General features: G+C 40.3%; 2 protein-coding genes across 4 annotated transcripts; one reads left to right on the top strand and one right to left on the bottom strand.

The window, feature by feature from the left end:
* Nucleotides 1–349: 349 nt before the first annotated feature.
* LOC134349216 (cyclin-I-like) lies at nucleotides 350–25,262 on the bottom strand. Of its 3 annotated transcripts, none has more exons than XM_063053207.1 (7): nucleotides 24,915–25,262; nucleotides 16,357–16,509; nucleotides 11,418–11,555; nucleotides 9,391–9,465; nucleotides 7,195–7,335; nucleotides 6,020–6,250; nucleotides 350–4,900 (listed from the first exon to the last, which is right to left on the bottom strand). In XM_063053207.1, the coding sequence occupies exons 2-7, from the start codon at nucleotides 16,468–16,470 to the stop codon at nucleotides 4,475–4,477; spliced, it is 1,125 nt and encodes a 374-aa protein (XP_062909277.1). In that variant the 5' UTR covers nucleotides 16,471–16,509; nucleotides 24,915–25,262; the 3' UTR covers nucleotides 350–4,474. The 3 variants fall into 3 exon arrangements, with proteins under 3 accessions (XP_062909277.1, XP_062909279.1, XP_062909278.1); XM_063053209.1 differs by having other exon boundaries at nucleotides 11,418–11,552; nucleotides 24,915–25,261; XM_063053208.1 differs by lacking the exon at nucleotides 24,915–25,262 and adding an exon at nucleotides 23,903–24,038.
* A 14,806-nt stretch (nucleotides 25,263–40,068) lies between these two features.
* On the top strand, nucleotides 40,069–57,743 carry ccng1 (cyclin G1). The gene is made up of 7 exons (XM_063053210.1): nucleotides 40,069–40,142; nucleotides 43,146–43,418; nucleotides 46,116–46,369; nucleotides 47,565–47,643; nucleotides 47,723–47,821; nucleotides 50,263–50,461; nucleotides 54,413–57,743. Exons 2-6 carry the CDS (start codon nucleotides 43,146–43,148, stop codon nucleotides 50,458–50,460), a joined length of 903 nt encoding a protein of 300 aa, XP_062909280.1. The 5' UTR covers nucleotides 40,069–40,142; the 3' UTR covers nucleotide 50,461; nucleotides 54,413–57,743.
* The last annotated feature ends 213 nt before the right edge of the window (nucleotides 57,744–57,956 follow it).

The raw sequence follows: 57,956 nt of genomic DNA on the forward strand, positions 1-57,956 counted from the left end.
CACCCTGCTTCCTTAACCTGCCCCTTCACCTATCTTGGTGAGTCTTTCATCAATTTTAATTCAGAAATCACCCAGAAGCATTATCTTGGGTATCCATTGTTGAAGCAGGGTTTGGGAGCAAGTTATTGCATTGTTTAGTTTCTAAATAAACTAGAAAGGGTCAAACTCTGAAACTGCCTAGCCCCTTTCAGAATCGGAACACCCTGTGACGGTTAAAGGGAAAGTTGTGTGTTAAACTGTTGGAATTGTGGGCTCAGTATATGAAATGATTTAAAGATGCATATTGCATGCTTCAGAGAAAGCTTGAAATGAACTTTTAAAGCAAAAAGACAAAACAGGACATTCTCAAAATATCACAGTTTTATTTAGTTCAAATAAATCTATAAACATCTTGTTCAAATTGTACAAGAGCTGGATAAGAGCTCCTTAAAGAGCAGCAAAGAGCTTCCAGTATTTTGCTCAGTATCACCTGCTCAGTGTTAACTTAAAATATGAATACAGAATAAAACACATTTACTAAAATGGAGAGTGCCGAGACTTGTACTCTTAACAGTAAAATTAGTGCAGAAACTGTCAGGAATACAAAATACTTGTTATGCTTAAATAGCATCAATATCACAGTATTTAAAAGGATGCTAAAGCTTATTTTGCTTTTATAGGAAGTTTTTGGTCCTACCACAGAAAAGTTGTACATTTTCCAAAATATATAGCATTTATAACCACTGAGGGCACTTCTGGCCGCTATATTTTTCGCACTACTGTGAGGTTTTGTCAGCAGGGTATCCCTTTGAAGGGGAACACACAGCATAAGGCGTATTCTTAGTAGTTTTACACAAACAAATAGCTTGAAACATTTGTCTATAGTAGTAGGACCTTCATTAGCTGCCTTTGAAACATAGAAATGATGAATCTTGCACACATCCTCATTACTGTACAGATTACCTCCTCAAAGTCACTAGAGTGATTAAACAATTGATAAAGTGAGAAAGAAAACAGCTGTTTAATTTGTTTCTGCCCCCTGATGTTAGGTTATATGCTGGCTAAATGAATTTTCTTAACGTGCTTAGAAAATTCTGTAAATAATAATTACATTATGAGAAATTTCCAAATGCTATGTCAGATTAATTCTCTTTTACTAAAGCTTTGCAGAAGCATTTACTTGAGCATTTTCTGTAGGCCTATAATTACAAATGAATAAAATACTAGTTGAATGTGTCATGCATAGCAAATTAAGACCATTTCAATTGTTAATAAAAAAAAATACAAAGAAATTGCAATTATACGCAATTTGGGCAACAGAATCACAAGTTGCCACTGCAATATTGGCTGAGGAGCTCAAAAGTATTGAGAAGTATTTCTCAAGTTCAGTTTACATCAGAAACCCAGGAGCAGGAGCAGCCCATGTTTCTCCTTTGCCACTTGATGAGATCATGGTCAACATGATCTGTGGTATCCATTCTTTGATAATTGTTATAAATGAGAATGTCAGAATATGTAACAGTAAGTTGTGGGAAACGTATATAGATGTAAGATATGATTTTTTAAAATTATAATCTTGTAATCATTATTGGTAATGCCATTCTGTGAAACAACATTTGTCATTAATTGTAATATTAATGGCCAATAGTAATTTATCAGATTCCCCCCCCCCCCCCGACACTTTTACTGTATAGAACTTTAGATATTTCAATGACGGCTGTTGTCGTTTAATCATCTTCTATGAATATTGTGCGAGCTACAGTTCAGAAAATTTCTAAAACCTCTATTGCAAAGATAAGAATTGCACATTTTATTAAAAGATTTCAAAATGTCAACGGCATTAAATAAATCCAATCGGATTTCAGGACATTGACTCATTAAGTGCATGGTTCATAACATTTTTTGATTAAAGTAGTAGGATTTTCTCCTCTACTCATTTGTTCCAGATACATTTGACTATGAACAAATACAATATTCTACTATTTCCTCTTAAAGGATTTAAATTTAGTTTTAATGCTCGTGAATTTTTGAATTTCGCGCAAATAACTTTAAAATCTCTCTTTGGTTTATTTACTATTGTGAAGATTTGAAACTCTCAGCTTCAACTGGCATGAGATTCTGAAACAACTTGAAACACACAGGCAAAATTAATCGGTAATGTTATAATGTGAATTACGGTGTACAAAAGGTGGATGCTTAATTGACCAGTTAAGGCATGTAGAATATTGGAATATTTTCAAACCATTGGGATCAGGTACTTGGGCGGCACAGAAGCATGACACCCATCGCTTTACAGCGCCAGCAATCATCAAAGAAGGTTCAATTCTTGCCGCTGCCTGTAAGGAATTTGTACATTCTCCCTGTGACTAAGTTTCCACCAGGTGCTCCAGTTTCCTCCCACATTCCAAGGAGGTACAGTCAGGATTAGTGAGATCTGGACAATGCTTTGTTGGCTCCGGAACCATGACAACACTTGCCCAACACAATCCTTGCTGATTTGATGCAAACGATGCATTTCACTGTTTGTTTCAACGAACGTGTGCAAAATAAAGCTAATCTTCTAATCTTGGCTCAAGACAGACTGCATCCTGTAAACTGTGCATTTCTAGCCACTGGGAGGAAGCACTGGATGCGTAGAATAGCAATTAACGATGTTAAGAGCTTGTGGTGAAAAAATATGGATTGGACTTGAGCTCTTTAGCCATTGCATGAAGGATTTACATAATTCTTCAGAAGTTAATTGAATGATTCCAACAAAAATACAAGCCTCAAAAATACATTTTGGGCACATCAAGGATTTCTTTAAAAGTATACAAGGGAGATGATAAAAGAAGTGCAACTGAAAATCCTGCTATCATTTAAGAACTGACTGCACCACTTAAATTCAGAATTTCCTGGGTGTGAGAGTCAAGGAGGCCAGAAGATGCCAAAAGACTGTCATTGCAGTCACAATGAGATATTTTCTGCAATGGCCACAAGATGGGGGTAGCACACTGTATCCTTTTAAAACAGGAGGCAGAAATTTTTGCTCATACTAAACTGCTGGAGAAACCTAGTGTGTCGAGCATCATCTTTGATGGAGGTCGTGGTGGGTTGGAGGGGGAGGGAAGGATGAGGAATGGTCGATGATTAAGGTTGAGGCACTGCACCAGGACTGGTGCAAGATCTCAACCCAAAACCAGCTACTCCCTTCCTCCCACAGATGCTGTTTGACCCCACTGAGTTTCTCCAATCATTTTCGTTTTGCTCCAGATTCCAGCATCTGCAGTCCATCTCGAGGAGATTTTATTAGTCTGTGCTGGAGTTTCAACAAATGAAAGTTTCCATTGTTGGCCAAAGCAGTACAAAAGACAGAACACAAAGTAATTACTGCACAAATGCTATCGCTGATGCAATCAAATGCAATTCTGCACCAGCCTAAAGAATATTGCTTTCAAAGTGGGCACTGGCAATAAAACTGCTCTCCAAATTGAGCTAATTATTGCAAGTTTAGATCACCTTGCATCTTCATGGAAGCTCTGAAGTACTTTTGTGCATGCTTGATAAGCATTAAATATTTAAAGTTCACTAAAACTACTGAGTGCATAATGATATTGCTAGCAAGTGGCTGTTTACCGAAGACTCTTAGTCAAAGCTAAATTACTCACAGGTGGAAAAGAGATTTTATCCCATTTCTGGAGCTACCATTGAACTATACACTCTTACATGTTGCGAGTAATAATTTATAATACAATTTTAAAATGTTCTAAATCATTGCTTACTTGTGCTGGTCTGTGAAGAATTTGCATTCAGCATTCAGACATGTATAGAGAAGAGGTGGGTAAAGGAATACTTTGAGACTACACAATTGTGTCATTGTGGTATGTGGGAAATGTATCAGTTGTAATGAGGGGATGAGGAAGAAAATCTTGGTCATTTAAAGTGGCTTTGCCTCCTATGCATGATGTTCCTGAACCATTATACCCAAAGCTGCTCAGTATCAAAGTCCAAATACCACATTCACCTCGGAAACCGATGCAAAACCCTTATGAACCAGTGGAAACTAGGAAATATTCTAAAAATGTACTGTTGGCTCTGGAAGTTGACATCAATGGATATCCTGCAAAACACAAACTTCCCACCTTCCACATTGTAGGCACAGGTCAGTCGTACTAAAGGTTAAGAAAAAAAATGTACTGGTTCTTTGTTGTTAGCTTAACGTTCTGCATTAAATATTTAGCTGATCATTTTCAACACGGGGATAACTATTCTATGGAAGACATACAAATTTGGCCTAGAGAAGATACTAGAACCCTTGGGATAGAGGTGGATCAGGGGCTTTGTTACTACAGACCCGGCAGTAGAGGATTATTTTCCTGATTTCCTAACAGTCCTGAAATGGATTGTACCAGTTTGAGCAGTTATGTCACTGAATGAATTTATTTTACCCTTGTACATATACAACTTGGTAAAATAAAAATGAATCTATGATTTGGTTAACTCCTATTGTGGCCACTTACTCATCATCCACAGGCTGCAGCGGGGGACAAGGTGAAGGGTTTTCCACCAGCTGTGAACTAGCTGTGCTGGAATCAACATCCTTGCTGTCACCAATCCCCTCGGTAGCCACAGTGATAGTATCTCTGGAGAGATTCTGCATTCCGTACATGGGACTTGCCTCTGCCTCATTTGGTTTAACTGGAGTTGTACTGTTGCTGACAGAAGCTTGTTGGCTGGACCACAGCTTTCCACCGGGGAGTGAATCAGACATCAAATCACATCTGCCTGAATGAGTGTAAAGCAATCTTCCCCGCTGTTGCCTTTCAACGACCGAACTTGCAGGATCAAAGACATAGAGCGTGTTGGGATCCCAGACCAATGTGGGTGGCAATAACTGCTGTTCCACCATGTTTCTACAGCAGATAAACTCTGAGCTGTGAATCTGAAAGAGACGGCAAGTGGTTTATATGTCAATATGAACCACCTATCAATTAGAAACATTTTGTTTGAGACCAATAGATTTTCTCTGCCCCAAGTCAGTTTTATAAACGTTTCTGATTGCACCAGCTCACATTATTTGGTAATATGCAGTTCATGTCACTGGGATGCAGAGCAAAGGGCGACAGGAGTCAACGAGCAATTGACATAAAAATTGAACTTGCAGCATTAACAAGGTAGTTACATTTTTAATTAATAGGAGTCATGCATTAATTGATTGAAATCTCAACTTGATTCACCCCCCCCCCAGTGATATTCTTAACTGTACCCTTTATATATGTTAGTTGGAATGCTTAAATGTAAAATGACATTGCAAACATTGATGGCATCGGATCATTAATTCCTTTGCTTCACTGAATTTCAATGCATTGATATTTTGCTGACCACATTGCATCTAAAAGGCGTTTCCTCTTGATTGTGAAAGGGGCTTGAAATTCAATGTCAATGTTAACGGGAAGCAATCAACTGCTACATTACCTTCTGTTTTGGAGGGAGTCACTGGTACTGAAAATTAGCAGTAAGTGGCTTATTTTTAAATCTCATTTTCAATGAGATCTCTGTTTACCTGTACACGTAGTTAGAAATGTACACAGGAAAAAGTGGCATTCATCAACCCTTCTGTTGTGAGCAGGGCTGAGTGAAGGGGATGTTAGCTGTAGGTGAGCAGAAAGGCAGAGTCTGCCCTTATCTTTTGTTTAGCTGTGTATAATCCTGTTGTACAAGCAAAGATAAACAAGCCAAATGCATCTTCTCCTTATGTATGATGTTTAATTACATTGCTATTACATTCCAGTGTACCTGAATGGAAGAGGTCTAGAATGTAGAAGATGAAAGAGAAAAGGCACTTTAAGACTAAAGTTCAGAATTCAAATTGGTCTGAAGGCAGTAAAAGACTTACTTTATACAGCACAATAATTAAAAAGACTAACATTCGTAATTTAATGAGTAACGAAATGATGCATTGGGACTTAACACATGAGTAGAAAGGCATTTCTCCTTTGGACTTCCTGCTAAACAATCTTTATTGTACATGCGTACGTGTAATGTTGAGACTTGCTCCTACCTGTGTTTTCTTTAGCAGATCAGTTGTAACAGTGAACCAGTCAGGAGTCAATCTTTCTGCTTCCAAGCTGATGATCGCCAAGGCAAGCGTGGAGCCTCTGAACTGCAGTAACTGGTGGCAGGCAGTGCAGTGCTGCAGCTGTCTGGTTAAGAGTGCGGCGTGGAGAGAGGGCTTCATCTGAGGCCACTGCTCAAGGAGATGGGGCTGGCTGGACATCACCATGGCGTGGAACTGGACGATGGAAACAAAGGTTTCAGTTAGACCCTGGGCACAAACAAACAATAGCCTGAATCATCTATTCCCTGGCAATCTGCAAGGCAATTCTAACCAGGTCGTACTCAAGTTTCCAATTGTGTAGAGGACTTCAACCAAATTGCTTCTATGGTTATCAAAAAAATATTGAGATGGAAATCTGAGAATTTGAGTCCTCCACTAAAATCACAAAGGAACCTCCAGTATCCAGTGTGTGAAGAGGTTGCAATGAATAGCTGGCAGTAATGGATTCTGACAGTATCTCTGTACCTTTAGTACTTTACGTGACACACTAATAAATCGGGCGAGGGATTGAAGGCAAGTGCATTCAGAGACACAATGTTGCTATTTTATTCATGAAGGCTAGAAAGCCAAATAAGTATTGAAAGAATGACATCCCATACAAGGTTTTGCCTTGCAAAGAGTTGGGAAGGTAAAAGATCTTGGCAAATAATAGGAAAGTGGATAATGGAGGTTCTGACATTCCTGCTTAATCATTGACAATGACCTGATCTGGGTGCCCAAAATGTGTGGTGGGTAAAATTGGCTCAAGGACGCAAAGACACGCTGTTTGATGTTTCCAATGACGATCTATCATCACTGTATTACATTGCCCAGTGCAGAAGAAGTTATGTCCTGCCCCCTTCCTAGTGCCTCTTCAGACTTTGAAAGTGACAGCATGAACTGCAGCTCCAATCACCATCAACAACTCTTTCACAGTGAACTGTAACCATGCCTATTGCTAGATGTTCTTAGAAACCCGTATCCATGTCGGTAACGCTTCTGCTTCACAGGTACTTGTGGCAATAGCATAAAAATACAAAATCTGAGTTTAAAATGCTCATGCTCTTGTACCAGTCTAAATGTCTCTCACTTCAAACATACTAACTAACAATCTGACATCTCGACTGTCGAATGCTTACTATGTTCAAAAAGTCTGCTGGTGTGGCGGTGTAAAGGTCCCACTGCAATTTCTCCAGTATGATCCTTTCCATCCTCACAACCTCATTGGTAGAACAGCCACTGGCACTCTTCGCCGTGAGGTCCTTTACTAGGAGTGTGACCTATGAAATAATTAATAAATAAGTGCCATTTCTGGACCAAATGTCTTTTTTTTTGAAGATTTTCTTAAGTTTAGTGAACTATCTTGAAGACGTGGTGGCTGTAGAAACTTGCCCTTGATTCAATATTTCTGCTTAACATGCTAAAAAATATTAAATTTAAGAGGCAAGCCAGTAAAACATTGTAGCAGCATGTTATGACTATCACATGGTCTATGATTTTCGATTTTTATACTTGTTTTCAAATATTTTCTCACTTATACAGTCCTCCCTGCAAATCATCAAAAAGTTTTAAAGTTAACGCAAACCAACTGATAGCAAGCAATACTTAGCCGTGTGCCCATGCTCACTTGGGACTCTGCTACTCCAATTATTCCTCATTACAACCTTGCAGAGAATTTCTAAAGATAAACTGACAGTGACCACAGCAGGGCATCGAAGCATCAAGGCAGCATTTGACACCGTGTGACTGAGACATATCGGTACTGAAGAGTCAGGAAAATTACTCCAGAGGCTTTTCAGAAAGGAAGATTCTTGTGGCTTTTTAGAGAGAAATCATCTCACTCATAGTTGTTTTAAACTTCCTCTGGGAAGTACCATAGCATCAACTCTCTAACTGGTTTATCCACTGTAGCTCAGTAAATGGAAGTTTAGCTCAGAGTTTAGGTCTGACGTGGTTTGGGTACTAAAACAATACATGCCAATATTTTATTATTAAGTTTTATTTAGAGATACAGCACAGGAACATGCCCTAAAGGCTCAAAGAGCCTCTGGTGCCCAACTACACCCAAATGACCAATTAACCTACAAACTTGTAAACTGGAGCATCTGTGGAAACACATGTGGTCACGGGGAGAACGTACAAACTGCTTGCAGACAGCAGTGGAATTGAACCCTCTATAATAGTATAGCTAATTCTGTGCCACCATGCTGCCCATCCAAATTTGGGCTCATGTGGTACTGATGTGGGCAAACCTATGCCCAATGTCACTATGAAGTGTTTGGGGGTCACTATTGACTAGAAACAGGATCAGCCAACTGTCATGGTTACCACACTATTGTCTCAATGGGTGTAGCTACAACAGGACTCAAAGGACTCCATCCCATCCAAGACAAGTTTAACTTGATTGGCAGTCCTGCTACAGTGGTCATCCGTTTCCTCAGTCATGCTGTACAATGAACTAGTCAGAGGAATCACAGTTACACCTTGTCGTGGTTTCTCATTGGTAGTTCCCATACTAGCAACATTCACCACAAGGAGGACACCAACAGCTTAAAAAAAAACCAGAAGAACACCATCTTCTATATGTATGGCACTCTTCTCAGCTTGTGTTTAAATGTTGGCATACATTAATCCACTCTAAATAATTCCATTATCTTTGTACCTACATTTACAACTAAACCTATTGATCAGCAATAATGTGCCAAAACTAAAGGACTATAAATGAGATTTATATCAAATCTAAATGCAGAGTTAGTCCGAGGAGAAGAGAACTAAATCAAAAACAATAATCAACAATGTTTGTAGCATATCGTATGCACACAGAAAATAAATAACATCAAGAGTAGTGGCGAAGTAATCATCATCCGGTAATTTGCAGCAAATATGTTTTAAGGAGCACTTCGTTCTCAAAAATCAGATGCAGTGGCCAATTTTCATTTTTTTCACCCCAGACATGGGAATGATATCTGAAGAGTTTTAACATGATTTCAGTCCTATAATTTCACAGTTCTATAGAGGTGCCAATCAGATTTGATGTTCTAAAAATATGCAATACAAGAATTTTATATGTCTGTAACTTGACAGTAGAACATCTAGATGAAACAATGCATACATGCCATAACTAATTAATATGTTACACACAGGTATTGTAACAATACCAAAAAAATAGCTTCAAAACATCAAGAGAAATATTGTATTATGTGAATTGAAGTTAGTATTAAATTGCATGATGGAATATTGCACAATTAGGGGATTTTAGAGCACAGAAAGCACCGGTCAGTCCATTACATTTGTGCCAGCTCATTGCTAACTATAAGAATAAAAAGAAAACCAACCTCATCTTCCTCATTGATTTTGGCTGCGATGAACAAGCTGGAAATGGCAATGCAACGAAGATACTTTGGTTGTGCCTGGACAAATTACATATTGAAAGTATGATGTGATTTAACAACAGTGCCAAATTCTTCATTTATTAAAGAATATGATTTAAGGAAACTTAATTAATAGAAATAACTTGCAGAAAAAAAATTAAATACACCACCATAGGAAAGCTCACCACTTTGAGCCTGCCGTCCTCTGGTCTGCAAAATAGAAATATCTACTAGAGTTTTCAGTCTTTAAACCAATTTTTTTTAATCTAGGCTTTCACTATGCTGAACAAGGGTGTCACATTGGATGGTGGAGGAACTCAAGAGGGTTGGGCAGCCTCTTTGGAAGGGAATAAACAGTCAACATTTTGGATCGTGACTTTTCAGACCTGATAAAATCGGCAGTCTATTTTCCATCATGGATGCTGCCTGTTCTGTTGAGTTCTTGCAGCATCTTGTTTTGCTCCAGATTCCAACATCTGCAGTCTTTGTATGCCTATGTCGCATTGGCTACTTTGCAATCTCCTGGCACCTAATCACACCCAAAGAAAACTTGAATCTTAGAACAATCCCTTCTGCTCCCACCACTTCCAATCCCCTTAGCAAACTGGAATGCAAGCTCCCTAACCTAGCAACCTATCCATTAAGGATAACCAGACTTCTATACCCTCCTGCTAAAATTTCATCCCAAACAATACCTCAATATCTCAATTTCTACCAATTATTATCACCAACATTATCATCTTAACAAACATTAAGTATTCTTATTTACTCTCCATCTCCAAGCATATGCAAACTTCCTTGGCCTTAACAGGTCCTACCTGTTTACTAATTATGCACCAGAAATCATTATTTACTTTTAGAAGGTTCCCATTTACTTTTAGCACCATTCAACTATAATATGCTCTTTGCCAGACCTAACTGTGCTTCATGTCAATTTTCTTGTGATAGCCTGGGTCTCAATTGAAATTGACTTTAGGAGTAAGGACATTAGTTGCCTTCATAGAAGTCGTTGGTGAGGCTGCTTTTGTGGTATTGTGTACAGCTTTGATCACCACAATGAAGCTAAAGAGGATGCAAAAGAGATTTATGAGAATACTGCCTGGACTAGCCGGACAAAGTTATAGGGAGAGGTTGGCCACACTATAGCTTTATTGCCTGGAGTGCAGGAAAATGAGGGACAGCCTCACTGAAGTTTGTAAAATCATGAACAGTACGGATAAGGTGGACACCCATTGTCCCTTTCCCCCCAAGGTTGAGGATTTCAAAACTCAAGGGCACATTATAAGAAGCCAAAGGTTTAAAAGTGGTAACTTCTCAACAGAAATCAGTGAGTACCCGGAACGAGCTGCCAGAGGAAGTGGTAAAGGCAGGCCTGAATGGAGCAGAATTTGTGTGGTGCATCCAAGACAGTTTCTTCACAAAATATTCAGAGAAACCTACTCAGGAAGGAGTAATTCTGGCCCTTCTCTTGGGGAACAAAGTGGGCCAAGTAACTGAAGTGATAGTTGGGGAGAACCATTCTCATAAAGTGGCCACTGAGCGTATCTCAAAAATGAATCACTAAGAATTTCAAGGTTACATGAATGTTATTCTAAATCAGATAGCAAGAAGCTGTACAAAAAAAAACATTCCCAATTTTAATTCAATATAACACCTCTCAAGTATCCTTCCAATTTGTTAAGAGATAACTACTATGCCAAAGTACAAATGAATTATCCACAAATACTGTATCATGGTTACTATCCCACCCCCATCAAAACAATTGACTTTAGGAGTGATTGAATTGCCAAGTCACTCGGCAATCTAGTTGGAAATTCATTGGGATGCTTTACCCTCCAGCAAGTGTAAAATCTAAAGATACCTGTTAACTTGAAGGTGTTAATAGAGGTTAATATAGATGTGCACATTTTACTTCAAGTAAAAAGCCACAAAGGAAATCATAAAAAAGGCAATTTGTCTAAATTAAGTACAACTGGATAAATAACTCTTACCTTTACGGATGCTAAGAGGCGATCAAGAATACTAACAGCAAAAAAGAAGGTCTCAGGGTAATACCCAAACTTGGAGCACAGGTCCCTGAGCCACAGAACGACATTCTCCCGCTGCAGTGGATTTATAGTTGGATCCTGCTTTACAATAAAAGGATAATCATCAAAATAAAAACCCAGAAGACAACAGCATACAATGAAAAATTGCTAAAAAGTATCTTTCAAGAAAGCAATAACTTACTTATATTTTGTAATACAGCGTGATGAATGGCACTGAACATCTCATCTATCAGAGTTACTGATTTCGATTGATGCTGGATTACTGTTTGCTACCAGCCATTGCCAAAAACAGTTTTTTTTATTTAAATATAAAGTTGAGAAAGAACAAGAACCAGCAACATCAAGAGTACCTGGCTGAATATTTATCTGACTGGAGCCAAGACTGCAATCAGGGAGAAGCCTGCACAGGACCAGTGGTATAGCTAGCAGGCTTGCTGCCTCATAACCCTAATGGCCCAGGTTCAATCCTAACTACTGGTGCTCTGGAGTCGAGATCATCTATCTCCCTGTCACCATGTTTCCTCTCAGTGCTCCAGTTTCTTCCAAAGGCGTGTAGTTTAGTGGGGCAACTGGCCTCTCAGTCACCCCTGGTATGCAGGTAAGTGGTAAAGTCAGGAGGGGAAAGGGGGGCTGTTGAGAATTTAGGGAGAATAGGTCAGTGCCAAATTGGTTGCAGAAACAGGAAGGTTTTGCAAGGAAGTGTTAGAATATAACCACAGCCAACTTCCCTTGAGACTGGTGCTGGGAACAAAGCTCACCATCCAGTGAAGGAGGTCATTCATTCCATGCCTGATCTCAGGAAAATTATTTATAAATTATCCTTTAGAAATGTAAAATATAAACTATCAATCAAAAGGCACCTTACAGGGAAAACTGTTCTTTATGACAATTACGTTAAAATATTTTAATTTTCTGCCATAAATAAAAAAGGAAAAGGAATTTAGGTGCCTTAGTTTATCAACAGTGGAAACAAGTAATTGGCATTTTATTCAAGGTACAATAGTGACAAAATTAGTTTATACCTCAATGACCTGATATATAAAATATTTAACAAACTCTTATTCAGGAAACAGGATGTCCCAGATGCTTTCATGGTCACTTCTCTGGTTTTGCTAAAACATTCAACAAAAATAACTCGTGCAGTTCCCCATGAGCTGTCAACGAAAAGTTAACTCTTGGTTTCATTTATGGAATTAACTTTTGAAACTATTGCAATCATTGTTCTCCTTTCACTCATGTACTGAAGAATGACAATAAACAATCTTGAATCTATTTAGGAATAATTACTGCAATGGTGTTGTCTTATCTGGGATTTTCAATTTTTCTAGCCACTGTATTTGTTGTAAAAATATTTTGAGTTATGTACTACTGTTCTTCCATTAAAACATACTACAAAAAAACTACAATTTGTTGCTTGAATTTTTTTCCCCCAACAGAATGAACACACTCACTTAGGTTTTGCCAGCATACAACATCTCACAGTATCTGCTCTTGGTTAGGCTTAACCTTACCCCCTTTAGCTCAAACAACACTGTTTAATGATTTGCTGAAGAAGTTGGTTGATTATATCACAGACCGAGGAGTGGAGCAATTCATTAGTCAGACTGAGGAGGAAAGAGAGATTAGAGAGGGTAAATTCAGTGCCAGATCAGATACAACTAAGAAATATAAGTGTGTGTATGTTTGTAGTAAGAGAAAGAAAACTAAGTGAAATTGTTGCTCTTAAATCTCCATCAACGTTTGGTAATAGTCAATTTTCAATGCCAGAGGGGCTGATTATTAGTAATTAATAATTTCATCATTGAACATACACTTACAATGATAAAATCAACTTGCTAAGAGATTAGTGATCATGCTGAACAGTGTAATATATTCCTGTTTCAAGATGGCACTGCAGGCGCCATTGAGGTCACGCCTCGGCCTTGGTTGTATTTTTCAGGTTTGTAGGGATGGTCTTGAGGACAGAGAGGGGAGTTAGGGGTCAGGTTAGGGTCTAAGCCTCTGCTCTGCGTTCAGAGGCCAGTGATGTGGTCGTGGTCCAGGATCGGACGTCGGGCTGGCAGGCCCAAGTGGTTGAGGACTACTTTCCCACCCCTTCCCCCAAGGTCAGCAAGCTGTTAGTAAGTTCTGGACTCGAAGTTTCGTGCGAGCAGGAGAAACAAGGTCCAATCACTCCCTGGGTATGCAAATCAGTGAGACCGAAGTTTGAGGCCTAGTAGTGCTCAGGGTCCCAACATTGGCAAGTCTGGAGTTCAAGCCTAGTGTTCAATAGAATCAACAGACCCTGGGGCTGATGCCAAAGGATTAATCAGAAGTCTGGAATTTAAGGCCGATAGCCAAATCATTGAGTTTGTGAATCTCTGCGAGGCTGGTGGGGAAGTCAAAGGCCCAACGTCTGCCAAATCTGAGACTGCGGGAGCCTGTCTTAGGGTTGGAAGGCTGTCTATGTGCTTGGGTGTGGGTGGAAGGATGGAAAGGGGCTTGCTTTGCTGTTGTTTTGTTGTGTTCTGTGTTGTTCTGCTGAGCTTTGTGGGCATATTATGTTGGCACCAGAATGTGTGGCATGCCCCAGCACACCGTTAGGTGCGTTAGTTGTTAATGTAAACCAAGCATTTCACGGTATGTTTCAGCGCACATGTGATAAATAAACCTGAATCTTGATCTTGAAACTTCACAATATAAAGTACAGTATGGCCTAAAACTTCGACAACAACTTTGCACTTAACCATCTATCTGCCCCTCAACTGACGTTGCACAACCAGCTGAGAATTTCATACAATTTGTTATTATAGCGAGCTATGTGTGGCTGGACACAGTTTCAAAATTTTAAATAATGAAGAAAATCAAAATTAAAATATAAAGCACTGCTGAGACAAAGTTAGCACCCAACTGGAGCGAAAAGAATTGAGGCATTAGTGAAAGAGGCATGAGAAGCCTCAGAAAGAATCTATTTGGTGCAGCTCAACTGAAAGTGCAAAGGTGCAAATTACAGAAGCCTAATCTTTTAAAAGATTTTGTGCACCAACATCCAGCCTGTCAACTTACAAGCAACATAAGATTTTTAAGAAAATGTGTGTATATGGAATACTTTAACATGGAACATACATTAAGGCCTTTCTGCCTACGATATTGTGCTGACCCTTTTAACCTACTCCAAGATCAGCCTAATCCAACCCTCCCATAAAGCCCTCTATTTTTCTTTCATCCACGTGCCTATCCAAGAGTCTCTTAAATATCCCTAATCTATCTGCCTCTACCATTCGGGACATCACAAAGCATTTGACAGGCGATTAAATGACTTGTGTGTTCACTGTTGTAACTTGAAATCAGGGCAGGCGTACTGGGTGCAGCATGTTCCAATAAAGCAGCAAGTCGGCTGAACACTTAATCCCATTTAGTGATGTTGATTGTGAGATCAACAGAGAACTTCAACATTGCCCTACATTTCAAAGGGAGGTGGGTTCCAGTTAATTGGGACATATTGCGACCAGTATATTTTGGCCCAATTAAGCAGTTGCCAAAGTTTCATGGAAATAGTCAAAAAAAAATAAAGACTAACTACTGCTTGATTGAGTAACAAATTATGTATTTAAATGAAATAGAGAACAAATTAGAACATTATCAATACTACTACAGTGTGATAAAACTACGTATTAGTTCCTAATAGTTTTCAACAGGGGAATTTATATAGTATACGCTGCCGCATTCTGTTGATTGACTGTAAATGAACAAAATCAATATACCCACCTCGTGTAGATAATGGACTGCCTTCATACAATGCTATCAATGATTGCATCCCCCAAATATTCATTTTCAATGTTCAATGCAAGATGATTGTCAATACCTTTGAACTCTTCGTAGTTCCTAACTTGAAGTCAGAAAGTCATTTTATTTTTACTTCTGGCATCCCCAAGCTTCAATGCTTGAATTGTCTTACTGATGATTTCTCACTGATTTTTAGACACAAGCACACGCAACTGATACTATTTAAAAACTCTTCGCTCTAAGCACAGTGTGGTGTCTAATGACCACACAAGTGCACACTTCTGACTCTAGGTAGAAACTGTTCGGCAACTGTCTCCTGCCCCAATTGAGCAGCAGAGTGTCCCAAAAGGGAATTCCGGCTATTCTATTAATTTGTTTTTGTTCTTTAAGGGTTGGTCCTAAATAAGTGGCTGTCCTGATTAACCGACGGCTCAATTAACCTGAATCCACTGTAATGTCAGGAAATTAACCTGTGAGTTACCTCTGGGCAGTATAGATAAGATTTAATCGATGTTAGATTAATTGAGAAATATGTCTCAATTAAAATAATTCTGATTAAATTAAAAATTTTTGTGCCATTTCTTTGGTTAACTGCCAAACATCCTTTCCATTTTAAACCATGAAAAGTTCTTCTAATAAGAGGTGTTTGTTTCTCTGCAACCAGTCTGGTCAGATCTATCATCCAGATTCTAGCATAAAATGGTTTGATTCTCAGTCCACTTTCAGACATACGTGTAAGACACTGGACTTAAAATTTTATAAATAATGAACATTCTGTTGTGAACTTTTTCAATGTCAAAGTAAGGTAAAATTAAAATGGGAAGAATAACCAGAAGATAGTGTTTTAAATAAAGTAAACATATGCCATAAGAGACAAAATTGTAAAAGAATTAAGTTGTATATTTTATTACAGCTGGGCTTCCAATAATAAAGAACTGATCTTAAGTTTGACACAGAAATGCAATAAAATGCATGCTACACACACAAAATGCTCAAGGAACTCAGCAGGCTTGGAAGCAGCCTGGCCTGCTGACTCCCCCCAGCATTTTGTGTGTGTTGCTTGGATTTCCAGCATCTGCAGATTTTTCTCGTTGGTGATTAAAAAAAAGCATGCTACCTGGTAACTGCAAGTCCTGAAAAGAGGCACTTTCCATAATTTGGCCTCCTTGGAGAGTGCAACGTCAAGGAGGAATGCAAGCCGCTGGTCATCCAAGGGCCCAAGACATTTCATGGCACCAACAGGGCAGGCCAGCTTGCCAGGCACAAGTACCTAAGAACAGAGAGACTTTGAAGCAGTCTATGCAAGCGTGAGGTTTTTTTTATAACAAAAGACCACTGTAAGAAAGAGTTCTTAGCTTCTATAGGCCTAAAACCCCAATAGGTTATGACTACATACTGTAGATAGGCAGCTAAACAACTTAAGAAACTTACACATCCAGTGACAGAGAATGTGTTATTATTCAGTGGATCAATTTTGTCTTATTTGACAGTTCAATAACAGCATTTGCTTCATCAGCTATGTATATTCTTTCCTAAATGTAAAGCACTACTGCCCACATTCAGGTCACTTTGTCCCCCAGATTTAGAATCTTGAATAGTTAAATTCTGAATAACAGATTGTTAAGGTCACTAGTTCCATAGCAGAAATGAAGGCTGCCCATCTGGAACATTTCTAATGCATCAACATGATTACTCAGTTTGCCAGCCATGGATATTAATTCAGCAAATTCAGTATCTTTACTGACATGCTGAGTTATCTCAAATCATTTAAATGCATTGGTAAAAGAACTCCAGTATTGCAAAATGAAGTTATCAAGATCAATTGCGTCATCCCTCAATACCTTCTGGTTACAATCCTTGCTTCAGCCTCTTTTTGCATTCTCAGCCCCATGGCCAAAGGGAGTTCCATACAAAACGTGAAATTAACAAGGTGGTTTCAAGAACAGATTCAAGGAAGTATTCAATATCTTCTTAATACAAACACAAGATGGGAGACAAATCCTTTCATTTGCTAAGTACCAAAAGAAAACCATCTTAAACACTCTGTAGATTCATAAGATTAATCGGGGGGAATGATAAGTTTGCCCTGTGCAGAGAGATTGCTGCACTTACTAAATCAGGAATTCACTGAAATTTCTGAGACGGTTTTTACATTGTCGTTCCAAAGAGGCTGCTTTGTCTATCTTGAGTCGTATGCTAAGAAGCAGTGTCTTGTGACAAAGGGTTTGTCACCCACAACTGAGACGAGCAAAAGTTTATACATTTAGTTATAATCGTAGCTCAGTCGCTGAGTGAATTAAAGACAGAGATGTTGTGTTTCAACCACTTTCCCCAAAAACCCCGAGTCCTTTAATATAGTTTGGGGACAGGATCAGCCAATATTTTACTGAATGACAAAGCAGGAGAATGGATTCACTGCCACTCCCCGTTCTGACGTGTCTCCAGATCACATTAGGTATTTGCACAATGGCATTTCTCTCTTTAAATAGTTGAGATGCAGCTGCTCCACTGGCAAGCTACGGAGATGAATGCCACAGCAAGCGTGACCCGAAGCTTCCAGTTAGGTTATTTTCATTCTTAGCTTCACTCCTCCCTAATCTACCACTCCCCTCCCCTCCCCCACCACGCTGTCTCTCTAACCTCAAACACTTAAATAAATTTCAAAGACCACCTCACCTTTCAATTCCACGTACAACAATTTCATAATTCGGCCTTTGTTCTAAGTTTTTTCGACCAGCAGCTGTAGGTAATTACTTTAACATTTAATGCTTTCTTCACGGAGTGTTTGTTCCTTTACCTGTCCCATTGCTATCCCATTTTATCCTGCCTTGTTATCCCTTTCAGTTATCCCACCCTCTTTCTCATATTACAAGCCTTTCATTCTTCTTCCATCCTGGTTTCCCCATTTCTGCAATCTCCTATTTTTTTTTTGGCAAACTCTTCCTGCCCAGCAGCTGTCCCCAACCTCCAGCCCCTTCCCCCACGTTGCTCTCTGCCTCTTTATCCTTCTGTTGCTCCCTCTGTCTCCCTCCATCTTATCCTTCTTGTGATCCCTCGAGTGGAGTATGATGCAAATTTGTGGATTCCCTTAATGGAGCACGCCTGCGCGTGACTTTGTTTAACGTGCATGGGTAGCCACCACACAGTCCTTGACAGATCAGGGTCAGGGGTCAGGGTCCAGAGGCATGGAATGCAAGACGACTGGGGACCCCTCACTGCTGCAGCCTTCCTCCATCGTCACTGCCTTTGTGATGTGTCATCACCTCCGCTAGCTCCACCATTGTGGTCTTAGCCGGATCGCTCTTCCCCCCCTTGACCTCACACTATTGGTGACCTATCCAGGGGTAAGCATCAGATGCCTAAACTGTCTCGGGATCTCAGGAACTCACAAGCCCCTCCACCACGATAAGGTGATGAACCTCGGTGCAGCTGCTTCCATCTTTCATTCACTTGCTACCATCTCCCAACCCCACAACCACCCCATATCCCCCAAGCTGGTGTGACCCACCTAACATCTTTCATCCCTCCTCAGTCCTCCGGTCACATCAACTCCAATCCCACCTCTCCCCTTTTAATCTTTATTCTGGCCACCTCCCCTGTCACTCTCAGTCCCAAGGCAGGGCTTCAACCGAAAACACTGACAATTCCTTTCCCCCCAGTGCTGCTCAGCCCCCTGAGATTCTCCAACAACTGTTCGCTGCTAGGCACTCTCTGTATTTGCTTCTGTACACTCTAATGAAAAATGGTCACCTTGACACATTTTCTCTCTACAATGCCTGAGCTGCTGAGTGTGTCCGGCTTTTTCTGTTTTACTTCAGGATCTTCAGCGTGCACAGTACATTGATTCTGTCAGAAATAGGCAGCTGGATGGCAGTGAAGACCAGGCTACTAAAATGTACAGATAAAAGTCATTCCAGCCTGCTTGTTAAAGACCCATTCAAGGAGGAAGAAATCGGGGTGGTCCATGAGCCAGTCCTCATCATGGGCTTGGAGGAGGAGAGGGTCAGTACCTTTAAATTCCTGGGCATTAGCATCTCAGAGGATCTCTCCTGGGATCAGAACGCCAGTGTCATCTCACAGAAGGCACAGCAGCACCTCTACTTTTTGTAGAAGTTTGCGCAGACTCAGCATGTCATCCAAAACTTCTGACACACTCCTACAGATGCACTGTGCAGTATATCCTGCCTGGTATGGAAACAATAATATCCAAGAATAGAAAAGCCTACAAAGTTGGTGGATACAACCCAGTTCACCTCAGGAAAAGCCTTCTTCCACCATTCAGCATATCAACAAAAGCGCTACCACAAAAAAAGCAGGATCCATCATCAAAGGCCCCTTTCATCCATGCTCCCTTCTCACTGCTACCATCAAGGAGGAGGTACAGCAGCTTAGGTTCCAAACTACCAGGTTTCATGAACAGTTATTGATCTTCAACCATCAGCCTCCTGAAGCAACCTGGACAACTTCTCTACCCACAACATTGAACTGATCACAGAAAACAACCCATGGACTCACGTTCAAAGACTCAGCGAGTCATGTTCTTAGTATTATTTATCATATTTAATTTTTTTTGTATTTGCATAGTTTGTCTTCTTCTGCATACTGGTTACTTTTCAGTCTTTGTGTGTACATTTTCATTGATTCTATTGTACTTCTTTGTTCTACCGTGAATGCCTGCAAGAAAATGAACCTACATGTACTTCAACAAAAAAAAATTACTTGGAACTTTGAAGTGGTGTGTTCTACATTTCAAAATATCTTTCTTCATGAATATATATGACATAAGCAAAATGTTTCAACAGCCTGGCAGCTGCTGGTAATGGCTTACTATGCACTTCCGCTAATAGGGCTGAATTGCCTGTTGCAAAGAAAACTAACAAGAAATAGCTACAGTTTTTGTGAATTCCTTCACAACCCCACATCCACCACAAAAATCAGCTGATAAATCTTTACTTCACAATTTCTGCAACACCTGAAAAATATTGCACCATCAGCCATTGTGGTTGGGAAATTTCCACATAGCTATTTCATCGTTTACTTTTAATTTACATAAAATAATAATTAGTTATGGTTTAAGTAAAAGAAATTACTAAGAAAATATTTTAATTTGAGTGTTAAAAAGAATAGGACCATAATGGGCTAAATAGGCCTAGCTTAAGTAGGGATCTCGGTCAGCGTGAACCAGTTGGGTCAAAATGCTTGTTTCAATTCTGTATGACTCTAGGACCCCATATTGCCTTAATACAAGTTTTCACATGGGCAGAATTTATATATATTTGCATATCCATGCTTCCTGAAAATGTTTATTACTTTTCCCCAATGTACAGTAAGTTTTCTGGGTACATTTTTGATAACATCAAAACCACAGTCACTTCTTGATATACCAGATCCTCAATGCAACATATAAACAGGCTATGAACTCATAACATATTTGAGAGCAAGTTCAAAGCCTATTCTTTTCTTTGCATGATCATTGCCATTTTCACAAGAAAATGTTTTGGGACCACACAGGAGGATCACCAATGGAAAAAAAAATCCTAATATTCCATACTGTTTGTGTAGACTTGCACTTCATTTCCTGACCCATTCAGTTGCTCTGAAAACATCTCAACACTTTCTCTGTCTTGCTCTTCAGAATCTTGCATGCTCACCCATCATTCTTCTAAAATGCCAAAGTATACACATCCGTGAATCCACAAGACATAGAAGCAGAATTAGGCCATTTGGCTCATCCATCTATCATAGCTAATTTATCATCCGTCTTAATCCCAACCCCTGCCTTCTCCCCATAATTTCTGACCCCCTTACTAATCATGAACCTATCAACCTCCTCTTTAAATATACACAATGACTTGGCCTCCACAGCTGTCTGTGGCAATGAATTCTATAGATTCACCTCCCTCTGGCTAAATAAAATTTTCCTCAGCTCTATTCTAAAGGGACAACCTTGCATTCTGAGGCTGTGCCCTCTGGTCCCAACTCTCCCACTACTGGAAACATCCTCTCCGAGTTCACTCTGTCTGGGCCTTTCAATATTCAATAGCCTTCACTCTTCTGAACTTCAGCGAGTCAAGGCTCAGAACCATCAAATACTCCTCATGCATTGCCTCTTTTATTCCTGGGATCATTCTCATGAACTTCCTCTGGATCCTCTCCAATGCCAACACATCTTAGATAAGAGGCCCAAAACTGTTCACAACACTTCAAACGCAGTTGGACCAATGCTTTATAAAGCCTCAGCATTGCATTTAACTGTTCTGCCTCTATTGATTGGTCAGAAGTCTCACCTCAGGCAGTACCCAAGTGAACCTCTCTTGGATTGCTAACTTTAAACTGTTATCAACATCCCAAATGAAGCCAAGAAATTAGAACTCGTATGGCTAACTTTCCAAGACACTCACCCCAACTAAATTCCCCAGTAACTCTGGCTCATCCACTTCTGTCAATATTATTTGGATACAACTATGAACTTCCCCAAACTTCTCCAAAAACCAGGCATTTTGCAAAACCATGCCCAAGTATTTTCAAAAAAATGAGAATCATAATAAGATCATGAAATATGGGTAATTCTCTAGGATTTTTTGATAAAGTCATAGTGTTCAATTTACCATCAATTCCCTTAAATGTTCTAAACTACCCTTGAATATTCTCTGAGTGGAAGAAAATTAAATAACCAACGGTAAAAATAATGAGATAAATGGGAAACAGTGGTCCTGTCTCTAGATGTAAAATGTTAGTTACAAAAGTGCTCTCATCAGCTGTCTTTTAAAGATCTCTTAAGCGTTTACACAACTAAGCATGCTTCTGCATTTCTTTTTAAATCCCCATCAGATGACGGAGGAGGAGGCGGCAGCTGCTCACAGGAACAGCTAACTTCATTAAGATTCGTAACTCTTGCCCATCTTCACTACTGACATACAGGTAGCAGCACAGCAGATGTAGCTAGTAGGAAGGATATGGTCTACAAATCAGAGCTCTCTGATTAAGGACTGCCTCCACAGGCTGTGGAGATTATTTCCATTAGCAGAGTTCACTCTACTGACAATTTGAAAGGAGGCTACCTCACACATTCAAGGCAGTGGACAGGCTCCTCACTACAAACCATCCTGTGTATCAGCAGAAGTGGAGAGCATGTCTTTAGCAACACTCAACTAAACTCCTAAAACCTATGAAGGGCAGGACATGAAGAACAGACTTCAGAGATGCAAACACACACCAGATATCCAAAGCTCTTCCAGTGAGAAGTGAGACCGAATTCTTTGTTTGCCTCATTCTAACCCCTCAAGTCCTTTATCCACCTCATCAACTAAGTCTCGCCTTTCTACTCTTTCTCCATTGACCTCCGATTCCAACCATACCCCCTCCGTCATGAACATGAATGCCTAGTTTTTGTTTTAAAGCTATTATTCCATTCGAGCGCCTCATCCTTCATTTTGCATCCACAGGTCAATTTCACTGCCCATATCAGTTCTCTTCATCTGCAGATATAATTCCAACTGGTTCGATGATATCTGTGGTCAAGTTAAGTACTCATGCATATTAAAAATACTTTCAGGGACGATCCAAAGTAAAGCCCACCTAAAAACTGTTTGTACAAAATCATGTTCACAGAGGTACAGTTATGGGTGGTAAATAGGGTGAATCGTATAGAAACCCAGCTCAGGCTCACATCCCCATTCACATGCAAAAAAAGGATGGCATTACTGATAGATGATCTTTAAGAAGTTTATTCCTTTGAACAAGGAGATTGTAGGGTGGCCTTATAGAGGTGCATCAAATTACAATGGGTTAAAGGCACACGTTCTTCTACCCAGGGAGGGGGAAACTAAAAATCAGAGGGCACAGGTTAAAGGTGGGAGGTGAAAGATTTAAAAGGCACGTGAAGGCAACTTGTTCACACAGAGGATAGTGCATGCATGGAATGAGCTGCTGGAGAAATTGGTTGAGGCAGGTACAATAGAAACATTTAAAAGACATTTAGATAAGCACACGGATAGGAGGTATAAGGGAGACAAAGACCTCAAGCAGGTAAATGGCATTACCTTGATGTGCACCATGGGGAACATGGACATGTTGGCCAGAAGGGCCCACTTCCACGCTGTAATACCTTGACTCTGTAACTGTGGTTCAACTTAATATAGTCCTGTTCGCACCAAAATCAATGAAAGGGGCAAAGCCAGGCTAACATACCTATACAGATCGATCTGTTTAGGTCGCTACAACTCAAGTTCACTCGCAGGGTAAATTTTTCAAAATGTACCCATCGCCTAGTGAGAAGAATCAGCATGAGACACAAGAAAATAGGAGATGGAGACAATCTGATCCTCCAGCCTGCCTCACCATCATGTCCACAACTGAAATGCTCCAGGCCTGAACTCCTCCTCTGGCTAGATGCCCAAAGCCCCCACTTCCTTAATCTTTCAAAAATTTATTTCCCTCCATTTTAAACAGTTGTAATGATCGAGCCTCCACAACCTTCAAAGGTAAAGAATTCCACAGGTGAACCACACACTGAGAAAAAAAATCTAAATGTCTGGCCCCATAAACACCTTCTATGTTCACGATTCTTGTAGGACTGAAAACATCTCAACTTCTACCCTGGCACGTCTCCTCAGGATCTGGCACGATCAATAAGGTCACCCCTTATTCTTCCATAGTCTAACCTGCTCAGCCCCTCTCGATGGGACCACCGTGTCATCCCAGGTGGTTGACTCCCCGGCGAATCTCTTCTGGACTCGATCAATATCCCGATGGAGCTAAGAAATTAAAACTCCTGCGGATGACTTTCCAAGCCTCTCACTCCAAATTAAATTGTCCAGTAATTGTGGCTCCTCTACTTCCGTCAACATTATCGGAAGTTACGTACAAGTAGAACTGTAGATTTCCCCAACTTTACCAATTTTTGTAAAACAAAAAAAATATTTCTGTACTCGCTCTCCAGATCACAGAGCGTTTCTTCGGAAGTTTTTTTTTGGGCAACAAAGCGCTATTGGGAGAGCTGAAATAAACTACGAAAATGAGCGTTTTAAGAGAATGACGCAAGCTACTCTGTCCCTATCGCTGCCACCTTACAATGTCTTGGTTGCAACCGAGAATAAGGAAACGAAATGCAAACAGTGTAACTCCTTGTTTACGGAGTACACATAAGACCAACTGATTGGAAAAAGTGGAACATTTTGTGCGAGTGAGAGAGAGAAGATTTCCTCAAGTAAATTACGTACGTAGTAGATTTACTTGTGTGGCGACGGGGACTGCGTCTTAAAAAATATAAACAACCGTAATAAAGTTTCCCCAAAGATACTGAAGGAAGTGTGAAGAAACCTCTAGTCTGTGAAGAGCTCGGTTTAGGCAAATATGCTCAACATATCCCGACCCTACTTCTATCCCCCTGCAGTATTAAAAAAACTATTCAAGCATCTTTACAACCAATAGAATATATACAGATAACAATATTCTGGTATACTAGCAAGAACCAAGTAAGTTGTTTTACTAGCTGTTTCATTAATGTAATGGAATATTTAAATCGTGTAATAAACAAAATACAGTCCTGAACACATTCAGAGACACAAATACAGCCAGTGAAGGGGCGCTGAGGACCCCTTGACCACTACTGACTCCTCTTTCTCTGTGAGGGGTGGAGTTATGATCGGGCGATAGGAAACTTCGCTTACTGACCTGTTTCCCAAGACGATGCGGTCTGTGTCTCTGCCCTGCTCAAATCCATCAGTTCGGCATCTTTGTTCTTCTGTTTAGATTTTTCCAAAACAAAGGGAAATCGGACCCGTCCCCGCGGCGATAAACTCCGACTGTGGGTTAGAAAGAGGGAATAATATTTCCCCCAAAAAGGCGAGCATCGTCCGGGCGCGTTTAGAAGTAACAGCCAAAGAGAAATAACATGCACAGAAGACTAAAAGCGCTCAGAGTTCAATGCAATCGATAGAAGCAAAAAACCGCCCTTTGTTACGGTGGAATCGGGAGTTGGAGCCCGTTTAAAACCTTCGGCTCCTCCTCGTTTCTTCACGTAAGCGGTTACGTGCGGACTTTCACATCGGAACACTAGGCTCAGCCAGCGATCCATTTTGTTAGATTCGGGACGTGGACACTATTTCATGTTAAGGACATCTAGTTGTATTTTAATTCGCCTCCTTGGTTAACTATTAATCAATAGAAAATATTAAATTACGATTCTGTGAAAAATCAATTGCTGTATCCAGAATGCGATGCGGTTACTTCGAACAAGCAAAATGTCGCTTAAGTTTTTTTTGCAGTCTCACTTGTTTCTAATGAACCTTGATTGTTAAGCATGAGATCGGGATCAGATTTTTTTCCCCTCAAACTTACAATATGTCAGTGTTAAAATAAAACTGTCTTTGTTTAAATTAGTTTCCCGGCCATTAATGATATTGGTTTTATAATCAATTCGCTGTGCTGATTTCAAATATACATAGAACATAGAATAGTATAGCACAGTACAGGCCCTTCGGCCCACAATGTTGTGCCGACCCTCAAACCCTGCCTCCCATATAAGCCCCCACCTTAGATTCCTCCATATACCTGTTTAGTAGTCTCTTAAACTTCACTAGTGTATCTGCCTCCACCACTGACTCAGGCAGTGCATTCCACGCACCAAGCACTCTCTGAGTAAAAAACCTTCCTCTAATATCCCCCTTGAACTTCCCACCCCTTACCTTAAAGCCATGTCCTCTTGTATTGAGCAGTGGTGCCCTGGGGAAGAGGCGCTGGCTATCCACTCTATCTATTCCTCTTATTACCTTGTACACCTCTATCATGTCTCCTCTCATCCTCCTTCTCTCCAAAGAGTAAAGCCCTAGCTCCCTTAATCTCTGACTATAATGCATACTTTCTAAACCAGGCAGCATCCTGGTAAATCTCCTCTGTACCCTTTCCAATGCTTCCACATCCTTCCTATAGTGAGGTGACCAGAACTGGACACAGTACTCCAAGTGTGGCCTAACCAGAGTTTTATAGAGCTGCATCATTACATCGCGACTCTTAAACTCTATCCCTCGACTTATGAAAGCTAACACCCCATAAGCTTTCTTAACTACCCTATCCACCTGTGAGGCAACCTTCAGGATCTGTGGACATGTACCCTGAGATCCCTCTGCTCCTCCACACTACCAAGTATCCTGCCATTTACTTTGTACCTGCCTTGGAGTTTGTCCTTCCAAAGTGTACCACCTCACACTTCTCCGGGTTGAACTCCATCTGCCACTTCTCAGCCCACTTCTGCATCCCATCAATGTCTCTCTGCAATCTTTGACAATCCTCTACACTATCTACAACACCACCAACCTTTGTGTCATCTGCAAACTTGCCAACCCACCCTTCTACCCCCACATCCAGGTCGTTAATAAAAATCACGAAAAGTAGAGGTCCCAGAACAGATCCTTGTGGGACACCACTAGTCACAATCCTCCAAGCTGAATGTACTCCCTCCACCACCACCCTCTGCCTTCTGCAGGCAAGCCAATTCTGAATCCACCTGGCCAAACTTCCCTGGATCCCATGCCTTCTAACTTTCTGAATAGGCCTACCATGTGGAACCTTGTCAAATGCCTTACTAAAATCCATATAGATCACATCCACTGCACTACCCTCATCTATATGCCTGGTCACCTCTTCAAAGAACTAAATATGAATCATAATTTATTTTAACTGAGTTGCAATCTACCTTTCTTATTTACCTATACATATCCCAGCTAGCAGGATGTGTTATTTCTCTCATTGTAGCCACTTTGATGTTGTTCAATTACAATTACAGTACCTTGTAGAAGTTTTCAGCCCCCAACCCTATGTTCACAAAAGACCCTCAGATACAGAAGCAGAATTAGGCCATTTGGCCCATAGGGACTGCTCTGCCATTTCATCGTGGCTGATCCACTTTCCCTCTCAGCCTCAGTCTCCAGCCTTCTCCCAGTATCCCTTGGTGACCTGAACAATCAACCCCTGCCTTAAATATACATACAGTTGCCTTAAATATACATACAGTACGGACTTGGCCTCCACATCTCCCTGTGGCAAAGAATTTTACAGATTTACACACTCTCTGGCCAAAGAAATTCCTCCTCATCTCCATTCTAAAAGGATGCCCCTCTATTTTGAGGCTGTATCCTCTGGCCCTAGACTCTCCCACCATAGAAACATCCTCTCCACTTCCAATCTATCAAGGCCTTCTACCATTCCAGGGGTTTCAATTAGGTCACCCTTCATTCTTTTGAATTCTAATGAATACGGGCCCAGAGCCATCATACGCTCTTTACATGAAAAGCTGTTCAATCCTGGCATTCATGAACTTACTTTGAACCCTCTCCAATTTCAGCACATCCTTTCTATAATAAAGGGCCCAGATTTGTCAAGAAATATTTTCCTTTGTGGAAATTATGCTAACTACAGCCTATTTTATCATGTACCTCCAAGTGCCCTGAGACTTTATAATCAACTCCAACATCTTCCCAACCACTGAGGTCAGACTAACTGGCCTATAGTTTCCTTTCTTCCTCCTTTCTCCCCTTCTTGAAGAGTGAAGTGACATTTGCGATTTTCCGCTTTACTGGAACCATTCCAGAATCTAGTGATTATTGAATGATCATTGCTAATGCCTCCACAATCTCTTTAGCCACCTTGTTCAGAACCCTGGGGTATACACCATTTAATCCAGGTGACTTGTCTACCTTCAGACCTTTCAGTTTCTCAAGAACCTTCTCTCTAGTAATGGTAACTTCTTACACTTCCTGACCCCTGACACCTGGAACTTCCACCTAACTGCTAGTGTCTTCCACAGTGAAGACTGATGCAAAATATTTACTAATTTATCCGCCTTTTCCTTGTCTAGACTAACTGATTTTGATCAATTTAACTGAGAATTTTTATCTGTGGATAACATGCTCCTTTTTTTTTTCACAGTCAAGTCCCAAAAAAGAAACTGGGAAAATTGCAAAGGACAAGAAACTGAAAATTCAAAAGCTGCAAAGTCAGCAGTTCAAAAGTATTCATCCCCCTTGCTCAGACTAAGAGAGGTCCGCCATTTCTCCAGGCTCAGAGGTTCAGTTCAGGGCTAACAACCCTGACTGGTAAAACAAAACTGTTACACAAACCGCAATGAAGAATCCATCTACAGTGTATTCAGCCCCTAAGCCTTTGCTCACATAATTGAGTATTACAACCTGGGATTGTGATCAATTTAACTGGGAATTTTTATTTGTGAATCACATGCTCCTTTTTATCACTGTAGAAACAGGGAAAATTGTGAAGCATGAAAAACTAAAAATTCAAAAGCTGAGATGTCAGTAATTCAAAAGTATTCATCCCTACCTTGCTCAGTATTTAGTTGAACGACCTCTTGCAGCTATTGCAGCCAGTAGTCTTTTTGGATAAATCTCATTTTAGCTTTGCTCCTCTTTAGTCTCATCCGATCACAAGATCTTCTTCTACATCTCTACAGTATCTTTTAAGTGACACTTTGCAAAGCCTTTACAGGCAAGGATAAGCTTCTTTTAGACAGGGCTTCTTCCTTGCCACTCTTCCATAAATCCCCTTTTTGTGCAAGGCCTTAGAGACTGTGGAGCCAAGAACTTCAACTCCAGTTGCAGTCACTGACTTCTGCAGCTCACTCAGAGTAAATATTGGCTCTATAGTAGCCTCTCTTGCAGGTGCCATTCTTCTCCAGCGATTAAGTTGAGAGGGGCAGCCTGAACGATGCAGTGTGGCTGTAGTTTCATATTTTTTCCACTTTTCCACGATGGACTGCACTGAGCCTCAATGTAACCTTCCCCAGATTTGTATTTCCGTACTATCGATTTTCTGACTTGTCTTGAATGCTCTTTTGTTTTCATTTTGGTTTGGTCTGTTGAAAATCTACCATATTGTTGGACCTTACAGAGACGGTATATTTACACCATTCTTATGAATTCATTGAAAACAGGTGATCCTCCAATCTTCTACATCAACTAATCAGGTGAGTTGGTAAGGTAATATACAGTATTACACCCAAGGTAAGGTATCATAGTAATTACAAAGGGGATGAATAAATTTTCAGCCTCACAATTTTGTTTTTTAATTTTTAGTAAATTGTTGACAGATTTTAGAATTTTTCTTTTTATTTGACATGACATACAATGTTTTGTAGATTTACTCAAAAATCCTATTTCAATATATTTTAAATTTAGAAAGTAAGACAATAAATGTGAAAATAATTGTGCAGTCTGAATACCTTTTCAAGGCCCTGTAATTGTGCTGTAATAAGATCTAACTTTCACATTTCAATGGGTTCTGTGTTCCATTGTAATAATAGAGGGAAGTAACTTCAATGTGAATAAACATGTTTTATTCTGCAGAAAGCTGATCCATGTGGTTGATTCTGGAGATCATTTTCAGAAGTCTCACAACAATTTCCCCTCATGCTCACCTATAAGGACTGTAGAGCTCTGAGATGCTGGAGGATCAGGGCATCCTGTTGCTTCACATGCAAAAGGCTCAAGAACAGTACCGTATGCCCCAAAATGGAAAAGCTTACAAAAAGTGGTGGATACAAAAACCTTCCCCACCATTGTGCACATCTACAAGAAAGCAGAATCTATCATCAAGGACCCCTCCATCCAGGCCATGTTTTCTCACAGCTGCCATCAGGAAGGAGGTACAAGAGACTTAGGCCCCACACCACTAGGTTCAGGAACAGTTATTACCCTTCAACCATCGGGCTCCTGAACCAGAGTGGATAACTCACTCAACCCAACACTGAACTGATTTCACAACCTATGAATTCACTTTCAAATCACGTTTATTAACTTATTTATTTTTCACAGTTTGTCTTCTTTTGCACATTGGTTGTTTGTCAGTTTTTGTTTTAGTTTTTCATTGACTCTATTGTATTTCTTTGTTCTACTGTGAATGCCTGCAAGAAAATGAATCTCAGGATAGTGCACTGTATATTGATATATACATTGATAATAAATTGAATTTGACCTCTGAACTTTGAAAGGCTTGCATGCAGATACACCAAAGTAATTAAGTAAGAGAATGGTCAAGATGGTATCTACATACAACGCTCCTTTGGTCAACATCTTCTGGATGGATCATGAAACCATATATTTCACTTTTTTTGTCTTTTATGTTTGTTTTTTTTTGTCCTGAATATGATTCTGCAACCATAGGAGCCTGTGATTTGCTGTTTGGAGATCGTTCGGTTGTTCAGCACTCTGCAATCTCCAAGAGGATTCCAAGAGGCACAGGTAGCATGTGTGAACCTCATGGCAAGAAGACTACAGGCTGCAAGCCGATGTTTGACTCAATTTCGCCAATCAAAGCTTCCATTGTTCGCTGCTTAAAGTGACGAGAGAAATTGAAACATCGAGGTAAATGTGGAACGTGAGCACTGGCTGCCTGCCTTTTGATCACTGGTGGGATCATTTTGCTACGGAGAGGGGAGATTGCCTTTTGATTGTGAGTGAGATCACGCTGTTATGGAGGGGGAAAGGCCTGCCTCTGGGCCTGAAAAATGTTACCAGGTTTTCTGCGTTTTGGATATGGACTTGGACTATAGACTTTTTTCAGTCTTATAGTTTTTTATATTCTGTGTTTTTCACCCAATCTTTCTTATTTTTTGTGTGTGCAGGGGAAGGGGATTTGGGAGTTGACATGCCTGTTCCATTTGTTCATTTTTTGTGTGGGGAGGAGGGATTTCAGGGTTGATAATCGTGCTGCCATTCTTTTCTTTCCTGGTTTTGTGGCTATCTGGAGAAGAAGAATTTCAGAGTTGTATACTTCAATAATAAATTAACCTTTGAACCTTTAATGCTAAGACAGTATAAATGTAGGGCAATTGTGCTTCATTATATGGGTGCTGATGAGATCACATCTGGAGTTCTGTGTTGGTCTGGAGTTGGTCTCCTTACTTAAGGGAAAAATGTATGGCTATGGCAGCTGTTCAGTGCAGTTTACTCATCTGATATGCACATTGTTTCTCACGCTATTTGCAACAACAGCTGGTTTCCTTGCTATGGCTGAAAATATCCTTAAGGCCATTCAGTTTGAATATCCCTTGGGGGTACTTGAGTATAATATCCCTAATCAAATAAGCTCTTGACAGTAATTTCTTCAGATTGTTCTTCCAACCCAACTCTCCTTCTAGGTGACATTAGATGCTTCCTAAATTTTAGCCCTGGCTTGAGACTGACCTCAAGATTTTACTTGAGAGTATTATAAATTTCTCATCAAATGTGCAGAAATGAAAGAATTCAAGTACATAAAAACAACCTTAATAATATTTCAACTTTGAAGTCAAATTTATTGACATACGCATAGGTGCAATGAAAAACTTCTCTGCAATAGCATCATTGGCATATACCATGGGTCCACGAGAGCACTGCGGTTAGCACAACGCTACAGCCTGGGTTGCCAGAAGTCAGAGTTCAAATCCAGCATCTTCTGGAAGGAGTTTGTACACCCTCCCCGTTGACGCATGGGCTTCCTCCCAAAGGCGTACTGGTTAAGTAGGTTAATTGCTCATTGTAAATTGTGCTGTGATTAGGCTAGTGTTAAATAGGTGGGCTGCAGGGTGGCGCGGCTCGTTGGGCCAGTATATTCAGGCAGCATCCACAAGAAACAAACATAAATTAAACACAAATTTTACAGAAAAGAACACGGATAGAACAAAAAAAATACACTTTCGTGATCAAAGTGGTCATAGTGTTGCCGAACTCTAGTGTTTATGGTTCAAATTCAAAATCAGGTTAATATCTCTGGCATGTGTCACGAAATGTGTTGTTTTGTGGCAGTATTACATTGTAATACATTATTAAATATATATAAATTACAATAAGATATATAAAATATCATAAGACAGAGGAGCAGAATTAGACCAGTTGGCTCATCAAGTCTGCTCCGCCATTTCATCATTGCTGATCCATTTCTCCCCTCTCAACCACATTCTCTTGCCTCCTTAATCTTTCATGCATTGACTAATCAAGAACCTATCAACCTCTGCCTTAAATACACACAAAGACCTGGCTTCTACACCTGCAGGTAGCAAGGAAGTCCACAGATTCATCACCCTCTGGCTACACAAATTCCTCCTCATCTTCATTCTAAATGGATGTCCCTCTATGCCGAGGCTGCACTCTCTGGTCCTAGACTCCTCCACCATAGGAAACGTCCTTTCTGCATCCAATCTATTGAGGCCTTTCACCATTCAAAAGGTTTCAATGAGGTCACTCCTCATTCTTCTAGATTCTAGCGAGTACAGGTCTAGAGCCATCCAATGCTTCTTATATGATAAGCCTTTCAATCCTGGAATCATTTTTGTGAATGTCCTTAGAGCCCCCTCCAAAGCCAGCACATCCTTTCTTCAATGAGTGGCCCAAAACTGCTCACAATACTCCATGTGAGGCCTCACCAGTGCTTTATAAAGCCTGAACATTACATCCTTGCTTTTATATTCTAATCCTCTTGAAATGAAGGCTAACATTGCATTTGCATTCCTCACCACTGACTCAACCTGCAAATTAACCTTTAATTAATTAAAAAATAACCTTTAATGCCGATATATATATATAAATTGTGTTGGGGGCATGGCCAAGGCATTCGTCTAGTGATTTGAAGGTCGCTAGTTCGAGCCTTGGCTGAAGCAGCATGTGTGTCCTTGAGCAAGGCACTCAACCACACATTGCTCTGCGACAACACCGGTGCCAAGCTGCATGGGTCCTAATGCCCTTCCCTTGGACAACATCGGTGGCGTGGAGAGGGGAAACTTGCAGCATGGGCAACTGCTGGTCTTCCATACAACCTTGCGCAGACCTGCGTCTTGGAAACCTTTCAAGGCACAAATCCATGGTCTCATGAGACTAATGGATGCCTATATATATATGGGTTCATTGTTCATTCATAAATTTGATGGTGGAGGTGAAGAAGCTGGTCCTAAAATGTTGAATCCGTGTCATCATCAGGCTCCTGTACCTCCTCCTTGATGGTAGTAATGAGAAGAGGGTGATGGGGTTTTTAGTAATGGATAAGATTTCTGAGGCATCGTTTTTTGAAGATGTCCTCAATGCTGTGGAGGCTAGTGCCCCTGGTGGAGCTGGCTAAGTTTGCAACTTTCTGAAGCTTTTTTACATCCTGTGCAGTGGCCTCACCATACCAGATGGTGATGCAACCAGTTAGAATAGTCATAGTCATACTTTATTGATCCGGGGGGAAATTGGTTTTCATTACAGTTGCACCATAATAATTTAATAGTAATAAAACCATAAATAATTAAATAGTAATATGTAAATTATGTCAGGAAATAAGTCCAGGACCAGCCTATTGGCTCAGGGTGTCTGACCCTCCAAGGCAGGAGTTGTAAAGTTTGATGGCCATAGGCAGGAATGACTTCCTATGACGCTCTGTGTTGCATCTCGGTGGAATGAGTCTCTGGCTGAATGTACTCCTGTGCCCAACCAGTACATTATGTAGTGGATGGGAGACATTGTCCAAGATGGCATGCAACTTGAACAGCATCCTCTTTTCAGACACCACCGTCAGAGAGTCCAGTTCCATCCCCACAACATCACTGGCCTTACGAATGAGTTTGTTGATTCTGTTGGTGTCTGCTACCCTCAGCCCGCTGCCCCAGCATACAACAGCAAACATGATCGCACTGGCCACCACAGGCTCACAGAACATCCTTGGCATCGTCCGACAGATGTTAAAGGACCTCAGTCTCTTCAGGAAATAGAGATGGCTCTGACCCTTCTTGTAGACAGCCTCAGTGTTCTTTGACCAGTCCAGTTTATTGTCAATTCGCATCCCCAGGTATTTGTAATCCTCCAGCATGTCCACACTGACCCCCTGGATGGAAACAGGGGTCACCGGTACCTTAGCTCTCCTCAGGTCTACCACCAGCTCCTTAGTCTTTTTCACATTAAGCTGCAGATAATTCTGCTCACACCATGTGACAAAGTTTCCTACCGTAGCCCTGTACTCAGCCTCATCTCCCTTGCTGATGCATCCAACTATGGCAGAGTCATCAGAAAACTTCTGAAGATGACAAGACTCTGTGCAGTAGTTGAAGTCCAAGGTGTAAATGGTGAAGAGAAAGGGAGCAAGATAGTCCCCAGTGGAGCCCCAGTGCTGCTGATCACTCTGTCAGACACACAGTGTTGCAAGCACACGTACTGTGGTCTGCCAGTCAGATAATCAAGAATCCATGACACCAGGAAAGCATCCACCTGCATCGCTGTCAGCTTCTCCCCCAGCAGAGCAGGGCGGATGGTGTTGAATGCACTGGAGAAGTCAAAAAACATGACCCTCACAGTGCTCGCTGGCTTGTCCAGGTGGGCATAGGCACAGTTCAGCAGGTAGACGATGGCATCCTCAACTCCTAGTGGAGGCTGGTAGGTGAACTGGAGAGGATCTATATGTGGACTGACCATAGGCCGGAGCAGCTGCAGAACAAGTCTCTCCAGGGTCTTTATGATGTGGGAGGTCAATGCCACCGGTCTGTAGTCATTGAGGCCGCTGGGGCGCGGCGTCTTCGGCACAGGGACAAGGCTCTCTATGGTACATCCGTAGAAATTTGCGTGAGTGTTTTGTGACATACCAGTCTCCACAAAATCCTAATGAAATATAGCTGCTGTCATGTCTTCTTTGTAATTGCATCAATTTGTTGGGCACAGAATAGACCTTCAGAGATGTTGACACCCAGGAATTTGAAACCCTTTCTACTGCTGATCCCTCAATGAGGACCAGAGTGTGTTCCCTTGACTTCCCTTTTCTGAAGTCCACAATCAATTCCTTGGTCTTGCAGACATTGAGTGCAAAGTTTTTGCTTGACACCACTCAATCAGCTCATCTATCTCACTCCTGAATGCCTTCTTGTCACTATCTGAAATTCCGCCAAAAATAGTTGTGTCTTCGGCAAATTTATAGACGGTGTTTGAGCTGTGCCTGGTCACTCAGACATGGGTGTAGAGAGAGTAAAGCATTGGGCTAAGCAATTGAGGTGCCAGTATTGATTGTCAGCAAGGACAAGATGTTATTTCTGATCTGCATTAACTCTGGTCTTCCGAAGAGAAATTCAAGGATCCAGTTGCAGAGGAACGTATAGAAGCCCAGTTGTCCTGGTTGGATCAAGAACCGAATGATTGAGGGGAGGTAGCTGTTCTTGAACCTGGTGACATGGGACTTCAGGTTTCTGTATCTCCTGCCTGAAGGTGGTTGCGAGAAAATGCAGAGTACTTCAGTTTCATGCACAGATTCAAATGTGCAACCTGACTTGGATCAACAAATACACCACTATTTGATTATTAATCAACTTTCCCATCCATCTGCAACTGTTTCAGTCACTTGTAATGCTCTTGTTCGCTATTTGGAAAATAAAATATATTTTTAATTTTAAACATTTGCTTCAGGGGTAGTACTGAGTTGTAGATACTGAATTTGTTGAAGTCAATGGACTATGAAAGAAATCAAAACTACAGAGATCCTTCCTTCTTCCATATTGCTATACTTCAGTGATCTTTAGACTTGCCAAACTCCAATTAATATGTGAATTAAACATCTTGGTTTATCTCATCTCCCTACTGCTTCCAGTCTTAATTATTTTAATTATTATTTAGAGATATACCATGGTAACTGTCTCTTCCAGCCCAATGAGTCTGCACGACACAATTATACTCATTTGACCAATTCACGTATTAATCCATCTTTGGCATTGTGGATCATATTTTGTTACTTGGGTATTCCTATTTTAAAAAATAAAATGTTAGTCAATGATTAAAATGACTAAACATCTATGTTTAATTAATACACTCATTAACTTTTTGATGGAATTAAGCTGATTCCCACCTTTTCAAGGGAACAAACACACTATTTAGCTTGGAAATGCTTAATGGAGAGAGCAAGTTCTGCGTTTTTACCTAATATAGAAAAGAATCCTTTACAAAATTAGGAAGCTAAGCGACGAGTATTTTGTAACAAGAAAGCCTTGAACCTTCTAAAAAGAGTAAGCAGTAAGTAACATACAAAGGAATTTCATATTTAATACTGGATTCTGAAGGATGAAAGAAAGTTACTGCTGAGTAGCAGATCTCCTTTCCCATCAGGGAAGAACTATCTCAAGTTCGATTAGTTAACCTTCCTGTTGGCAAAGCCATTCCTGAAGTCAAATTCAAAGTTGAAGCAAATTTATTATCAAAGTACATACATGTCACTGTCTTGAGATTCATTTTTCTTGCAGGCACTTACAGGACAATAAAGAAATGCAATAAAATTTATGAAAAACTATTCATAAACAAACACTAACAAACGGGCAAAATGTAAAAGAAGATAACAATATCTTCACAAAGCATTTGATAAGGTGCCACACATGAGGCTGCTTAACAAGATAAAATCCTATGGTGTTACAGGAAAGATACTGGCATAGATAGCGGAATGGCTGACAGGCAGGAGACAGCGAGTGGGAATAAAGGGGTTGGCTGCCAGTGACTAGTGGTGTTCCTCAGGGGTCAGTATTGGGACCACTACTTTTCACATTATATGTCAGTGATTTGGATAATGGAATTAATGGCTTTGTGGCAAAGTTTGCAGATGATACAAAGATAGGTGGAGGGGTAGGTAGTGCTGAGGACGCAACGCGATCCCAGGTTGGGAACTGCTGATCTAGTCGAAGGGAGTCTTTGATGATGAATGCTGCTTCCTTGTGGGATGCACACCTTTTAAGTGTGCTCAGTTGTGGTTTGCCTGTGATGGACTGGGCTGTATCCATCACTTTCTGTTCCTGTACGTTGGTGTTTCCGTAGCAGGCCATGATGCAATCAGTCAGGATACTCTGAACCGTGAAGAAGTTTATTAAAGTTTCTTCTTCTTAGTTAGTCCTTTCAGATCGAGGGTGACTTATTCCTGTTCCAGTCTTTTGGGTTCTGAAGTGGTTATTGAAGGGAAAGAACCACAGACTCTGCCATAGATGGGTAGAAGGTACCTGATAGGACAGGTGAATAGTCCGGAAATGAGTGCGTTCCATCTGCCTTCAGGTGCCAGGCAAATGACTTCTTCCTCAAAGTCAACAAGACAAAGGAGATGGTTATGGACTTCAGGAGAACTCACACTCCTCTATACATCAGCAGAACAGTACTGAACTGTGAGCAGTTTCAAACTCCTGGCTGCACACATTTCACACGAACTCTCATGGTCCCAGAACACATTCTACACAATCAGGATAGCTCACCAACCCCTCTACTTTCTGAGAAGGCTAAGAGAGCTGGAGTATGCACATCTATACTGATGTCATTCTGCAGATGCGCAGTAGGGAACATCCTATCATGCTTCATCACTGCATGGCACGGAAGCTACAGGAAGCCTCTACACTGTGTAGTCAAAACTGCCCAACGTGCCGCTGACACCAACCTATCCACCATCAAGGACCTATATACAGAATGGTGCTGGAAAAGGACCAGTAACATCATGAAGGATCCCAGCCCCTGCTCATGGACTGTTTGACCCACTTCCATCAAGGAGGGGTTGAAGCAGCATCCAAGCCAGGTCAACCAGACTGAAAAATATTTAGCTTCCCCAAGCAGTAAGGCTGATCAACACCGCTATCCACTAACCCGCCCTCCACACCCCAACCCCCACTACTTTACCATTTTCTGCCAGTCATCAAATGTTCAGACACTCCTGTCTCAAGTCACTTTATAGACGTACAATCCAACTGTGTACATAAGCTATCTTATGTACTTATATTTTTGTGTTTTTTAAAATATTTTATCGTGTTCTTTATTTTACTGTATTTTTTGTTATGCTGCATCAGATCTGGGATCACATTTATTTTGTTCTCCTTTACACTTGTGTACTGGAAATGATGTTAAACAAAGTTGAATCTGGACGAGAAGCCCCTGAAGTCTCAATACTGCCACAAATTCTCCTCTGCCATTCTGGCTGGTCGCGGTCAAAGATGGTCGGAAGGAAGTGATATATTTCCTCAAAAGAGCGTTGGATACACTCTTGAATCTTACCTCTGATAATTTTTTTCCCGTGACTCAGAATATTATGTCTCCTTTGGGAGTATGGTGTAGGTGTATAAGTCAAGTCTCAGTGACAGGGATGTTAGCCTGCATGAGGATATTGATGTAGGTTGACTTGTTCTTCTAGAGAATTTGAACGTTATTATTGCCTTGAAAGTGAACACTAGGATCCTCAACCACCTTCCTCCCCCAGTGTCTTTTATTTCTTGATATTCATTACTAGAACTAGGAGACAAAGCCTCAAGATTTGAGGGAGTAGATTTAGGATGGAGATGAGGAGGAACTGCTTTCCCCAGAATGGTGAACCTGTGGAATTCTCTGTCCAATGAAGCAGTGGAGGCTACCTCAGTAAATATATTTAAGACAAGGTCAGATAGATTTTTGCATAGTAGGGGAATTAAGGGTTATGGGGAAAAGATAGGTAGGTGGAAATGAGTCCATGGCCAGATCAGCCATGATCTTATTGAATGGCAGAATGTGCTGCTTCCTTGTGATCTTTCTCAACCTCACTAAAGCCTTTGACTCCCTCAGTCAAGAGGTGTAGTGGAGCATCCTCCTCATATTCAGCTGCTCCACGGAAATTCATCTCCATAGCTGGGGGCTGCCTTACAGAAAATCACTGATCTTCAGACAAGACCACTGCGCACAACTTCTTAATGAAATCAAGCTTCTTGATAATAGTTCTTTCTGGTTTTTGAAAACTGGGCCTGCTGCATTCACCAGCAACTTTGATGTGTGTTGCTAGATCAATAAGTTGTTGAATTTAATGAATAGCTTTTACCTTTCCTAAGAGAGACCAGTAGTTTCCTGCATTTCTAGGGCATTAAGTTGTTTAACTGCTGTAAAGGATTTAAACAATTCACTTCTAATTCCGGCCAGCAATGACATTTGGTTTATTGTTTAGTTTCTCTGCCCTGATATTCCTGTACAGCTGACAGACACCCATGATCATAGAACAGATTTTTATTTGTCTGATAGAGCTACCGTCATCGTTTACTGCTCAAACAATACGTAGGGTCAGGTTTTTTTTTGATCAGCAGAGCATTGTCCCATTTAAAGTGGTTACACGTTCAATGTTATTATTTTGGGTCTTTCGGTTAACCCCGATTTCTGTGGAACTTTTAAACTTCCATTTCACTTACCTTCTTTCCAAGTTCAATTAATTAACACATAATTAAAACTGTTGTGTTATTTGCAAAAGGACAGTAAATGTTCTTATTTAGCGACCATAAACGTCTCAAAATTGCATGAACTTGATAAGGGTCAGCCGCATCTGGGGAAACAAAAACATAATTTTACCGTTGCAAACCGAGTAAAGTCTCGAGGGGAAAAAAATCACAACAATGTTTATCTTTGTTCCCCTTGTTGCATAATGTACTTCTGCATAATAAGCTTTTAATTCAGATTTCCAACATATACAGTTTATTTTTTAAAATTATTATATTGGTTTTATCGTGATAGTGGAACAAATTCAACACTTTTCTCTCCGTTTCTGTGCATATGCATTGCGCATAAGAGGTTTGATCGGTTGTAATAACCGCAGAAACACTTTCGTTGTATATTTCATCTCAATGTAGGACGAAAGACCATAAGACACTAAAAGAACAGTGTCTGAGGGACAGTACAAGAGGAAATTATGTAGGCCTGAAGCAGTCGATCACACTGGAATATAACTGGGTTTAGATTTCCCCACTGCTGCCTCCTCAGTTAGCAACTGGAACGCAGCTTTCACTTCCTGCCCTCTCCTATGATTGACTTCCTAGCTGTCGAATGCAAGTGAAGGAAAGGAAACTAATTGTCAGGGTCCAGGGGCGGGACATCGAGGAAGCTTTAAAAGATCCCCGGTGCCAGATGTTATCCCGAGCAACGCAAGAAAGACTGGAAGGTAATTATGCTGTAATAAGTTAAATAATTTAATATAATTTCATTTTGTGCTTAAAATATCCTAGTGAGGAAAAATATATTTTAACCGATAATGTTAGAAAGATTAGTTCAAATGCCCGTTACGTGTAGGATGTGTGTCTGTTGTAAGTTTATATCCAGTTATTTTCATTTTTTGTTATGTTGGAATTTTGTTTTGGCTGGAGATATCTCTGTGTGGCAGCTGATATGCTGACTGCCTGGACTGCTCTTTCTCAGGTTGTAAGGGAAGGTAAACGTTATTGTGGATTGAAATTCAGTGCATTGTCATTTCCATCGGACACCGGGTGTTATTGCTGAATCGCACGGTGGCTGTTGATTCTGCCAGGTTGTCGCCTGTTTGTTGGACATAGTTGGTATTTAAACAAGTTACCGGGCCTTAAAATGGCAGGGGGGACAAGCCCGGGCATATCCTCCAGTGTGCGAGGGTAATTCGGCTGGGGCTAACCCTGAAACGGTGACTGGTGACGCTCGTACAGGGGGGAGGAGCAGAAATCGCAGGCCGTCCAGACGCCTCTTGTCAAAGGGAATTTCAGAATAGTTAAAGATGCTCTATCGCTAATAACCTAGTTGGAACTGTCAACTCAAATAGTTTGACTGCAGCAGACATGTAAATGCAAAGCAGGTCCACGTTTGTCTGCATGTTGGGTTAATGCTTATTCTAATTGAATTACACTCAAAATGTAAACCTGACCTCAAATGTTCCCGAATGTGGTTGTACTTTTCAAAAGCAAAATGGGGCCAGACGTTGAACATGGTCGGGGGTGGGCGAACAAATTGGGCACCGAGGTAATTCTTCAGGTTTTTCACCATTTCTGATGGAAAGTGTCCCTTTCTTTACTCCCTCCTTTATTTACAAATGGCCTCACCAGCTAAATGTTTTCTGCACATTGTTTTGCCCTCATTTCTAACTCCAATTTTGTTTATTGTAAACGCGTTCAGATGCAATTCCTGTTGTTTTAAATACACTGAAGGGAAAGAAGCATGTATCGTGAAACCTGCAAATTTTGGAAATCTAGATAAAACCAGAAGATAATTTGCAAACTCCATCAGATGGGGCAGTTGTGCAAAGGGAGGGGAAAAGGTTAACAATTCAATTGAGAATTTAGAACAGGAGGAGAGAGAAAAGGTAATTTTTAAGTTGTAGGAAGGATGGGGGGGGGGATGTACATGACAAAAGGATATCTTTCTACCTGTCATTCAGTTGAGGAGCTAAACGGCCTAATTCTGCTCCTATATCTTGTGATTCATGGGGGAGGGAGAGGGGGAGAATGGGGTGTGTCAATACGCCAAAGGAAAGTGGAAGTTCTGCAGTGCAAGGCCGAAGAGGTGCCTAGGCCAGGCTGTACTAATGGAGCGAGGAAAATCTCAGCCAAGACCACGAAAGGATGACTTGCACCGTAAATACCCATTTCTGATACAGACAGACCAAGTTAGTAATCATGGTGGATGTGGTGTTATCACTCAAACTTGTATCAAGACCTTGTGTTATCTGCAGGAGGCCTCAGGTGAGGTTGGGAATGGGACGAATAATTAAAGTGGCAAGGCTGCGCACGCTCTGGGCCCCTCCTACAGGCTGAACGCTGGTTCGCTGCAAAATGGACAGCCAGCTGCTTCAATGTAGATGAAATTGTCATTGTGAGCACCAAATGCAGGACACTAGATTAGAAGAGACAAGTAAATTGGTTTCTTTTGTTGTATCAGAGATGGCCATTTTTACTATGTAATTCATCTGTAATATTGACTTGATTTATGTTTCCCCCACCACTGACACAACTGGACCTTCTGAGCATCTTCACTGTCTTGCAATTTGTAACTTATTCCTTTAATGACATTTTCAACAGCTGTTTTTACTTGGATAAAAATAATCTTTGTCCATTCTGCCCTGTCTCTAACTGTCCCCACTGAATCGAGATCAAATGACAACTACAGCTGATCCCCATGGCCACTCTGGACTGGCTCTTTATCAGATATTTCCCTTGACTTCATCCCTTCTACAACTTAAAACAACTTGTTTACTCTCCCCAGTTCTGAGCAAGAACCTGGAGCCTAGAAATGATGACAGTTTCTCCATGTGTCCTAACTTTTTCCAGTTTGCTAATTTTATTTTTGCTGTGCAAAAGAATTTTAAAAATGTATTGTTTTGACTACGATTTATTTGGGTATGTAGTTTTATTCTTGTGCCACTAAATTGTGTGGGGGAACTGGTGCAAGCAGGTGTCTGCACATTTTTCATTGTCACGCTGCAGCCTGCATTACCATCTGGCCTTGTGCACTGGCTGAATAATTTTTTCAGCTCAAATTTCTTTGTTGTTAAATGACTGCATGTATTGCTGGCTTTTCATAGAGACAAGTATGCCATAATTTCTTCACTGCCCTTGTCAGTGATGGGGCAGAAATCCATTGTGCATACCTAGAATGTGAGAAATTATTTTGCAACACGAGTTCCAGATTTTTTTTTTGGTGCACATAGTGAATGCTTGCTGTGCTGTCTTTGGTCATGGGAAGCGTGGAGTTTCAGTCCATGGCCGTGTAATTTTAAATGTTTAAAATCATTGATAAAGTCAGAGCTTGCTATTCCGTTTTCTAATTTAATCACAAGTTATATAATGGTGTTAAGGACAATTCTTTTGAAAGGTCCACTCCCACAAAATCAGTTGGGAGAAAGAATGGAGCAGTTGTAAATTTAAGACCATGGGTGGGTATTCCAATTGTGAGTGGCTGGTAGGTATTCTTGAACGTGCTGATAGTGAGTTTAAACTTTAGATTAAGGGTGCTTCTTTGTAAAAGAATGGACCAATAATAAACTATTTAATGTTAATTTGAAGATAAATTTGTCAGGAAGAGTAGCTGGGTGCTTTTTTTATTGCATTTAGAATTGAATAGATGTCACAGAGGTGCTGTAGAGTTCACTTAGTTGTCTGAAGCTGTTAAGTGATGTCACTTTCTTTAAACTTTGCAATTTAAGATGATTGGAACTAAACCAGAAGAAGCAAATGATGAAATTGTGGCACTCGTGAACCAGCTGACTGCACAATTAGAGCAAGAACCAAAATATCAACCAAGGATCAGTGGTTTGAAGGCTATTGAATCAGCACAAGATAATGGAATTCGGATGACTGTACGTCTGAGGGATCTTGAAGTTAAGGATCTTCTAAGTCTGTCCCAGTTCTTTGGATTTAGCACAGAGACATTTGTCCTGGCTGTCTCTTTACTTGATAGATTCTTGGGGCTAATGAAGGTAAGGCTGAGCATTCTGCTAATGCATGAGCAAAATATTATTAAGGTTACTATAAAAGATGTATTAAATCCTGTGCAAGTGTCTTCAAATAGTTTCTATAATTACATTAAATCCTTTGTCTTTCCTCTCACTACTTGGATTGCGACTCAGTAATGTAATCCAAGTACGGGGAATGAAATGGATAATGTAAGCTGGCTGGAAACCTGTTATTTTGGGAATAGGGAATGAACTTTCTTTCAATATGTATAGAATTCTCACTGCTGTGTCACACCCTTCAGTTCTGCCTTTTATTTTCTGTGCAAAAATATACCTTGCTGGAAGCGTGCCCAGCTATTTGGTAATACTTATGAGTATGTGACTCATCTGGACTAGATTCCAAAACTTGTACTGCTTTAGTGTTTATAAATAGTAGGAAGCCCTTGCTGTCTGTGTTGAGCTCCTTCTGTTTGCTGTGCACCTACAAACCTGTGTATTGACTTTTAAGAATCTGCTGGTGTTGACTTGCCGCCCAGAGTTGTGGTCTTAATCCAAAATGGAGAGACCACAAGCAGTGGCAGGACCTGGTACAACATAAAGACATCGTATAGACGGACCAGATCAAGTTCTACCTGTAAAACAGCTGGAAAAATTCTTTGCAAATCAAACTAAGTAATGCCCCAAACTTTGTCAAACCTGTTAAGGGCTTCAAATGTCAGTGAAATTTATTAATTAAGGATCATTTAAATATTGTTAAAATCTATTAATTAATATTACTGCTACAATTACATTTTTGACTAATTCCAAAAACATGTAAATTAACTAATTCTTGCCATTCCTTCTCTGCTATTCCTATCAGTACAAATGGGCTTTCTGATCCTGAACTAATTCTAACCTGGGGAATGCTTTCCAGTACCTGCAGATTTTCTCTTGTTTATGATTTGATTACTACACTAGAAGTCTCTAACAGGACTGCATACTCTGAAGAAGTTTAAATTTTCCCTTCATCAAGGGTTCAGTGAAACCCTCTCTCACTGCTCCCCCTCTGTGATCCCAGCCCTGCTGAAGGATCTTAACTGCCCAACATGTCAACTGTACTTTTTTTTTTCCATAGATGCTGCCTGGCTTGCCTTTGTCCCTCCAGCATTTTGTGTGTGTTGCTTGAATGTTTCAGCCGGCACACTTGTCAATGAAAGTGTTTGGGAAGTCTCCTCTGAGGATTGTCGCTTTGTTGTAGTGGAGAAGCTCGAGTTCCTGAGCCCCCGAGAGTAATGGCGCCTGGAGTTGAGCAATGTGGAACTTAGCTCCTGGTAGGGTCACTCGTGTTGGTTAGGTCAGGGGGCAGTTCCAGACAGAGTGACCCAATCAAGACCTCAGCAGTGGAGCTGGCGGAAAAAGAGTGTCACACTCAGGCGTTCTCCACTAAGGATATCCACCTGAACATCCTGGATTAAGTCGTGTGGCTATCAGCAAGTGGGAAAGGGGACAGGATTGTGAAATCTGGAAGTCGCTAGTCAGAATATGTGGAACCCAGACCAGCCTCTGCAGCCACCTGACAATCCCCTATTAGACAACCCTTTAGGAGAGCATCATGCACGATTCGAGTGATCACACACTACTGCTGGGAAAATACAGCAGTTTCTCGCTCTGTGATTGGACTTGATTTATTGTCCAACTTTTGAGCATAATTGGAAAACAGCAACATGGTTTCAGTCTTCTGAGTTCATGTGACATTTGTGAGGAGAAATGCCAGCAGCATGGCACAGAAACACTGGCATTTCTCAACTTTCTTGTCACAAACCTGTCGCATTGCCTTTGGATCTTGTGGTATTTGGAATTGGACTGAGGTTATTTGTCAACAAAAGGGTGATGGAAAGTGAAACCGCTTTGTTCACTTATTGTGATTCATTCGCAGGGTGTGTCAGAAACCTTACCACCCCTTCTCTTTCACCCCCCCAGCACATTTTAAAATGAATGAAAGCACCTGTCTGTTAATGGACAAGACTTAATATTTTAGAATCAGAAAATCAAGTTTATTATCAGTCTTAAATGACATTGTTTTGTGGCAGCCATACAATACAAAGACATAAAATTACTATAAATTACAAAACAAATTTTGAGGTAGTGTTTGTGGATTATTCCTAAATCTGACAGAAGGGAAGAAATTGTTGCTGAATTGTTCAGTGTAGGTCTCTGGGCTCCTGCTCTCTGATTGTAATAAGAACAGGTCATATTCCAAATGGTAAAGGGCTTTGATAATGGGCACTGCCCCTTGTAGATGTTTAATCCACACTTGATTTTTAAAAAAAAATATTAAAACAGAGTTCTCTCATGTGCAACCTTAAATAATTTATAGTTCTATAATTCTTTTGTGTGTGTTGATGTGGCCCTCAATAAGATGCCTCTTGGAACATGAAGATGCTTTCATGTGGTGAATTTAAAAGTTTAAATGAAAAGACCAGTTACTTCAAGGGAAAATCTGTCTTGGGAAGCCACTGTTATTTTTATCTTTGGAATTGTTTGTTCTCTGCTTGTGGAGCTTGTAGATTCTTGAATGACCATATCCCGTTGAATTTTCAATTGAATGTGTAGCCAAGTCCTGATGAAGGGTCTCTTTCTGAATTTTGACTGTTCATTTCCTTCCATAGATGCTGCCTGACCTTCTAAGTTCCTTCAGCATTTTGTGTTACAGTTGATTAGTAAAATATTCTTTGGTTCCAGGTGCAGCCAAAACACTTGTGCTGTGTTGGACTTTGCTGCATGTACCTTGCTGTGAAGGCAACTGAAGAGGAACGCATAATTCCACATGCCAGTGACCTGATCCGAATCAGTCAGTACAGATTCACAGTTTCAGATATGACGAGGATGGAGAATATTATCCTAGAAAAGCTGCACTGGAGGGTAAAAGGTCCAACTGCTTTGAACTTTCTGCGACTATACCACAAGCTTGTTCAGAACTGTTCTGTATCTGAAAGGTATGGTTAATAATTCTTCTGTTTGTTTTGGGGCTGAATTCTCATTACATTAGTGCTAGATCTGTAAGCTTGGTGAGTGTTATTCGTCAGGGTAAGCAACTATCAATGCATATTGACTGATGCTGGCATCAGGGTTTCTCATTAACCTATTCATTGAGTTTGAAAACTTTATAGAAAGTGTTTGGCCATTCTCTGCTGGACTCGTGAGTGGTCCTTATTTTAACTATATAGAAGGGGAAGTCCAGTAGCGTAACGCTTTACAGTACAGGCGACCCAGGTTCAATTCCCGCTGCTGCCTGTAAGGAGTTTGTACGTTCTCTCTGGGTGGGTTTCCTCCCACAGTCCAAAGACCTACTTGTTGGTAGGTTAATTGATCATTATAAATTGTCCCGTGATTAGGCTACAATTAAATCGGGAGATTGTTGGAAGATGCGGCTTGTAGGGCTGGAAAGGCATATTCAGTGCTGTATCTCAATAAGTAAATAAAATGTAAGACAATGTCATTTGTCAAATAACCTGGCCAAACACAAGTAGAGAAGTAGAGACTGAATGAAATGTAGGAGTCATTTAGTGCTCTTATTGCTGTAACAACACAAATTACTCAAGTGCATTATTTCTCCCAGGTACAGTTCCTAATCTTTCTTGTACTTCTGATGGGTGCCAGTTTCGCTCTAACATTTCCAGAGGATTAGCAGATTTTCTGCATGGTGCTGTCCTCTGCCTAACCCATCACAGATTTTGCCCATGTGATGAATTGGGAGTCGAGCTTGCACTCAACTGCAGATGCTCTGTGGGTTACTTCCATGGTGTGGTCCGAAAGGAGAAACTCTTGCTTGTTGTCCATACTTCTGAACTTGTTTGGCTTGATAAGTTGACTATATTTAGGGTGGCATGGTTAGGGCTCAGTTCTGCCACTGTCTAAGGAGTTTGTTTGTTCTCCCTGTGACCAAGTGAGTTTCATCCCAGTTCTCCGGTTCCTCCCACATTCCAAAGATTTATGGGTTGATCACATGGGTGTAATTAGCCGGCAGACTTGTTGGGCCAGTTGGGCCTGCTACCTCATCATGCGTCAATGATTCTGAAAGGGCCAAGTCTCTTGTAGGTAGCAATAAAGGATGCAGCGTACCGTTCATGTGTGGAGGACCTGGATAACTTGGTATTACTGGATTACCTGACAAATCTTCTTTACATTTAGAAAAGAGATGCTGAACCTTGATCGACTTGAATCCCAACTCAAAGCTTGCAGTTGTCGCTTTATCTTCTCCAAGACAAAAGTAAGTTTTGAAGCCAGTGATAGAAAATTAAAGGAAGACTAATTATTCTGTTTTTCAAATAATCTGCTTTATATTTTAGGGGTCGATCTTGGCACTGTCAGTCCTTGCTTTGGAGGTCCAAACTCAAAAATTGCTTGATGTACTGGAGACAATCGAGAGCCTACAGTTGCATTCCAAAGTAAGTAGCATAGTGCATGTGCTGAGACCCAGTTTCTACCTTGTGACTTAAAAATAAAATAGCCCTTGTACATCTTTATAAAGTAATTACTATAAAATGAGAAGGTTTGTGTAAATGCTAATGTGTGTATGTGGGTTTAAAGGGATTTTAGATGTCTGGTGGGGAGGGAAGACAGGAAGAATTTGGTCTTCCTTCAAGTATTTTGTTTTCTTGCAGAGTGGATCAGATGAATATTTTATGTGGGGTTATAAAACCAGCTTATTTTAAAGTAACACAAGGAATTCTGCAGATGCTGGAAATTCAAGCAACACACATCAAAGTTGCTGGTGAACGCAGCAAGCCAGGCAGCATCTCTAGGAAGAGGTACAGTTGACGTTTCGGGCTGAGACCCTTTGTCCTGATGAAGGGTCTCGGCCCGAAACGTCGACTGTACCTCTTCCTAGAGATGCTGCCTGGCCTGCTGCGTTCACCAGCAACTTTGATGTGTGTTGCTTATTTTAAAGTAATTTCACAACAAAGTTTTAAAAGTAAATTTATTATCAATGTATATCTCAGTATGTATACCTTTTGAGATTTGTTTTTTTGCAGGTGTTCACAGGAAATTAAAGAAATGCAATAGAGTTTATAAAAAATCTAAAAACAAAAACTGACAAACAACCAATGTGCAAGAGGAGACAAATTGTGCTAATATTTAGAAAAATAAATAATACTGATGAATAAACAGGGATTGAGACAGTTAGGGTGAAATTCATCTTGAGCAACAGGGCAAAACTAGCATTGGCAATCAGATAGTAGCAACATTTACTGTGGCTACTTGGAGTAGGGAGAATTTGTAGGTGGTTAAATGTTCACTCAAAGGGACATGGAAATTATCATCAGAAGGGTGCATGGTAAATGGAATAATCTATTCACGAAGGAGACATTTTGACTAGTGTGGGTCACCAAAGAAAGAGCCTGGCAGGAAATGGCTGCACCTATCTCCTACTCAACCAAGCTGTGCAGAAATCGGCTTCATGTCCTCAAGAATTTAGGGTGAACTGTGCTTCACCAGAAGTACTTTTAGAATGCCAATTCATTAATGAATAAGGGAATCATTCATTGACACATTTAAAATCAATGTCAATGAACATCCTTCTGGCAGTTCCTGCAGCCAAACTGGTGCCAAACGTATTACTTCATAAGCTTTCCTTAAGACTACACTGACGAGGCTGAGAGAGGGATCTTGATGACTGGGCATCTCAGGATCTCCATATTTTCCACCCAGGCTTGTGATAATCATCACCACCCATTGTCCTTCAAGACAGACAGGTGCCAACCATCACCACCAATCAATGTTATTTGTTTTGTAATTGTGGTGTGAAGGCTTGTTTCACCTGGGCTTCTTTCTCTGCTTATTACTGGTATTAAAGATTAGAGTGTAGAGTGGATTGCTTTACCTTGATTGTGACAATGATTTACCAGTTCCTGGTGCATCACAATCACCCTTGTTACTTGGGCAATTAATGCCAGTCCCACTCACTGCTGCTACATTGGGAGATCAGGGTGGGGACTGTCTACTGGTATTCCTTTAGCAGTTGTCGTTTAGTACCCCTTGCAGTTTCCATACTTGCTGGACATATTCTGATGTATTCCCCAGACTGATCAAGCACTGGAGATGCTCTGTCAAAAAATCAATGGCATCTGGCGCCTGTATGCCTCTCATTGAAGCAGCATTCACTTAGCAGAGTAGAACTGATTTATTTTTATTTTCTTTAAAAGGTGCCAGTGAAATAGAAGGTGATGTCATTGGATTCTGATGTTCTTGATCCAAAGTGTTTTTTTTTTGGAATTCATTAAAGAGACACGTAACTTGTTACTTTGTGATCATTTTGGTGCTAATAGAACCAAGAGAATTGGAAATGGAGTGGCAAGTGGGGAGCAGAAGCAAAGGTGGCAGGCTAACGTGCTCTGCCCTCGTATCATAGACAAGACATTCGATTCAAATTGGTAGATGAGAGTTAACCAATCAGATAGATCCTTTTCAAATAATGTGTTACTGAAGAAGCTTCCCGAAAGAGAGAACTGTAACCATTAGGGTACACACTGAATAATTGCATATGCATACCGTGACCACTAGGAGTTGTACTGAACAGTCAATATATGTAGAGTGACAGAAAATACAAGCAGATAAATTGTACAACTGCAAAGAAAATAACAATTATAGAGTCTAATCCAGCAATGTTGGATTTTTATGTGGAAAAGATCATTAAACACTTCTGATTCTGGACACTTTTTATTTTCCTATCTCATGCTTGTACTTTAGTTCTTGTTGTTCCAGACTATATCATTGATATTTTGCACTGAATTTGTGGCACGTGCTTGAAAATAAACATCTTGGCACATTGATACTTTTCACCATTATACAAGAAAAATTGAAGTTTAGCAATTTCTTTTCATAACAGATAAGTGATCTTGATTTATTCTACTGGAGGGAACTTGTTGCAAAATGTTTAGCAGAATATTCGTCATCCACTTGCTCAAGACCAAATAACAAAAAACTCATGTGGATTGTTTCAAGGCGCACATCTAGGCAGCTTCAAAGTTTCCATCGCGTAACTCCTCTTCCAACGATTCCTGAAGTTACCACTAGCACTGAATAAGGTATGGCTTAGTGTAATTTATTCTTCTGTTTTTATAAAGTATTGTTTTCTCCTTTTTCCTCATCATTCATTTGAATTAATTTGTCCCTTCATGAATTCTGTTCTAATGGCCTCTACTGTTGCACTGTATATTAATACTGCTGTACAAAAATGACCAAACTGAAATTACAATAGACAGTCACAAGATAGCTATAAGACAGCACTCCAGAAGCCCATGTAGCCCATTCTGATAGCATTAGATCATGACACAAACAAACTGCACGTATTCCTCTGTATACTCTAATAGCAGAATGGAGGTCTGGACTTCAGGAGGGTAAGATCAGTGGCGTATCTAAGGTATGGCAGGTATGGCACATGCCCTGGGCGCCACTTGAAGGGGGGGGGGGTGCCACTGAGCGGTTTCTATTAAAGTCAGACAAGTCATCCTCGGATAGTGAAAAAAGAATTTTCTTCAGATGTATGACCTGTCTTTGATTATCATGGGTGAGAAGCACTAGGATGGCCTTATTTCAGAGTATTGTGTAAGAGGACCATGAAATGTTCCTTCACGAAGAAGGAAAGTGGAGCTGAAGGACAGAAGAGACGGAAGTTGGAGGTGGAGGAAGCCAAGAAGTCAAGCAAGTTCTTCATGTCCTTCTTTGAAAGGCCCGGAACAAACAGTTCGACACGTTCCATGGAGTGGCCTGCACCTGCTACAAGTTTGTTAGAATCTGAAGGTGGATCAAGTACAAATGCGTCACATGCCAAGGAGGAAGTCAAGAGATAAATGCCAAGGAGATGAAATCTGAGTATGACGAGATTAAGAGTGAGGCTGCCACAGAGAACGTGGACATGACAGGAGGGGAAGACGATGGTGGTGGTGGTGATGTTGGAGTTTATTGATGAGATTTTACCTGATGAGATTGAACGTGACGACACTGAACCTAGTGAACTGGACGGTGTCAAAGAGCCTTGAACTGTCATACCAGAAGGGATTGAACAGCATGACGTTGGACTTCTGAAGTTCGACAAGGATACTGGAGAAGCAATTCTGCCTGACGAGTTGAGAACAGAAATAATAAAGCTGGGTTTGAAGTATTTCCAGAACAGTGAGGGATCTTTCCTACCAACAAATAACCGCTCAATGAACAGAACTTGGTTCAGGAGGAAATTGGGAAATGCTCTTGGTGAGAAGTGACTTGCTCATGGCTAGTCTATTCCCCTTCTAAAAAGTCTGCATTTTGTATCTGTTGTCTTCTCTATTCCCGGTCAGACCATCAATCCTGATTGGAGCAGGAAAGTGGATTCAACTAGTAGAAAGCACCTGAAAGGATTAGTGTTCATGAAAATGCCAAGAATCATTGGGAACGCTTCACACAATGGAAATAAATTTAGCTGGAAACAGAGGAGTTATTGACGCGGTATTTCAGTAACAGATTAAGAAGGAAAAGCAGAAATGGTGTGAAATCTTAACGAGAATCCTTCACTACATAAAATTCCTTGCGACTCAGAACCTGGCTTTGCGAGGACAGGGAGTCACTTCAGCTAGACGATGACTCCAATGTGGGAAATTTCCTTGACTTACTGAAACTACTGGCCACCTTTGACCCTGTCATAAAAGAACACCTCACTCATTTGGAAAGTCATCCTGGATCCATGTCTTATCTTTCACTGGGTGTCCAGAACAAATTCATCCACATGATGGCATCCACTGTTCACCAGAGTTTACTGAGAAGAATTTGTAAAGCCAAGTACTATGGTCTCATGTTCGACTCAACTCCTGATCAGGCACATGGTGAACAGATGTCAGAAGTAGTGAGGTATTTGGAAGTTGATTTCAGAGGAAAACAGTCTGTGTTAGAGAGTCCTTCCTTGGTTTTATCCAGATAAGCCAGAAGGATGCTGAGAGCTTGGTTGAAGACATCTTGAAACAGCTAGAGAAGGACGAAATGGAGCTACAAGATTGTCGGTCACAGTGCTATGACAACACTGCTGTGATGGCTGGACACAGAAGTGGTGTTCATCAAAGAATAAGTGAGAAAAACAACCTGGCAGTGTTTGTGAATTGCAACAATCACTCACTCAACTTGGTGGGTGTACATGCAGCCAAGCAGGATACAATGATGGTCACGTTTTTTGGAACCATCGAAGCTCTCTACGTGTTTTTCTCTCGTTCAACACAGCGCTGGGAAAGACTCAAATGCCGTACCTGTGGTTGTTAAGTCGGAGTCCGAAACCAGGTGGAGTGCAAGGGCAGAAGCAGTGAAGCCCGTCAACAAGTACCTTGAGGAGATACTTCAAGTTCTCCAGGACATGATAGACAATGAAAACGAGACCAGTGAAACAAGAAGAGATGCAAGGCAGCTGTACAACCGCATGTTGAGTTACGATTTTCTGATTTTGTTAGGATTTTGGAACAAAGTACTCATTTGCATTGACCGTATTCAAAAGAGGCTGCAGGATCCTAGCATGAACTTCCATGATGCTGCCCTGGATTTGAAAGCCCCCCGAGATCATTTTTATGATGAAAGAGAAGTGTTGGTAAGTGAGTCACTCGAAGAAGGAGTCGGTCTCTGTCAAGAATGGAATATTGAAGTTGAAAGACGTCAGAGACGAAAGAAACGAATGGCTGATGAGAACTCGAGAGACGCTGGGTTAACAGTTAAGGAGGAAATGGAAAGAGTCATGAAAGGAACACTCGACCATCTTCACAGAGCAATGGACGAAAGGTTCGCTCGTTTGCACGACACTGACGCCAAGTTTGGGTTTCTCCTTGATGTCGAGGGACTGTGTTACGGCTCCGATAGTAACGACCTAAAGAAGAAGTGCGAAAATTTGGGCGAATTGTACAGCTCTGATGTTGATGGACAGCAGCTATATGAAGAAATTTTGGATTGCAGAATGTTGCTATCAAGGCGGGTCAACATGAAAATATCAAGACCTGAAGAGCTGCTTGAATTTATTGTTCAATATGGAAATGAGGGTGTCTTCCCCAATCTTCGCATTGCTATTCAGATCATGCTAACCATCGCGGTTTCCATCGCCAGCAGTGTGAGATCATTCAGCAAGTTAAAATTAATACTTTCATTTTTGAGAGCCTCCATGGGCCAAGGCAGACTCTGTGATCTTGCTCTGCTGAGTGTGGAAAGAGAAGAAACTGAAAAAACTGACTTTAATCACATCATAGACCAGTTTGCATCAGTGAAAGCAAGGAAGGTGCAGTTATAATTTTCATGTAGTGCCATAATTTGTTAATCAAAAGATCAACAAGCTTGACTTGTATTTTTGAGCTGATATTATGGTAAAGTTATCTAAAAGATGGGTGTCAAATGTTTGGAGAGGGGTGCAATTTCAGTGCTTGCCATCGGTGCTATTTTCTGTAGATACGCCCATGGGTAAGATTAAAAATTCTCATTTTGGGGTTCTTCTTAAAACAAGAGTTTTCAGTGAAAGATGGGTATTGGTCTGGATGCAGATGAATACCCTTGCCTTTCTTCCAGTGCTTGAGGTTTTTTTAATATCACCAAGTAAGTAGAAAAAGGCTAATTTTAAAATTTCAGCCCAATAAGGCATGACTTATAGTGTAGCATTCTCTCACTATTCCATAGCACTGTCAGGCTGAACTTGTCCTTCAGTGTCTAGAATGAGACTTGGACATAAATTATTGCATCTGAGGCAGGAAAGCTACATGTGACACATTAGGCAAGGGCTCTAAACTTTGATCTTGAAGTTTAAGCTGTTAAATTATAAGTGCTATACCATGAATCAACAAAATACAACAGGAGATGCTTAGTGTTATCCACTTGTATTAATTCAATTGCATTTGGAGAATTTTTTTGTGCTTAATCTGTAATATGCATGAATTTTTTGGTCAGCTGATATGAAGAGTTAGACACACTGTCTGGATATGGAGTTATTCAATGTACAATTTTAAGCAAAAGTGCAACATGGATTTGTTTTTTTTCTTCTACAGAACCTTAACATATCACTCAACAAGAAGGAGTGACCGTTGTCACATTAAGTGCCACAACAGTGAACTGATTCTTTCATCTTCAGGAGAAGTGACCTTTCAAGTTCTGCAGCTTACTGTGAAACATTGTGTGGAATGTGGTTCTGGAAAATAACACTGGTTACTTTTTTCACTTTTTTTTTCCCAATAGGATGCCTAACTAGTTTTGCTTGGTGATAATCATGTTTTGAAAGCTGAATGTAGGGTTCATTCAGATCTTGACTTTGTATCCCATCATCCTTATTTCAATCTCATTAATCTAATCTGAACACATGTGAACCTTTAACTTTTGCTCTTTTAGGTATCCAAGTGGAAATGTTGAATTCATGTGTGTGGAAATGTATTGATTTTTCCCCTGAAGGAATCTCCATTAGTTTGAAAATCATTGTAATGTGTTGACTTTATTTCATTCTATCCTTTTACTGAAAGTTTGAATTGCAGTAAGATGCAGATGTATCTGTAAATTGACTGGGAATAGACTTATTTGCAGTATCTATTAATGCTACTTTTTAGATTTAATGTATGATAAGTCTTGATTTGAAAGATTTGCAGATACAGATTTTGCTGGTTTTAGATGAGGAAAATCAATATTTGCTCTTTATTTCCAGTTGCACATCACTATCTAAGCATTGTTAGTAAGCAGTTGAGTTGTAAGGTGTGTTCTATAAGTTCAGGTTTTATGCCAGGAGGTTCATGTTTTATTATTCACACCTTAAGTTATTTAGTAATTCACTTGAACTTGAAACGGGTTATCTTGCGCATATTTCGAACTGATAAAGGAGAGTTTAATTAGCTAATGATCTCATTCATCTGGATGACTTGTAATTTAGGGGATTTACAAATAGTTTTTTCTCAGCCGAGCTCACATTTGAGCATTAATTCTCCATTTAGTGACTTTATAGAAGGCCTTTATTCAAGAAAAGTATTAGTAGGCGTCAGTATTTTCTGTGCGTAAAACTGGTATATTGGCCGTGCCTCACCAGTATTCTACACTTCACCCAGTTGTTGACTGGCCTACATTAAGGTATTAGAACACGGCAACCCCGATATTCATTTCAGCCACTTCAAAACATTTCTCAAAAGTTTCAGAATTCTCTTGTAGAGAAAAATAGGGGAAATGGAAGTTTTTTGATGTAACATTCTCAATATGTTGAGATAAAAAGAACATTTTGAATATTGCCTGAGCGCTTATGAATTTGGGAAAATTTTCTGACTACCTCTAGAGTTTAGTACTGTTTTTTCATAGGAATTTTGTATTGTTATGGGCCGCTATTCCCTTGATTGTTGTGTAGTAGACAGTCGCTGTGCTTTGCTTCACTTAAAATTTAAGCATTGCTTAGGGTTTATTTAAACTTACAAAACAATCCAGAGAAAAAGCTTAGTTTTAGCAAATATGACCTCTTGCACTGAGATTGTTATCTGGCAAAGATATTGGACTGGGGCTTTGTCACTCATTAATACTATATTTGTAATTTCTGATGTATATTATGAATAGAAATTCCCTTGGTCACAAATGTTAGTAAACTTTGGATTTTCAGTTTGTTGGTTGTTGTATCAAAACCATAAAGAAGTTATTCTATAAAATCAACTTGATGTTCTTTGTTAAAATGAAAGAGGATTTCTGATCAACAAGATCAAAACTACTGAAGAAGGGTGTTATATCTATTGCACGTACTGAGGGCTCCCAACTTGGGAATTGATACCAAAGGGCTGCATATTATAAACTTATAATAATGCTTATATACTTCATATCTGAAGGGTTTTCAGCATGCCTTTTGTATTCAGTACTTGATGGCACTGTGTTGACTTTGCTGGATAATGTTTGACTCTGACTATGTTGCCAATGAATTTTGGCTCTGGTGGTTTAAGTTGGTAGGTAATCAGCAGCAACGTTTTTACTGTAATCTGAAAAGTGTGCAACAGTCTTAAATACAGTTGAACCACAAGATTGGATATTCCCAAATTGTGAAATTATGGCAGTGAATGTATGTGTCTAAGAGCTGCTAGAAGCAATGAGAGGAAAGGAGTTTAGTATCAGATTTAGCTGCTCTTTAAACCTTAATGTGTGCAGAGTTGACTGAGATCAGGGGGTAGAATCTCAGAATTTCAGGATCAGGGGGAATTTCTTTAGTCAGAAGGTGATGAACCTGGGGTATTCCCTGCCACAGATAGCTGTGGAGTCAAAGTCCTTGGGTATATTTAAAGCAAAAGTTGATGGGTTTAGTAAGGGTGTCAAAGGTTATGGGGGAAAAAGCAGGACAATGAGGATGAAAGATAGTAAATCAGCCTTGATTGGAGTAGATTTGATGGGCCAAATGGCCTAATTCTGCTCTTTTTTTTGGGGGGGGGGAGAGAAAGAAAGAAAGACATTATATCTGCCCAAAATTTGTCTTTGAGCCTCAATGACAGGTGTTTGGCTGGACAGGGCTCTGGATGGAGAACTGGTCTGGTCAAAAAAAGCCCTGCTTTCAGCCCAGTAGCAACTTGGAGAGCCTCTGTAAGTAAGCTGTGTCCACACTGCTGGTGTGGTACTGAACCCATTCTGCTTCAGTTTCTGCAGACTGATTACCTTGTTCCAGTTACTGCTTCTGATTAAGGCCAGTGAGTCTGGAATTTAGCTGCCCGTTCTTGCAATTAGTGCATTCTGATATAGCTACATAATCTGTTGATAAATTTAGGAAGTGTTATGCAGGAAGAACAACTGGAAACCTTTGTACTAAGTATGTGATTCAGAATGTGAATTCTTCCAGTGTCTTATTTTGTTTCAAAGTCTTTAAACAAGTGTATGAGGAAAACGATGTTTGATGTCAAACTGGTGAAAATGTTAATATATTTAAACTTTTATCGAACATCATTAAGACCCTGCTGGGGAAGTGTCTTTTGTTCCTTTTTATCGCTATTCATTTAAGTAACTTGTTAATGATGGCCTGCAACTCTGTTTTAATTTATTTAAACTGAACGTGTGTTTTAACCAATGAATTGATCAGTGCAATATAAACTAGGTTACAACCTACAAGGGGAAACAAAAGTTACAAACAACTGAATTTTTCCATCATTGTATTTAAGCTTGAACAATTTATATTCTAAAGATAAATATCTTGTTTACATTGTGCATTGTGGTAATTACCTAGCCTTTAGGGAAAGAGATTATTACTTTAAACCTATTGATACAGTAGTAATCTAAAATACTATTGCTGGTAAGTATCTCAGTGCAGTATATTTGTCTTTGTATTAATTTTTAGTTTGTCCACAAAATTCAATATAAATTCTGAAGTTTATTCAATAAACACTTGCATTTCCATAATGTGGTTGTTCAGTTATTCTAACTTAATGGCTGAAGAATTGACTTGTGTTTGGAAAAGCTTTTTTGACTTCATTGAAATAGTATATTTGAGGTACAGGAAACAAAGTGTGACATTTAAGCTGTGCAAGTAGCAAAAAAATGCTAGAGTAGAGCAGCTCAGCAGGTTAGGAAGCATCTCTGGAGGAAAGTGAATAGTTGGGATTT

This window comes from Mobula hypostoma, chromosome 7, assembly GCF_963921235.1.
Source record: "Mobula hypostoma chromosome 7, sMobHyp1.1, whole genome shotgun sequence".
NCBI lineage: Eukaryota > Metazoa > Chordata > Chondrichthyes > Myliobatiformes > Myliobatidae > Mobula > Mobula hypostoma.

What these genes read in the sequence shown, in the direction of transcription:
- ccng1 (XM_063053210.1), top strand. Translation starts at nt 43,146, where the DNA reads ATGATTGGAACTAAACCAGAAGAAGCAAATGATGAAATTGTGGCACTC. An exon ending in AACTGTTCTGTATCTGAAAG is followed by an intron (nt 46,370 to 47,564) that starts GTATGGTTAATA and finishes CTTTACATTTAG; the next exon opens with AAAAGAGATGCTGAACCTTG. An exon ending in GCCTACAGTTGCATTCCAAA is followed by an intron (nt 47,822 to 50,262) that starts GTAAGTAGCATA and finishes TTTTCATAACAG; the next exon opens with ATAAGTGATCTTGATTTATT.
- LOC134349216 (XM_063053207.1), bottom strand. Translation starts at nt 16,470, where the DNA reads ATGAAATGTCTTGGGCCCTTGGATGACCAGCGGCTTGCATTCCTCCTT. An exon ending in CAGCAGACTTTTTGAACATA is followed by an intron (nt 6,251 to 7,194) that starts GTAAGCATTCGA and finishes TCCATCGTCCAG; the next exon opens with TTCCACGCCATGGTGATGTC. An exon ending in ATCTGCTAAAGAAAACACAG is followed by an intron (nt 4,901 to 6,019) that starts GTAGGAGCAAGT and finishes CGTCTCTTTCAG; the next exon opens with ATTCACAGCTCAGAGTTTAT.